Source organism: Moschus berezovskii, chromosome 17 (assembly GCF_049115385.1).
Source record: "Moschus berezovskii isolate FMDL1 chromosome 17, NW_MosBer_1.0, whole genome shotgun sequence".
NCBI lineage: Eukaryota > Metazoa > Chordata > Mammalia > Artiodactyla > Moschidae > Moschus > Moschus berezovskii.
This window is the reverse complement of record NC_142476.1, coordinates 18,089,347-18,160,937: the sequence shown is the minus strand read 5'-3', so window position 1 is coordinate 18,160,937 and position 71,591 is coordinate 18,089,347. Positions and strand designations below refer to the sequence as shown.

The 71,591-nt window shown below is 46.7% G+C and overlaps 2 long non-coding RNA genes across 4 annotated transcripts; one reads left to right on the top strand and one right to left on the bottom strand.

Moving 5' to 3' along the window:
• Positions 1-26,897: 26,897 nt before the first annotated feature.
• LOC129551232 (uncharacterized) lies at positions 26,898-31,465 on the bottom strand. Of its 3 annotated transcripts, none has more exons than XR_008685031.2 (7): positions 31,212-31,465; positions 30,894-30,960; positions 29,962-30,104; positions 28,921-28,998; positions 27,968-28,054; positions 27,450-27,556; positions 26,898-27,112 (listed from the first exon to the last, which is right to left on the bottom strand). It is a non-coding gene; the product is annotated as an uncharacterized LOC129551232 (long non-coding RNA). The 3 variants fall into 3 exon arrangements; XR_008685029.2 differs by having other exon boundaries at positions 29,962-30,077; XR_008685032.2 differs by lacking the exon at positions 30,894-30,960 and having other exon boundaries at positions 29,962-30,077.
• A 6,670-nt stretch (positions 31,466-38,135) lies between these two features.
• On the top strand, positions 38,136-40,937 carry LOC129551043 (uncharacterized). The gene is made up of 3 exons (XR_008684984.2): positions 38,136-38,396; positions 39,305-39,413; positions 40,198-40,937. It is a non-coding gene; the product is annotated as an uncharacterized LOC129551043 (long non-coding RNA).
• The last annotated feature ends 30,654 nt before the right edge of the window (positions 40,938-71,591 follow it).

Sequence of the window (71,591 nt, the reverse complement as noted above, 5' to 3'; positions counted from 1 at the left end):
CTAGATGGACCTTTGTTGGCAAAGTAATGTCTCTGCTTTTTAATATACTATCAAGGTTGGTCATAACTTTCCTTCCAAGGAGTAAGCGTCTTTTAATTTCATGGCTGCAATCAGCATCTGCAGTGATTTTGGAGCCCCAAAAAATAAAGTCTGACACTGTTTCCATTGTTTTTCCATCTATTTCCCATGAAGTGATGGGACCAGATGCCATGATCTTTGTTTTCTGAATGTTGAGCTTCAAGCCAACCTTTTCACTCTCCTCTTTCACTTTCATCAAGAGGCTTTTGAATTCCTCTTCACTTTCTGCCATAAGGGTAGTGTCATCTGCATATCTGAGGTTATTGATATTTCTCCCAGCAATCTTGATTCCAGCTTGTGCTTCTTCCAGCCCAGCGTTCCTCATGATGTACTCTGCATATAAGTTAAATAAGCAAGGTGACAATATACAGCCTTGACGTACTCCTTTTCCTATTTGCAACCAGTCTGTTGTTCCATGTCCAGTTCTGACTGTTGCTTCCTGACCTGCATACAGGTTTCTCAAGAGGCAGGTCAGGTGGTCGGGGTTCCCATCTCTTTCAGCTTAAGGTAACAGGGCAGTTAACGTCATCAGTCCTTAGGTTCCAGTAGGACTGGGTTCTACACGCTCAGGATGATCAAGGAGTTCTCTTCCATTAGGTGATAGGTTTTAGGATCTAACAAACTCAGGAAATATGCATGGGATACTATCATCCGGATACTTCAGGGAGGAGCTACAGCAGAAGACTTGGGGGAGGGGTCTGTCTGGGGAAGACCCCGAAGGGTCCTGATCAGTGACAATACAGCTCCTGGGAGCCGGAGTCAGGAATGGAACGCCGGGAAATCGATCCCACTACGACGACACGTAACGTGCTGCACCGCCGCTAGAATCGGCTGAAAACCCCAGGTCTGACTGAGGCTGTCTCCTGTTCCCCAAAGGCAAGTGTGAAGGCAGCATAGGGAAAGAACCCCAAGATTTGGAACCAAAAGATTTTGGTTTTAATGTTGGCTCCACCATCTGCTAGCTCTATTAATCAAGGAACTTTGCCTTTCTATAAAATTAGGAGAGTAATAATATGTTTCCCATTGGAGATTAAGTGAACAGTGAATATGAAAAGCTTTAAAGCTCTCTTATTATTAAGCCTGTTACTATTCAGATGATATTCTGGTTACTATGGATACATAATAAATTACCCTAAAACTTAGTAGTATAAAAGAGCCATTTGTTATGCTCCTGGACTCTATGGGTCAGGGATTTCGATGGGGGTATTTTCTGTGCTCTGCAATGTCTGGGGTCTCAGCTGGAAGACCTTAGTCTGGGAGCTGGAATCAGTGCAGCCTTGTCCCTCTTGCAGATGTAGTGGTTGACGCTGGCTGTTTGCTGAGATCTGCACCAGGGCTGCAGGCTGAAACCCACATGTGAGGCCTCTGAATGTCCCTGGCTCCCCTCGAGCTGTGGTGGCTAGATTCCATGGGTGAGGAAATAGAAAGAGGATGGTGGAGACAGAGATAAAGTTAGATACAGAGAGGGAAAGAGAGACAGAGGGAAGGGCAAACAACGACGGACCAATCTCTGCCCCTCTGGCTTTATGTCTTTCTGAAGTGACGTTATCTCTTTACACTTTCCACATTAGCTGGGGAACCAATTGCAAGGTCTCCTTGCTATGTCATTAAGCATCACAAATCAGGATGGATCCTTGTCTGCTTGCCTGAAACATCCCTCATCTTTCTGGCACATGCTGGATGAAAATTTTGTTAAAGAGCAGGTAATTGGCTGTGCAGCTTTGCCTTTGAATGGAGGAATTTATGGTGTATCGAGTAGCAACATGCCCTCCAACATCATATTATGTTAATTCTTCTCCATCATACGAAGGTGATTTGACACAGCTTAATATGATATGACTATGAAATATCAAAGAAAAAGATGGGATTGGATTTAACTGCCTAGCCTCCTGTTCCTGGAAGGGAAGACGTTCCCAAATGGATTGTCCTAAAAAACCTGAGAGCCCAGGGCATCACTACTGCTGACTAAGAGTTTTTTATGCACCGCATCTCATTTACTCCTCACACCGTAATCTTGGATAAGCTTGAGTAGCACTCACATTTTATTAATGAGCCAGTGAGGACTCAGAGAGTCCAAGTTGCTTTCCTAAAATCACTTGGCTGTTAAGATGGGGACCTGGGAGTCTGGAGAAGCAAGAGGGATGTCCATTGCATGAGCTCCGAAGCCTGGATTGCCTGATACTGAGCTAGCTGGGATCAAGTGTTTCCCCTTCCTCAGAGGGACAGGCAATGCCAAAACTTAGCTTCCCGGTGGTCCTGAGCACCACAAGCATCCCAGACAGCAGCAGCCCGCTGTGTTTCTCAGCATCCCCCGAGCCAGCACCTAAGCTTAGACTGCTAAATGTTTGAGCTCCAAATGTGCGTCTCCTCTTACGAAACTTCTCCAACCCTTACCCCACAAAACAGCCAGCAGACAGAGGTGGTGGGTGCTTCTGCTGGGGGCCAGCTGTACTCTGGCCCCTTCTCAGGCCTCAATATGTAGAGAGAAGGCCCTCCGTGAGCATCTATCGAGGTCCCACCCAAGAAGGCTTTTACCCTGATGGGGCTTGCTGGTGTTGCTGGAGCCCTCGTCTTACACAGACAATTCCAGATGGTCTATTTGTCATCCTCCGCTTCCCGTGTTGTTCAAGGCCATTGCATTTCATGTGGACCTGTTCACATTTATTCAACTTTATATTAGCTCATTACCTACATCATCTCATAGAATCCAGATGGGTCTGGGAACGTGGCATTAGATACAAGGAAATTTATTCTTTCAGATCTGCATTCTAAGGAAATGCTTGGAGATAAACAGAAATAAAATTAGCTTCTTTTTTTGATATGAAGCAGTTCTCTATTGACAATTGTTTTTCTAAATTTGGGGACAATTATTTTCATGAGATCAGGGTAGGTATTGCTTTGGATTTGAAGAATCTAGAACAGTATTTGAATAATTATCCCCAAAGTGAGCCTCTGTAGACAACCCCCAGTTGAACGTTCTCCTAAGATCAAGGCCTAATGGGGAAAAAAGGGTTCACTTAGCTACTTGGAAATGATGCCAAATGATTCGATTTGGGCAAAAGGAATCATTTTGAAATGACACAGTCTGACATGATGTAGATCCACAAGGAGAAATCAGGCGCTATGCAACTCCTTGAAAAGTGAATGGACTGACTCAAAGCAACGTAAACCCCCGTTCTCAGAGGCGTTCAGATGGGTGGCGATTTGGTGAAGCTACTTTAGAATGGCTGAAAGAATTAGACGGGGCAATAATAATAATTATAGTGATAATAATGGCGAATTTTATTTTTTGAAACTTATCTAGGCCTAGTGAAGTGAAAGTCGTTCAGTTGTGTCCGACTCTTTGTGATCTCATGGACTATACTGTTCATGGAATTCTTTAGGCCAGAATACTGGAGTGGGTAGCCTTTCTCTTCTCCAGGCTAGGAAGGAGCTAAATACTTTACACACACTCTATTACTTGATACTCATAACAACTTCCGGAAAAGGCAATGGCACCCCACTCCAGTACTCTTGCCTGGAAAATCCCATGGATGGAGGAGCCTGGAGGGCTACAGTCCATGGGGTTGCTAAGAGTCAGACACGACTGAGAGACTTCACTTTCACTTTTCACTTGCATGCATTGGAGAAGGAAATGGCAACCCACTCCAGCGTTCTTGCCTGGAGAATCCCAGGGACAGGGAAGCCTGGTGGGCTGCCATCTATGGGGTCGCATAGAATCGGACACGACTAAAGTGACTTAGCAGCAGCAGCAGCAGCATAACAACTTCATGAAGCAGGTGTTATTATTCACATTTTGAGGATAAGAACACTGAGATACAGAGGTTCCATAGCATATTAAAGCTTAGACATCACAGAAATAGGTTTGAATCCAAGTCTTTTTGATTCTAAAGGCACTCATTCTTAACAATTAGTCCTGGAAGTCAATGACATTCTTTGCAAGAATTCTCTGACCGCTGCTAAACTTTATCTTGACTTCCTGACTTAATAGGCAGGGAAGAAGTCCCTCTTCCAAGGGAAGTTCAGAGCGCTTGCACTTCATGTGGTTACACTGGAGGTTATTTTCCTACAGTGTTTTCCTCTGACTGGTCTCCACCTCTCTACCGGCAGATATAGGTGAGCAAAGCCAAGGCCTCCTCTCAGACAGTGAGCGGGGGGTACCTGCTGAGAGTAGTGGACTACTGTGAAGCCGAGGGCTGCAGGACGGGGCTACTCCAGGCCCTGAGTGCAAGGCTCTTTCGAAGTAGGGAGTGAAGCTTCTTTGGGGAAGAGTTCCCCAGTGGGTGTCCATGGCATCAATGGATCATGGGAGTTCCAAGACCCCGATTCCCCCAGTACTAGGAAGGTAGGTTTGGGGATGGCCAGAGCCTGGATCCAGAGCCCCAGATGACTTGGGCCACAAACAACCTCTCTGAGGTCCCTTGTGTTGTATAGACATCATTTTGTACCTGTGCCTTCATATGAAAAAGTGAGAAAACCCTATTTAGAGCATATCACAGGTGGTAGGTTAGTTAGGAGAAAATCACTGAATTTTTAATGGATGGGGAGACTGAGGCTCAAAAGATTTATTCTGGAGGCTGTTCATGAGTTCCCAGGTTCAGTCTGAATGACAGTAGGAAGAAGGGGAAAAAATAAAACAAAAAGAAGGGAAAAAAAAGGGAAATAGAGGATCTCTACTGTCAAAGGGGAGGGAGTGGTATAAATATCGTGGGGCCTTTAGAACTTTTCTGGTCAAACAGGACGTTAACCTGTGACTCCTTAGCAAGGGGAGATGAATTATTGAAACTCTGAAGTTTAACATGCTATTCTTACAAATAAGCACTGTTAGCTACAACCCCAAAAATGCCACTGGATGTCAAGAGAAGATTCATAATGACACTTAAGTTTGCAGAGAATCCCATTTTGAAACTGCAGCCATAACCCATTACCCATGTTGTGCTGAACTCATATTTAATTCTGACAAAGGACAAATATGAGGTGGTGAGAACTTGATGTTTTTTTCTGCTGCCGCTAGAAAAGAGAAGTGTTGGGCCATATTGTTTTTGACATGGAGCCTCAATTAGGCCTTAAAGAATAGGTAGTACATGCTTGATGAAATTGGAGACGCTACGGTGATCCAAGGAGAATTCAGCTGCTGGTTTGAGGTTTGAGTTTGATGTTGCCCCACCAGGGACCCACCAGTCACAATAATTACAGTGCTGTCTTCTCATAATATGATTTATTTAGATGTTGCTTTATGAATTAATTCCCTCTAATTGTTGCTCCTCTCACTGTAAATCAAGGTTTCTTGCTTTCCGTAGTACGACGAACATTATCCTACAGTGCGGTAATTAGTCCAATTAGGAAGCAAGGCAGATGTGGAAAACCAATTAGTTTCAGGAATACGTCTGTGCCTATGTATCCCAAGCACTGTTCAATTGAAATTTAATAGCAACTTAATAAAACATTGTTTTATTCATAAACCATCTCCTCCTTCCAAGCTCCCATTTGTTTGTTTATCTGTTCATTTCTAATGGAGCCAGTGCCAACTTGCTTCATGCTTGGCGAGTCTCTTTCCATGCAGATGAGATTATTATTTTCTTCCTGTGGTTGGAGTTTGAAAGGACCCTTGTTTGGAAAGGGAGGCAGAGCCCGGTGGTTGAGGGAGGGGTGAGATTATGGCAAACTCATCCTCTTTATCATAAATGTAGCCATCATTTGATCCAAGGAGTTAAACAAGGAGACATCAATACTCCATTCTACATACACATATATACACACACACTTACATACACAGAAATATACACATGCATACATGTACACACAGATACACACATATATAGATACACACAGACAGAGAAACATACACATGCATACATGTACACACATTCGCATATGCAGGCGTGATACACATGTACCCAGACACATGAGCACACATACATACAAAAACACACATCACATACAGAAGATACATATGTGTGTATACATTTATATGCACACATATACATACAGAGAAAATGCATGCATATATGTATAGGTACACATATCCAGACATACATGTATAGACATGCATGTGTGTACACTCATGTATGTACATACATGTGCTCCTGGCCACCGCCCCTCAAAAGGAACCTTGTTCTTAGACCCCTTTCTGAATCTAGCAATCTCACTGGGGCCTTTGTAGCCTTAGTCTGAGTGTGACTCAGGAGATATCCTACTCCCTGGAGTTAATTCCATTGGAAAATTGGAATAAAATGAGTTATTAATCTCCTGGGTCCAAAAGTTCCTCAGTTCCTCAAAGTTTCTAAGTATTAACCCTCAAATAACAGCAAAACAAAATAGTTTATCATGCAAACAATTTGTGCTATAAACGAGGACAAATTATTGTGGATGACATCATCCAGTTACACATGTAGACAAACCATCTCACCCAGTGTAAAAAGAGGGAGAGGCTTACACCATCCCTTGGTTTGGTGGAGGGTCTATAGAGTAAAGAACGCACACACAGTAAGGGAAACTCATGTTTCTGTGGTTAATGAAGGACTGGTCTGCTTTCACTAAATCTGCCGCTCTCTGGAAAGTGGGAGGCAGGAGACGCCGTATTGCATTTTGTCTGGGGAGTGTGGTACCTAGAATCTCAGTGAGAAAGGGACCCTCAGGAGGTCAAAGACCCTTCTAAAATATTTGATGGAAGAATCTGAAAGCCAGAGAAAGGATCTGGCTTCTCTCCCCAAAGTGGCAGACCTAAAATTAGCTTGAGTCTCTGGACTCATCAAGCCACCATGTTCTTTGCATAGCATTCTGCTTGCCTTCCTTAGGGAAACACATTTCCAGTTTCCAGAACATCTATGTACAAGAGTTATTAAAAAAATCTATCACAAAACAATCACAATAACTGAAAAATCCCTAGTCACTGTTCCATCTGATAGGTAAATTACCGAACTTTTGATTTATGTAACTCATTATCTCTGCACGGTGGTTGCAGTGATACGGTCCATTTGTCTCCTTGATCATTACGTGGTTGCTTCTCTCTATGTCCTGAAAGCAAGACCTTAATCATAACCAGCAAGGGTAACACAATTAGCAAGATGTGGCATTAACGTGTGCAGTTAGCTGTGTGTGGGTGTGTGTGTTGGGAAGACACAAGTGATGAGGATTTCAGGGCAAGCAGAAACTAAGCCCATCTTTTGAAACAGTGACCCCCTTCTTTCTTGACCCAGGAGAGGGATGTGGCCTGTGAAAGGTTTATATAGATGCTCAGACAGTCCAGTCGGGGGCCCTTGGCTACAAGCTGCAGTGTGAGGGGCAAGGGAAAAGGGAATGTCAGGGTGGAAAGTAGCAGAAAGAATGGTGATAAACCTGTGCTGGATCTCAGAAGACGGTTGCCCTTGTGACCTGAGAGATGAAGTTGTTCATTCCCGCTCACAGACAGTCATTATTGCTCTTCTGATTGCATCTCTGCCTTGGGGGACATTGTGGCTGTGCTCAGGTTACAAAGGCCCAGCCACTCTAGTCTGGGTGATGCATCAACTCAAGTTGATGGAGGGGTGTTAAGATCAAACCCAGAGGAGAGGATATGGCTTTCTTTGTTTTCCCAGGCTTTCACCTGTACAGGTGCTTTTGGGGGGTGGGTAGGGTAAAGGTCCATCTAGTCAAGGCTACGGTTTTTCCCGTGGTCATGTATGGATGTGAGAGTTGGACTGTGAAGAAAGCTGATTGTCGAAGAATTGATGCTTTTGAACTGTGGTGCTGGAGAAGACTCTTGAGAGTCCCTTGGACTGCAAGGAGATCCAACCAGTCCATTCTAAAGGAGATCAATCCTGGGTTTTCATTGGAAGGACTGATGCTAAAGCTGAAACTGCAATACTTTGGCCACCTCATGCGATGAGTTGATTCACTGGAAAAGAGTCTGATGCTGGGAGGGATTGGGGGTGGGAGGAGAAGGGGACGACAGAGAATGAGATGGCTGGACGGCATCACCGACTCGATGAACATGAGTTTGAGTGAACTCCGGGAGTTGGTGATGGACAGGGAGGCCTGGCGTGCTGTGATTCATGAGGTAGCAAAGAGTCGGACACGACTGAGCGACTGAACTGAACTGAGGGTAAAAAAGGCAACTGTCAATCAAACCAGTGTTTTTTAAAAGTGAGACTCCATTTCTGACAATTCAATACAATTTAATTCAACAAATGCTTGTTGAAGAATACCTGATTATCATAATTATCATTAATAACGTAAATAATCACATTATTACATTATTTACATAATGCAAATAATCACATTATTATAATAGTCCTGAATATTCTTTGGAAGGACTGATGCTGAAGCTGAAACTCCAATACTTTGGCCACCTGATTCAAAGAACTGACTCATTGGACCCTGATGCTAGGAAAGATTGAAGGCAGGAGAAGGGGATGACAGAAGATGAGACGGCTGGATGACATCACCGACACAATGGACATGAGTTTTGAACAAGCTCTGGGAGTTGGTGATGGACAGGGAAGCCTGGTGTGCTGCAGTCCGTGGGGCTGCAAAGAGTCAGACATGACTGAGCGACTGAACTGAATATAATAAGCATCTACCATACTGGAGTGTATGGATTATTTAAAAAAGAATCATATAGGATTCCTAGCCTCAGAGTTTGCCGTCTATTCAGTCATGAGCAAATGGTCCCGATGCTGCTAAGACAAAGCAAGAATGAGTGATAGAGGAGGCAGCCAAGCAGTGAGGGGTCTGAGAGAAACGGGGTAAGGGTCAGGGAAAGCTTCGTGAAGAACGTGATACGTGCCCTCTGTCTGGAGGAATGGTGGGTTTGGGGCAAGCAGAGGCGGGCATTGCCGGCAGGAGGGAACAGAGGGCAGCCACATGGTTGCAGGAGAGTTGCGGTCACCATCATGGGTAGTGGGCATCCGATTCGTCTAGAACGAGGAGGGTGGTGGACTTTAAAGGCGGGGTCTGCTCTTGAGTTTGGTTAGCACCGGGCAACAACGGAAGCCTCAGCCAGCGTGTCCATCATATTCTTGGGACTTTTTCTAACAGAAACCACGTCAGTGACCCATTCTATCTGCTCTGCTAAAGGGTTGTTTCGGAAAACGAAATTCGTGAACCCTTGCAAGCGACATTTAATCCTGTGCTCTGCTCAGCCCTCATTAGATGAGGTTTCGCGTATACACTCCTTGTGGGCTTGTTTACAGCGACAAAATTGCATTATTGGTGAGTCCAAAGATTTGTAAACTACTGCTGTAAGGTAAGTTTGTAATCACAGAGCAGCATAATTTTTCTGTGTTAATAATGTAAGTGTGCGTGTGTGGTAGGGGGGAGGTGCTGGATAATAAAAAATAGCAATTTTTAGGTTTTTCCAGGGACTTCACGGGGCCACACTTCCCCATGACTCTGTTATTTGGAGGGAGCTGGAAACCAAGACAAAGGCTCAGAGATTCTTCTCAGCCCTCCCAGGGGCCCACACCCACACCACTGTGAGAGGTTCTGCCTTCAGGGTATCTGCTTTCCCAAGCAATCGATGCAACAACACAGTGAGAAATGAGGAGCAGCACCCGCTTAGCATCCATTCTTCCTTGTAATTAACATCACGTAGCTGCGTGAACAGCCCGGAGCTGTCTGGTGGAGAAACATTCATTCAGGGAAACCAAGCAACATACAAACAAACATGAAAAGGCGTGCTGGCCCATAATTCTTGCAAAATGCAAGAAAAGGGAAAGGGCCTACTTCAAAGCTGTCTATAACTGAATTACTGCTCGGGGTTTATGTTTAGTATTTTCTTTCCTTTTTCTCTGAAAAATCAGCTCATATATTTTCTTGCAACTGCGACAGGCACTCTCTTAAGTGTTCCATTAAAAGAGGTGTTGAAATGTTACTAATTGTCAAATGCAATTAAGTGTAGCAACATGTCACAGGTAAATTAACGGGAAGCCAGGTGCTGCGCGGGGTGTGGGTGTGGGTGGGGGGAGTGAAACAACATTCATGCTGATGGGAATAATCATTATCCTTTCCTGGAGGTGACTCCTGCTTGCCCAACCACGGAACTCGATGCATCACACTGGCCTCTGATTATAGCTTTTAAGGGTTTCTGACTCATCAGTGTCCATTTAGTGGGAATAGTTTTTAGCTGTTCTGTCTCTAAAAGCTTGATCGTGATGTTATGAGCAGAGTGCTGTAACTGGAAAAAGAAAAGTCAGTGATTACCTTTGAGTCACCCAGAGAAAGGGAACGGTATTTGCAGGAGATCCCCAAGCCCACACTTGAAATTGCAGAGAGGCATCCACAGAGGGAGGTGCCTTACGCACGTGGTCCCTGAAGGTCAGGGAGTGCTGCAGGAGAGGAAGGGCAGTGCAGTAGGACGGTCACAGCCCAGGTCTCAGGTCAGTCCCCGGGGCAGGGCACCAGTTCGTGGCTTCTCACAAGGAAGAATTCAAGAACAAACCTTGGCAAAGTGAAAGAAGGTTTATTCAGGGAGATCCACACTCCAGTGGGGGCCATCTCAGAAAGTGAGAGGCTCCAGGGTACTGAGTCACCAATTTTCATTCTTGTCATCATTCATTCACTAAATTGTGGCTGCATCTTTGTGACCCCATGGACTGTAGCATGCCAGGCTCCCCTGTCCTTCACTGTCTCGCAGAGCTTGCCCAGATTCATGTCCATTGAGTCGGTGATGCTATCTAACCATCTCATCCTCTGTTGTCCTCTTCTCCTCCTCCCCTGAATCTTTTCCAGCACCAGGGTCTTTTTCAATGAGTTGGCTGTTTGCATCAGGTGGCCAGAGGACTTCAGCTTCAGCATCAGTCCTTCCAATGAATATTCAGGACTGATTTCCTTTAGGATGGACTGGTTTGATCTCCTTGCAATCCAATGGGCTCTCGAGTCTTCTCCAACACCACAGTTCAATTCTTCGGTGCTCAGCCTTCTTTATGGTCCAACTCTCACATCCATACATGACTACTGGAAAAACCACAGCTTCAGCTATGCAGATCTTTGTTGGCAAACTAGTATCTCTGCTTTTTAATATTCTATCTAGGTTTGTCATAGCTTTCCTTCCAAGGAGCAAATGCCTTTTAATTTCATAGCTCCTGTCACCATCTGCAGTAATATACAGAAAATAAGATCGGTCACTATTTCCTCTTCTATTTGCCATGAAGTGATGGAACTGGATACCATGATCTTAGCATTTTAAATGTTCGGTTTCAAGCCAGCTTTTTCACTCTCCTCTTTCACCCTCATCAAGAGGCTCTTTAGTTCTTCTTCACTTTCTGCCATAAGGGTGGTGTCATCTGCATATCTGAGGTTATTGATATTTCTCCCAGAAATCTTGATTCCAGCTTGTGCTTCATCCAGTCTGGCATATCTCATGATATACTTTGCATTGAAGTTAAATTAGCAGGATGACAATATACAGCTTTGTCATACTCCTTTCCCAATTTGGAACCAGTCAATTGTCCCATGTCCGGTTTTAACTATTGATTCTTGACCTGCATACAGGTTGCTCATGAGACAAGTAAGGTAGTCTGGTATTCCCATCTCTTTAAGAATTTTCAAGTTTTTTGAGATCCACATAGTCAAAGGCTTTAGTGTAATCAATGACGCAGAAGTGGATATTTTTCTTACATTCCCATGCTTCCTGTATGAGCCAAAAAACATTGGCAATTTGGTCTCTTATTCCTCTGCCTTTCTTAAAGCCAGCTTGTATATATTGAAGTTCTTAGTTCATGTACTGCTAAAGCCTAGCTTGAAAGAGTGAACACAACTTTGTGAAATGAGCACAATTGTACAGCAGTTTGAACATCCTTTGGCATTGCCCTTTTTTGGGATTGGAATGAAAACTGTCCTTTTCCAGTCCCATGGCCACTGTTGAGTTTTCCAAATTTGCTGGCATATTGAGTTCAGTGATTTAACAGCATCATCTTTTAGGATTTTAAATAGCTCAGCTGGAATTTCACCACCTCCACTAGCTTTGTTCGTAGTGATGCTTCCTAAGGCCCGCTTGACTTCACACTCCAGGATGTCTGGCTCTAGGTGAGTGACCACACCATCCTGATTATTCGGGTCATGAAGGCCTGTTTTGTACAGCTCTTCTGCGTATTCTCGCCACCTCGTCTTAATCTCCTCTGCCTCTGTTAGGTCCTTACTGTTTCTGTCCTTTCCTGTGCCCGTCCCCTATGATGAAATGGACATTTTGTGTCTGTATTTGTTTTAGAATGTGTTGCAGGTCTTCATAGAACCGGTCAGCTGCAGCTTCTTCTGTCATTTTTGAGATTGCTTCTAAGTACTGCTTTTCAGACTCCTTTGTTGACTATGAGGCCTCTTCCAATTTTTCTAAGGGATTCTTGACTACAGTAGTAGATATAATGGTCATCTGAATTAAAATTGCCCATTCCCATCCATTTTAGCTCACTGATTCCTAAGACATAGGTGTTTACTCTTGCCATCTCCTGCTTGTACTAAGTTGGGTCCAACTTTTTGTGACCCCCGTGAACTGTAGCCCACTAGGCTCCTCTGTCTGTGGGATTTTCCAGGCAAGAATACTGGAGTGGGTTGCCATGACCTCCTTCAGGGGATCTTCCCGACACAGGGATTGAGCCCTGTTCTCTTATATCTCCTGCATTGGCAGGTGGGTTCTTTACCACTTGCACCACCTGGGAAGCCTCCTGCTTGACAACTTCCAATGTACTTTGATTCATGAATCTAAAATGCCAGATTCCTATGCAACATTGCTTTTTTTTTTTTTTTACTGCATTGGACTCTACTTTCACTACTAGATTTTATAGAGTGGGTAATAATTTCGTAGACTAATGAGTGGGAGGATTATTCCAACTATTTTGGGGAAGGGCTGGGGATTTCCAGGAATCAGGCTGCCACCCACTTTTTGACCTTTTATGGTCAGCCTCAGAACCGTCTGGGCGCTTGTGGGGTGTCACTTGGCATGCTACGGTAGTACAATGGGCATGTGCGGAGCGTCAAGGTCTAGTGGAGTCACCTGTCTGCCGCCTCGGACCCAGCTGGTTCTGACCAGTTAATGTTGTGTCTTCAGTGGCTGTCATTCTTTTAGAGGTTGCGCCCTGCCCCCTTCGCCTCAGTAGGTTTTGCAAGCCTTCATTTGATTTCACGTTTTGTTCACTTCCCGGAGCCTTTCCCTCGTACTCTGTGCGGTGGAGCTAACAGATGGATAGCGCGGGACACCAAGACCGCTGCTTTCGTTGTCAGCTCCTTCATCAAGCTCAGCCACACACATTCTCAACTAGATTATAAGCTCTTTGATGACAGGGACCAGATCCTATTCTTTTATTGTACCTCCAACATCTAGGGCTCTGCTTCGCACATACTGAGAACTCAATATGCATTTAATGAACACACATAAAGAATTCAGCAAGTTGGGAGAGGGAATTCCTGTGGAGGAAGAGGGTGTATCTGGTTGGGAATTTGTACTCAGGGAGGAGTTTGAAGGCTGCTGCTGCTGCTAAGTCACTTCAGTCGTGTACGACTCTGTGCGACCCCACAGACGGCAGCCCACCAGGCTGCCCCATCCCTGGGATTCTCCAGGCAAGAACACTGGAGAGGGTTGCCATTTCCTTCTCCAATGTGTGAAAGTGAAGTCGCTCAGTCGTGTCTGACTTGTAGCGACCCCATGGACTGCAGCCCACCAGGATCCTCCGTTCATGGGATATTCTAGGCAAGAGTACTGGAGTGGCTTGCCATTGCCTTCTCCGGTTTGAAGGCTAGTCAGATACTTAAGAGATCCAGTTCCAGATGAGGTCAGAGCTGGAGGCAGAAAATCTAATATCACTTGTAAAGAAGGGAGAGCTGATCTGTGGGCTGAGATCTGTTCCTGACGGAAGAGTGAGAGGCCCAAGACGGCCCAGGCTGGTGGTCCTGGTGACAGTGGGAGGGGCTCTGGGGGGAGACAGACAGCACAGGCCCCTCTGTTACCATCCGTCCTGGTGCCAGGCCCTGAGGGGCCTGGGGAGGCAGCAGGAGACATTGTCTTCCCAGCTGGTAGGCCCTTTCTGGGCAGGGATACGGCCACGGGAAGACAGTATCTGCCCTGCGTGTTAGTGTAGACCCCGCCGGTCAAGGGCTCAGTCCCAAAAGACTGTCCCCGCTTCAGATGAGCCATGGATGGGGTGCCCAGGTGAGCCACATATGTGCCCAGCTGACTGCACATTAGAAGAATCCTACCGCCCCTCCCCCTTTGACACCAGCGAAGAAATAAAGAGCCTCTTGATGACAGTGAGAGAGGAAAGTGAAAAAGCTGGCTTAAAATTCAGCATTCAGAAAACGAAGATCATGGCATCTGGTCCCATCACTTCATGGCAAACAGATGGGGAAACAGTGGAAACAGTGACAGACTTTATTTGGGGCTCCAAAATCACTGCAGATGGTGACTGCAGCCACGAAATTAAAAGATGCTTACTCCTTGGAAGGAAAGTTATTACCAACCTAGACAGCATATTAGAAAGCAGAGACATTACTTTGCCAGCAAAGGTTCGTCTAGTCAAAGCTATGGTTTTTCCAGTAGTCATGCATGGATGTGAGAGTTGGACTATAAAAAAAGCTGAGTGCTGAAGAATTGATGCTTTTGAACTGTATTGTTGGAGAAGACTCTTGAGAGTCCCTTGGACTGCAAGTCAAGATCCAACCAGTCCATCCTAAAGGAAATCAGTCCTGAATCATTGGAAGGACTGCTGCTGAAACTGAAACTCCAATACTTTGGCTACCTGATGGGAGGAACTGACTCATTTGAAAAGATTGTGATGCTGGGAAAGATTGAAGGAGGGTGGAGAAGGGGACGACAGAGGATGAGATGGCTGGATGGCATCACCGACTCAACGGACATGAGTTTGGGTAAACTCTGGGAGTTGGTGATGGACAAAGAGGCCTGGCGTGGTGCCGTCCATGGGGTCGCAAAGAGTTGGACACGATTGAGCGACTGAATTAACTGACCCACCCCCTCCCTGGGGTTCATAAATTGCTAGAACAACTCACAGAACTCAGGAAAGAGCTTTGTTTATTGTCCCTAGTTGCATATAAAGGATACAGCTTCGCTGCAACAGCCAGGTGAGAGAGGCACGGGACAGGACAGGAAGGTAGGTGAAGTTGGGAAGCTTCTGTGCCCTCAGCCACTCTCCCAGCACGTGGCTGTGCTCACCCACTGGGAAGCTCCCCAAATCCACTGAGATTTCATTATGTCGGCACGACTGGTCCAACCATTGGTGATGGAGCTCAGTACCCAGCCCATCTCCCCTCCCCAGTGGGCTGAGAGCTCTAACCCTCTAACGGTTGGTTTTTTTGGTGACCAGCTCCCATCCTGAAACTATCTACTTACCTTGGTTATACTATCAGCACACAGGCCGCTGTTATCACTCAGAAGAGTCCAAGGATTTTAGGAACTCTGTGTCAGGAACAGGGATTGCTGTGCATGTGTGCTTGGTTGCTCATCATGTCTGACTCTTTACAACCCTTTGGACTATATCCTGCCAGAATTCTCTGTCCATGGAATATTTTAGACAAGAATATTGGAGTGGGTTGCCATTTCCTCCTCCAGAGAATCTTCCCAACCCCGGGACTGAACCCGAGCCTCTTGTGTCTCCTGCATTGCAAGTGGATTCTTTACCTGCTGAGCCACTGGGAAAGCCGAGGAATGGGGCTTTGGCAAAGACCAAATACTTAGTGATTTATTTACTATTATACCACAGAGCCCATTTTAAAGCTGTGCACTGAGGGGCTTCACTCCACATGGGACTGTGATGAATGGGCTGTGCTGGATATTTTCTTCCTGTCCTGGTCTTACTCTGACTCCAACTTCTCAGACTTTTTGAGGCAAGAAGTTTGCTTCTCACAAACTCCCTCCCTGCCAACCTATCAACAGCTGCCTTTTAGGACTTGGCACTCCTGCTCAGTGTTCTGTCAGTTCAGTTCAGTCGTTCAGTTGTGTCCGACTCTCCGCGACCCCATGAATCACAGCACGCCAGGCCTCCCTGTCCATCACCAACTCCCGGAGTTCACTCAAACTCATGTCCATCGAGTCGGTGATGCCATCCAGCCATCTCATTCTCTGTCGTCCCCTTCTCCTCCCACCCCCAATCCCTCCCAGCATCAGAGTCTTTTCCAGTGAGTGTTCTATAGAAACCCAGTATTGTGGAAGTTATCCTGGGGTTAGGTAAGGCGCAAAACAAATGCAGGGAGGTGATGGGGTTCCGGGCAGACCACCCCCCAGTATGCCACTTTGGCTAATTGATTATTTTGATTTGAAGTTGCTTGAGAAATGGCCAGTGGGTGAAGAATGTGAAAGAGATGGCATACGTGGGGTACTACCTGAAGGAGGTGACCTAGGCACCTTTTAGTTCAAGAATCTGAGACATTCACAACTTAGGAGTTTATCTGTCTGTCTAATTGGAGTATAGTTCATCCATGGTGGGTGTTGTATTAATTTAAGGTGACAAGCTAGGAACTTAAATGAGTACACTGTATTAGCTTACTTGGGCTCCCATAATAAGGTACTACAGGCTGAGTGGTTTTAACAACAGTAACAGAAATTTACTTATCGTAGTCCTGGAGGGTAACTGTCCAAGATTATGGTGTTGGCTGGGCTGGTTTCTCCGAGGTGTCTCTCCTTGGCATAAAGATGGCCATCTTCTTCCTGAAACTTTTTTTTAATTGAAGTAGAGTTGGTTTACAATGTTGTGTTGATTTCCACTGCACAGCAAAGTGACAGAGTTATATACATGCATGCACATATATATAAATATTCTGTTTTATATTCTTTTCCATTATGGCTTATCACGGGATATTGAAAATAGTTCCCTGTGATATATAGTAAGTCCCTGGTATTCATCCATTCTATGTTATAATAGCTTGCATCTGCTAATCCCATCACTTCATGGCAAATAGATGGGGAAACAGTGACAGACTTTACTTTTTTTGGGCTCCAAAATCACTGCAGATGGTGTCTGCAGCCATGGAATTAAAAGATGCTTACTCCTTGGAAAGAAAGTTATGACCAACATAGACAGCATATTAAAAAGCAGAGGCATTACTTTGCCAACAAAGGTCCATATAGTCAAGGCTATGGTTTTTCCCATAGTCATGTATGGATGTGAGAGTTGGACTATAAAGAAATCTGAGGGCTGAAGAATTGATGCTTTTGAACTGTGTTGTTGGAGAAGACTCTTGAGAGTTCCTTGGACCGCAAGGAGATCCAACCAGTCCATCCTGAAGGCAATAAGTCCTGAATATTCTTTGGAAGGAAGGACTGATGTTGAAGTTGAAACTCCAATAATTTGGCCACCTGATGTGAAGAGCTGACTCATTTGAAAAGAACCTGAGCAACTGAACTGAACTGAACTGAAACCCAAACTCCCAATCCATCCCTTCTCCACTTCCCTGAGTCTTCACATGACTTTCCTGCCGGACCCGTCTGTGCCCTAATCCCCTCTTTTCATAGTGATAATGGGTTAGGGCCCATCCATGTGAACTCATTTCACCTTCATTGGCTCTTTAAACTTTCTCTTTCAAAATATAGTCATATGCTGAGAAACTGAGGGTGAAGACTGCAAAATATGAATTTTGGGGAATATTATTCAGGCCATAACAGTCACCCAGCCAGACGGAAGCAGCCTAGCCCAGAGATTAAATATACATTTAAGAGTCAGGAAGATTAAGGTTGGATTTCTGACTTTACACTTAACAATCACTTGGGTATGTCGTTCAATCTCTTGGAGTCCTAGTTTCTTTCTCTATTAAGTGGAAGTAAAAATCACTATGGCACTAGCCCTATTAAATAAGATGATATATGTAACATGAAGACATATAAATACATGATAACCGCCAACAGTTGTAGCTGGTGTGGCTTCTGTGGCTGTCATTGTATTATTATTACTAGTTTCCTTTTCTAAAAATGGGGCTAATAAAATGCCCACCTACTGAGGGTTGAGGTGGTTGGATGGCATCTTCAAGACAATGGACATGAGTTTGAGCAAACTCTGGGAGTTGGTGATGGACAGAGAAGCCTAGCGTGCTGCAGTCCACGGGGTCACAAAGAGTCAGACACGACTTCGTGACTGAACATTGAGCCGCAACGACCGAGAGTTGGGAAGCTGCATGGCCATAAACTTATACCAGGCCTGCTACAGAGCAAGATCCAAAAAAAAATTCACTGTGGCCATCATCTTCATGGAACAAGAGCCCACTTTTCTAGGCACTGTGTCTTCTTTTCATCCCACTGAATATGACCTGATGCAGCAAAACTGTGTCTATATTTAATAAAATGCAACTTTTCTTGTCAGGGAAGTTTTAACCAGAAAATTCACCTGTTTTATGCAGGAGTTCATATTTTAGTTATTAAAACCTGAAATGGTATTTTAGTTATTAAAGCATAGGAGAATGCACACCTTATAGAATTGTTCAGCTAAAGTGTGGGGGGATCTGTGTTCTGAATTACATAGTAAAGAAATGTTCAGGTTCAATGTGGCTGATTAACCATTTGATACGTTGTCAGGCTTTGACAAGTTCTCCCTCTATTTTTTTTTATGCTTCTCACTATGTCTTATGTAATTAAGAAAGGCTGCTGAGTTCTTGTCATCCACCATTAAGGACTAGTCATAGATAGTTTCATAACATCTGCTTCTTGCAACCTTCTAATTATCCATAAAAATCTGGCAGAGGTACCTGACAGTTTATCCAGGACGCAGAATGTGAATACAAAGTAGGATGCTTTGCTTCTCAGTGTAGAGTGAGGGTGTAAAACAGGTCCTCTCCAACCTCTTAGTTTGCATGCAGCTATGTTCCCTGCTAAATTCAGATCTGGGTGCATGTCTTCTCAATGAAAGACTAGGTTTTGAAGGGTATCTTTGGACAAAATGAATGTGGGTCAGGAGCATGTTAATGGTGCTGTGTCAGAATCTGCTGTCAGTGGCTGCCCCAATATTCTTGCAGCCCAGCCAGATGTGGTGACTTCTGCTACTTCCCTGCCCTTCTCTGCCGGCGTGGAGCTCTCTACGCCCTCATAGAAAGCACTGAGGGGCTCCTGACTGGACCAGACACCTGCCTCCAGCAGGTCGACTCCTGCCTCCTGTGCATGCTTCTAGGGGTGAGTGTGTCTCTTTCCCACCAACTTGTCTGGCTTTCCAACTCAGCGTCTCACTTTGGCTCCTGAACCCCTCCGTTGTGTGTGCTTGGTCTGCTGAACCATGGCTTTGTTCTGATGATTGGTCCCCGTGTGTTTTCCCTCTGCTGAGATACTCCCCCACCATCCACGTGGATCCGACTTGCCCTTGGGGATCCACCCTTGCCTCTCTGCCCGTTGGGTTTCCAGCTCCTACTCTTTCTGTCTTTAATTTCCTCTGGCTACGACCTCGCTGCTTCTCCTCAGCTCTCCTGGCCCTGCTGTCTTTCACTCTCTCTGTGACTTGCAACCAGTGAGATGTTAAAAAAAAAACAAACAAACTCCTATTCTTATTTATCATTCACTGAGTTTTTTTGTACCTACAATGACCTTGCGTGATAAAGAACATGATTAACTTTGTAATTTTTTTTGTCAGTTGAAGCACAAATAGGTTTACTATTTTATTAAGGTCGCAGACGTTGGTGTGAAAGTGTTTGTTGCTCAGTCGTGTCCGACGCTTTGCAACCCCATGGACTGTAGGCCACCAGGTTCCTCTGTCCATGGGATGCTCCAGGCAAGAGTACTGGAGTGGGGTAGCCATTCCCTTCTCCCAGGGATCTTCCTGACCCAGGGATTGAACCCGGGCCTCCTGCATTGCAGGTGGATTCTTTACCATCTGAGCCACCAGAGAAGCCCAGACTTTGGATTTGAACCCGTATCTGTCCTGCTTCAGCTTGAGTTCTTTCTACCCAGTTACTGGCTTCGTGAGCCAACATAGCACCGCTCAGGATAGTCATTTATCTGCGGTATTATTATTTTCTCCAGTAAACAGTGAGAACATAGCTCAATATTATAGGCATACAGTTATAAATATATATGATATTAGATATTTCATTTTTGAATTTTATCAGCTCTATGGTCTCCATATTACAAAAAATTACTGTATTGAGACATTGAGGTACAGGGTGTTGACAAGTCTACATGGTGAGTTAGCAATGGTTCTTAACACAGCAGGAGAGTAGCTTGATGAAAGTAACACCAGTCAACAAGGCAGGACGATTAGGTCAGTCCAAGGCCTGGCCAAGACTCTTGATCCTTCGTAAGTTACCTGAATTCTCTCTTTCTCCATCTTCAAAACTGCTCAGTGTTAGCTCTGAGTTTTCTGGCAGCCAATGTATACTCATGGTTCCTAGTTCCAGGTCAGTAGTCACCGGCCAAGATCCTTGAAAATGCTTCCTTGTGGTTCCTGAGTCACAAAAATTTTATTTCTAACAATGTACCTTATGTATTAGGCATTGCATGCTAAGTCGCTCCAGTCGTGTCTGACTCTTTGCAACCCTATGGACTGTAGCCCACCAGGTTCCTCTATCCATGGGATTCTCCAGGCAACGACACTGGAGTGGGTTGCCACGCCCTCCTCCAGGGGATCTTCCTGACCCATGTCTTCCTCCATTGGCAGGCAGATTCTTTACCACTAGCGCCATCTGAGAAGCCCATATGTTAGACATTGGAGGTACTATTACTATTCTGCAGTGCTGTGAGTTCTTCAAATTGGGATCACATGGGCCATTCTTATGCCCAGAAGAGACACCAACTTCCTCATCACGTGTCAGAGTCTGGGGTGCCATGACAATCCCGAACCACCCTCTTGCCTTCTATGCCTCTCACATCTCCCCAGAGTGGCTAAGGTGCCAGTGACTTCAAAGGAAGACCAGCGGAGAAGGAGCAAACAAAAGACCCCAGGTCCGAGCCCTCTGCTGCACTGAGGGCAGGCGTGGTGTGGAGGGAACTGGCTTTGACTCTCAAGCCCTCTGGTTCTTTGCTGCTTGAAGTGTAGTCCTGGCGCTGCAGCGGCATAGCCCTGCTGCTGCTGCTGCTGCGACCCCACAGACGGCCGCCCACCAGGCTCCCCCGTCCCTGGGATTCTCCAGACAAGAACACTGCAGTGGGTGGCCATTTCCTTCTCCAACGCATGCAAATGAAAAGTGAACGTGAAGTCGCTCAGTCGTGTCCAACTCTTAGCGACCCCATGGACTGCAGCCTACCAGGCTCCTCTGTCCATGGGATTTTCCAGGCAAGCGTACTGGAGTGGGGGGCATAGCCCTGGGAGCTTGTTAAAATTGCAGACCCTCAGGCCCTACCCCGCTGAATCATCTGCTGAATCATTTTGACAAGATTCCCAGTGACTTGTGTGCACACTCAAGTTAAAGAAGATCTGCTGGTTTATTAATCCACAGAAACATTGAAAATTAACCTCCAAGACGCCCCTTTTGGAGGGGCCCAGTCCATTCTAAAGGAGATCAATCCTGGGTGTTCATTGGAAGGACTGATGCTAAAGCTGAAACTCCAATACTTTGGCCACCTCAAGTGAAGAGTTGACTCACAGGAAAAGACGCTGATGCTAGGAAAGGTCAGGGGCGGACGTTCAGGAGAAGGGGACGACAGAGAATGAGATGGCTGGATGGCATCACCGACTCTGTGGACATGAGTTTGAGTGAACTCCGGGAGTTGGTGATGGACAGGGAGGCCTGGCGTGCTGTGATTCATGGGGTCGCAAAGAGTCGGACACCACTGAGCAACTGAACTGAACTGAACTGAGGAAAGTTGCTGCCATTATTGGCATGGGCTGGACTGAAGAAGGAAGGACTGTGGACCAAACTGCAGAAGATAAACTGACTTAGCTAAAAGCCAGGTTGTCAGGAGGGCAAAGGGGAGTGCAGGAGGCTTTTGAGGTGAGGCCATTAACAGATGGATTATAACACAATGTGCCATAATGGTGTAGCAATGAAATGTAATTGATATAGGTATGTTATAAAAAGGGACATTATCTTTGTTCCAGGCTCTCTTTCATAGAAAGCAAATGATCTGGGGTAAGGTAAGGAGACAAAAGGAACTCCTTTTGTAAACATTTCCATTTCTCTGTTAGCCTGTCCTTTGTCCAGCTGCAGGTGAGAACCTTCCCAGTGCTGGCACCTACCAGGTAGGCAGTCTCCAGCCAGGACCCTCATCCTTTGAGATCAGCTGGGCCCTCTAGGGGGCTTCTCAGGTGGTTCAGTGGGTAAAGAATCTGCCGACAATGCAGGAGACCCAGGAGATGCAGTCTCTGGGTGGGGAAGATCCCCTGGAGAAGGACTTGGCAACTTAGAAGGGTGCGGTGATCTGAGAGCCAAGCGCCTGGCAGATCCGGTCTGAACGGCGTAACAGCCTCACTTCCATCTCTGAAAACCCTTAGGGAAGGAGTCCAGCTGCCTGGCGGGGGCGGGTGGGGACACGGCACGCTTTCTGTCAGAGCTGCAGTCTCTTTACTGTGATCTCCACAGCCTGGCTTCTGCTCGAAGCTACTCCTTAAGCCTCAGCCTCTGGCTTCAGGGTACTGAGTTCAGAGCCATTGCAGTCCCCTCGCTGATGATCTGTTTGCTATTTCCTGATTTCTTTCTTGATTCATCTCTTGTTCCACTTTCTTGGGAGTTAAAACCATTTTTTTCTTTATTAGCTCTCACCAGTTTCTTCTTCCCTTGTACCTTGCACTTGCCCTTGGGAAAATAGAGTGAAAATTTGAAATGGCACTTAACCTGGAAAAATGGCTACCTACTTCTGATTTATGCGACGCCTATTTTGCAGAAGAGAAAAATCCTCAAGGTCCCTACGGTATGACACGTGCACTGAATATGAAGCTTAAAAAGGAAAACTCCCCGAAAATGAAGGTGATAGTAGGAAGAGAGAAATGTTCTAGAAGCTGAGGTGGATCATAGTTGAGACTAAATTGCACAGGAAACTCAACACTGCGTTGCTGGCAGCTAAAGACGCGCTAGTCACTTATTCCTGCTGGGTGAACACTGGGTAAGCGTCTCAAAGGTACTTGTCTTGATGTTATTATTGTCTTGTTATGACAACAATATACACTGTTTTTGAGTCTTTAGGTTCTACTGGGCACTTGCTGAAGGCTTTGCATGTGTTATCCTATCTCATCCTCACTCCAGCTCCAAGATATGGGAGAGGGTGACAGAGTCCTATATGTGAACTCCAGGGCCAGGGAGCCCGGCTTGTAGCTCATCTCTGCTGCTCAACAACTGGTGGCCTTGGGCAAGTCCCTTGCCCTCTCTCTCAGTTTTATGATGATAAAAACTGAAATATCAATCATAACTTATAAGATACTTGGAAATGTTAAATGATTTAATACATGCCAAGCTTGCAGTGCCCGGCCCTTAGTGAGTGCTTGCCATTATTACTATTATTTCCACTTGACAGTTAGGGAAATTGGGTCTTAGAGAGGTTAAGTGACTGGCCCAAAGTCCCCTGGCCAGATCAAATTGGCCCTGGATCTAATCTGACCCATCTTAACTACTTCACACACCGGCAAACTGCTGCCTGCTCCCGGGCAATGCACTTGGGTGCAAACAAAAAATCATATTAGCTTGAGCAATCAATGTTCAATTATCTTTGGTGAGAGTTTCTCATCCATCGATTATCTTTTGGGAAACTTCTCCCAGCTGTTCAGCAAGATGAGGCCTCTGGGATGATATCTCCTTTAAACGTGACTTTTAAATAATGAAGTTTAAATAATGAGGGAGTTGTATTGCATATCATAGTGTATATTTGTTTATAGATTCCAGTTACTTATATTTCAGTTCAGTTCAGTCGCTCAGTCGTGTCTGACTCTTTGTGACCCCGTGAATCACAGCACGCCAGGCCTCCCTGTCCATCACCAACTCCCGGAGTTCACTCAAACTCATGTCCATCGAGTCGGTGATGCCATCCAGCCATCTCATTCTCTGCTGTCCTCTTCTCCTCCTGCCCCCAATCCCTCCCAGCATCAGAGTCTTTTCCAGTGAGTCAACTCTTCATGTGAGGTGGCCAAAGTATTGGAGTTTCAGCTTTAGCATCAGTCCTTCCAATGAACACCCAGGATTGATCTCCTTTAGAATGGACTGGTTGGATCTCCTTGTAGTCCAAGGGACTCTCAAGAGTGTTCTCCAACACCACAGTTCAAAAGCATCAATTCTTTGGCGATCAGCTTTCTTCACAGTCCAACTCTCACATCCATACATGACCATGGGAAAAACCATAGCCTTGACTAGATGGACCTCTGTTGGCAAAGTAATGTCTCTACTTTTTAATATACTATCTAGGTTGGTCATAACTTTCCTTCCAAGGAGTAAGCGTCTTTTAATTTCATGTCTGCAATCAGCATATTTATTCCTAGCCAAATTCTTCCCTGATACAGTTGAACATAGCAGAAATGTAGGTGGGTGTCTACCCAATTGCTACTATATTTAAAGTCCACTTCAGTACCACATACCCTGGGGAGCTGCTTGCCTTGTTATTTCCCATGATCTCAGAGGGTGCACAAGTCTCCCTGGACCTAGTGATGCTTGGGAGCCAGTATGGGTGTAATTCCCCTGTTCCCCACCGGGTGTCCCACCCAGCCCTGCTATCTGAAATGCATGATAGATGCATTTGCCTCCAGATGGGAAAAAGGAATTGAAGAGGGATGGAGGGCTTCCCAGGCGATGCAGTGGAGGAGGGTCCACCTTCCAGTGCAAAAGGTTCAGGAATCACGGGTTTGATCCCTGAGTCGGGAAAATCCTCTGGAGGAGGACGTGGAAGCCCGCTCTAGTATTCTCGCCTGCAAAATTCCGTGGACAGAGAGAGGAGCCTGGAGGTCTCAAGGAGTCGGACATGGCTGAAAGACTGACCACAGAGGCATTGTGGGGAGGAGGGGGAGACTGTGACAGGTCTTCTAGAAACTGCTGCTTGCCTCCAGACAAAGGGAATCTTTTGCATTGTTTTCCTTTGATGCTTAAGTGTCTCTCTCCAGAAAGCTTCGTCAGTTCCCTACAGTTGAGGCAGCTTTTATTTCCACTAATGAACTGGTGTCTGGCCAGCCCTTCTCATTTCTGAGCTTGAGTTTGATGCTGCTGGCTGCACTGTTTTCGTTTTGCCTGAAAGTCACTGACAGGCTCTCACCCGTTGTGGGCTCATTCCTTCAGGGTCTGATTTAAAAAAAGAGAGAGACAAGGGAGGTATGGACCTGATTGGCACATCTGGTCTGATCCCTCACTATTTCCTTAATCAGAGCTAGCACGGACTAGCCCTCTTGTAAACAGTAATCTAATTCATCCATGATAGTAGTATTACCTTGACAGAAAAGTTCCTCCTTACTTTCAAATAAAATTGTCATTTGCTTCTACAGGTGGTAGGAAACGGAGAGGAAGAAGGGAATTTGGATTCACTGATTTTTAAGAACTGGGGACATTTAAAATTGCAGAATAAATCTCGTGTCTTTTGCAGATGGTTGGCTCCTGGGCTGTTATCCTCCTCCCTTCCTTCTTCCTTTCTTTTGGGGGCTCACACACAGGGTCAGGGTTAGGGTCAGCCTGAGAGCTCTGAAGCCGGGTGACTTCTCCCTCTGACACTGCCGCCTGCACTGGGGTCATCTGGAGAACTCTAGCCGTTGTCGTAGGTCACCCCCACAGACCCTGGACATTTACCATAGACCCGAGGCATCCAAATGGATGCAGTTCTCTGAGTCGTCTGGCAAACAGAGGCCCAGATTGTAGCTTATTCTGAGATTGAAGCTTCACCCGGACAACTCATCTGGCCCTGGCTTTAGGATATTTCAACGTGGGGAATTTCTTCCATAAAGGACCTTGATAAAGACCAGACTACCATCCTAGGGAAGCGTGTAGCTTCCGTCTCATTATATGCATGGCTTTTACTATTTGGAGAGTCCTCTGCCAATACACATTTTCTGGTGAACTGGGAAACCGGAGCCCGGGTGCGATGTATTGTTGATAGGCTTGTAATTTGCTCCTCTCAGGCTGTAGCTACACTGTATACCATTAGCACGAAATAGGAAATTACCCGTGTTGTGTATAGTTGTCTGTCCAGGTTTGGCTCAATGATATTTGCCTTTTGCCTCAATAAAAGATCATGAATAAAGCAAGCAGGGCAATATTATTTGTTGTTGTTGTTGCAAGGGAATTTTGATTGAATCATTTTCTCTGTGCTGTACTGTGGCGAGCCATGCTTTGCCGTGAAGATACGGGACATAAAATAGTGGGGGGTGGACGAGGAAGATGGATGGGGTGGTTCTTGCCGGCTCACAGCGCACACTGGCTTCCCTGGAAGGCTGCTCCGGGCTGGCTCAGCCTCCTGAACAGGAATCTGCCATCTAGCCGGCGCTGCACGATGGGGCGGGGGGGGGGGCGGCGGGGTTGGGGGGTGCAGTTCAGACCCTGCATGGCTGCAGCAAAGATGGCGTTGGAGTGGGGCTTGGGTTGTGGGAACCCAACAGGGCATCACACAGAGCTCCAGCGCTGAGTCCCGGCTGGCGTTTGACAGTTGACCCTCTGGGCGCGCGTGCACACCCCCCCCCCCCACCTTTCTTACTTTAAAAGGCATTCCAGGTGGTACGGCTCAAACCAAGCTGCAAATGAAAATGCCCCATCACTCCAGCTTTGTGCTCTTTTTCTTTCACAGCCTTGAATGGAAGATATTTGCTGGTTCATTAGCCCTGAGTCCTCTGACCCCGTCCCCACCCCCGGTCACCGCGTAATTTTACGGTAAACATGTTTTCAAAAACTGCCTGTGGCTTGGCCTCCTGGCCCTTTTGTTGTCTGTGGACCTCGGAATGAAGGGGTGAGGGTGACAGGGAAGAGGTTTTGTATCTGTTTGAATTTGAAGCAGGAAAATGTTCTGAAGAAATGCTTATTCCCCTTGGCTCCTGTGCCCGGTCTGAGAGCTCTTTATTCCCGGGGAGGGGCGGGGTGGGTGGGGAAGAGCCCCCTCCCCTCAGAGGTCACTGACTGGGGGAGGGGGCGCGGACGCCCAGGTGACAAGCACCCATCTGCAAAGGCGGAGTCTCCTTGATCGCAGCCTCCTCAGAAAACACCACTCAGCCAGGCCGGGAGCATCTAGTGATTTTACCATCTGGAGCACGTTCTGGAGGTGAAAAATGGTTTTTCTGAAGTCTTGTCAGAACCAGGCTTTGTTCAGACTTTGCTGCTTTAGCAGATTGGCTGCCTGGAGAAGCCCCCATTTAGCTGTGTGTGTGTGCTAAGTTGCTTCGGTCGTGTCCGACTCTTTGTGACCCCATGGACTGTAGCCCGCCAGGCTCCTCTGTCCATGGGAATCTCCAGGCAAGAATACTGGAGTGGGTTACCTTTCCCTCCTCTTAGGGGATTTTCCTGACCCAGGGATCGAACCTGTGTCTCTTATGCCTCCTGCATTGGCAGGCGAGTTGTTTACCCCTACCGCCACCTGGGAAGCCCCCATTTACCTGAGGAAGCGGCAAGTCACAGCAAGCCATGGGCACCTCCTCAGTAACTGCGTGGGGCTTCCTCTGGACTAAGGGGCCCACCCTCGTCCCCACAAACCTTCACTTTCCTTAGAGGAGAGATGTGGATAGAGAAAAGAAATTTACACAGGATGGTAAAACCAATGAAATCAATGCTAAATCTATCAAAGCAAATCATAGACCCTGACAGCTGAGAAGTACTATTTGTTTTTCCTCCCTCCTAGATTTCCACCAAGCCTGGTGTTTTAATCATGTGTCTTGGGGAGAAGAGACCCATATAAAGGCAATTACAATTGGTAAATGATTAATGTTGGTCCTGACATTTTTATGTGTCAAATGTGTTTAAGTGCATTAACCTTTACAGAATTTACATCCGTACTCTATGAGATATATCTTGTATAGTGTCTCAAATATCTGCAATCTGCCTTCACTTAAATCTTATTTACATTTATTTTATTACAATATAAATGGGTTTTAAAAATCTTAAGAGTTTTTTTTACCCCGTTCTGCAGGTCTTGCTGGCACTGCGGGGAGGCTGAGGGCAGTAGGGTTCCTTCGTGACTGCAAATAGAGTTCCAGCCACCTGTCTGGAGAACCCAAGGAGGTTGGAGGGGGTAGTTGTGTTAGCTGTTCAAGCCCACAACTCTGTTTTAGCCCAAAGGGGAAGTGACTTAGATGGCCAGGGGGTCCTCATGCAATAGCATGAATCACAGGGACGGGCAATTTTTAATCTGTGTGAGTTACAGAAAACACACATGTCCGTTTTGGAACAGGCAGATCCCATCTGCGATGCTTTCCCCTGTCCACCGCTGGCCCAGTCCCCTGTGCAGATGGGCACACACACAAGGTGTCTGCATCTCTCACGCCTCTCACTGAGCCTTTCCTTTTCCAAGTCAGGCCTACTTTTGCGGGCGGCTCCGGTGTCAGTTCCACGCCTCCTGAACTTCACTCCACTGAAATCTGGTTGGGTACAAGACAGACTCCGGTGGAATGAAGGACAAGAGAAACACATGGACTATCTGAGGTCTTGATCTCAGAAGGCGGGCCACGTGGCAACCCCAGTCTCTGCACACAAGGCTGTTGCTTGGCTGGAAGCCTTCAGGATCTTTGAATCACAGACTTGGGAGGTATGGGAGACCCGAATACTCACACCCTCCCCAGGATCACCTCTTCCAGCTCACCAAGAACTGCCCCCCCGAATCCTGCGGCACCAAGGGTGCTGGGGGGTGGGGATGGTGCTGCGGGAGCTGGGGCCCTTGCTGTTGGTCCCCTCAAAGCAGCTGTTCCACCCAAGTCCCTGTGGAAACGTCCCTGCATCTACCTGGCTGGGCTGCTGGCCGGCCTCCCCCTGTTGTGTCCCCCTGCGTGTGCCATAGCCGAGCTTGGTCCTGGCTGCAGAAGGTGGGTGTTCTGAACCTGCTTCAGAAAATCCATCTACTGTGCTCTTGCTTACCCAGGCAGTGGAAGCAGGGGTGGAGGTGTTCCTCTCCAGAATGCACTGTCCAAAGAGCACGAACAGCTCATTGCAGGCCTATTTGTGGGTGTGAAACAGGGAGAAGAGCAGCCAGCTGCGGCTCGGCACACTCAGGGGGGCTGGGATGGGCACAGGAGGGCGAGTCCTTGGTCTCACTCCTATAGACTCAGCTAGGCTGGCCACTTTTGGGTGCCTCACATCCTTTCCCAAACCTGCCTGGAAATGGCACCTCTAACATCTTCTTGGGGATTGGGGTGCGGGGATGTGGGAATGAAGGCCATCACCTGCTCTCAGCGACTGAACTGAACCGAGGGGATGGCAACCCTGGGAGCTCTCCATCCTCCTGAAGAAATGCCATCCACCCGTTGCCCTGTAGTTCCTGCACCTCCCCTTTCCTCGCTGCGTCCAGACATGCCCCGGGCTCTGTGTAAGCCCGTAAAAGGCTGTTCTCAGCACCGACTTGCAGACTGGGTGAGTTAGGGCAGATCCACCCTGTTGTTTGGAATACTTTCTTCCTGGGGCTTGTTCTGACCCGAAGCAGCTTAGAATGTGGCTCCCCTCCCCCTCCATCCAAGCCTCTGGGCACCGGGCATCTCAGAGAGGCTCTTCAACCAGGGCTGGGGTTCCAGCTACTGCTGAGGCAGGGCCATGCTTTCCTTGGTCAAGGGGACCCTGGGATGGGCTGAGAGCACAGATCTGAGTACTGGGAGGAGGGAGGCTGGCCCATCCTCTCCCAGCCACCTTCTTTGTTAACACTCGGGGTTCTCAATGATGAGAGAGAAGCGTGCCCCACTTGTGAGTGATCTAGTTGATAAAGTCCCCCTGCACTGCCTTTGAACCATTTCCCAGTCAAAGGAGAAAAGGGACCGACCTGTTTGGCCCTGCTAAATGATGGCAGATGACGGGAGGAAATAGTTCTGGGATGGAAGGAGTCTTTGCTTTCTCTCTGGATTTCAGTCCAATTCAGAGAGCACAAGGATTGATTCTGCTCCCTCCAGATGCTCTTTACCCCAATCTTACCCCTCCTAACATGCACGGTCCACCAGATCTTCAAATCCTCAATCGGATGTGCAGAGAGCACCACCCTCGCACGGGCTCCTTAACCTCCACGGTGGCTACTTCATCGAAGACAGAGTCTGTGAAAGCACTTTAACTGTGAAAGGCTGTGCACATAGGAAGTGGCGCTGACACCAGAGAGCCCAGAAAAGGCAGGCCCTTCCCTTATCACCCTCTCCTTGCCCTACAGGCCTGAAGCTACAAGAAAGAGAAGGGAAAAGACAAGCTAGAACTTGTATCCAGAGCCTTGACCCGCTCTGGATCCCATCCCTCAGCCAAGATTCTTCTGCCCAGTATGGCTTCACCAACTTGATGTCCCAGTGACCTCTGCCTTGGTCACTTGCAGTGTGGGGATTGCTCAGAGAAGCAAACCGCACATGCACTTGGCTATAGAGTAAGTTCATCCACTGACTGTGCTCCTGTGCTGTCTAACTGCCTTCAGGACTGTGCCTTAAATAACTTCCTAATGAAACCAACTTGGACCCAAGAACTGAAGAATCTCCTGTTAGCGCTGTACCCTCCAGCCCAGGACTGAAAAGCCAGCTAGCCCCCTGTTCCTTTAACTGGGTAAATTTCCATGAAACCAGACAGAACTGCAATCATGGAACTTAACTGATTAGCACCCAGCTCAGCACAGCTATTCCCATTATCAGGGAGACCTACTGAGATCCCTGGAAATCAGGGATCAAGAAAACACAGACCTGACTGGGGATTTGGTAGAATCGCAGCAGGTTCAGTCCCTTTAGCCCAGGAGAAAGCTGATGATCAACTTCTAGTGACTGTGGTGTTTTTCCATAGCTCACTGTCTTCTCTTTTGCCCAATGATTCTCCTGATGGAGCCTCTTGGCTTTAGTTTTCCAAAGTTCCCCCCCCAGATGCAGAGAATTCAGACTCACCTGTCCGTCTGAGTGTCTGTACCTTCAGGTAGCAGGGCCTCCTTTTGAGCTTGATTCAAAGTAATGCCTAGATTTTTTTGGTAAGATAATTCCAAACAAAGAAATGGCTAGTGACTCCAGGATTCTTGCCTGGAGAATTCGTGGACAGAGGAGCCTGGATGGTTACAGTTTATGGGGTCGCAAAGAGTCGGACATGACTGAGCGACTAACGCAGGCCCAGAGACTCATGCGCGTGAAAGGAAGAAGAGGAACCGAGTCTTGCACGCTCTTTGACTCCTAAGATTTGAGGACAGGGAATAAGAAATGAGAAGCACTTACTGTATAAAGTGTCCCGCTGAGCAGGCCCCGTGCAGAACAGAAATGGGTCCTGAGGGCAGGTGGGGCTCAGTCCCGAGGAGTCACTCTAAGCATAGGATAGCAGAGGAAAGGGGAGATGGCATACCAGGGAGCAAAATCAACCGGAAAGAAAAATTTTGGAGTTATGGTGGGGCTCAGTTGAACTTTCAGCACAGACAATACAAAAGAGAGGAGCTGGTTTTCCTAAGGCGAGGGTGAAGGAGCAGGACTCGGCCCCTCTCACGGAGGTGGTGCTAGGCCCCCACTTTATTTATGCGCCGCTTGGCCGAGCTTCGTGTTACCTGTGGAGCCTGCCCAATGGGGAGAGGTCTGGGCTGCCGGCTCCTCCTCTCGGCACCCACACCCTCAGAGGCCTGGACTGGCACGGCCTTTCTGCACCTACCCTGGCTTTCTTATTGTCCTGTAAACACCGGAAAAGGGAGGGGAGGTCTCTGGGTTGCAGAGAATGGTGATCAGAGCGCTGTTTGTGAAGGCCCTGAGCTCCCAGAGACCTGGCAAGGAAGGAAGAAGGGGCAGCACAGATCTTATTTGGGCTAGGAGAGACGTGTGTGTGTGTGTGTGTGTGTGTGTGTGTGTGTGTGTGAAGAAGGGGCAGCACAGATCTTATTTGGGCTAGGAGAGACGTGTGTGTGTGTGTGTGTGTGTGTGTGTGTGTGTGTGTGCACGCACGCGCACTCCAGGACAAACACAGGTTGTGGGACTGCTTGGCCTCTGGAACTTTTAGAGCTTGTAGCTGTGCCCTGAGTGCTAGCTCGACTCAGGGCACTTCAGGAATCCAGCAGAGGTCTGTCCAGGGGCGTCCCACTCAGTGTGTTCTCCTGGCATTTAGTACAGAGTGAGTTTGCTCTGCTCCTTGTGAGGAGTAAGTAGCTTTATAATCCAAGAGGCTTTGCAACCTGTTTCACTTTCATTTCAGAGGGTGGGGAAGAGAGCCTGGTGTCAGGGAGGTGGGGAAGAGACAAAAAGGAACTGCAGGGAGAGCCAGCCAGCTCATCAGGAAAGTGAAGGCGGCTGGTCTGTCAGCTCCTGATTGCTGTAAGTTGCCCTCCTCCCCTCCCTGTTTCTGCTCCCCTCTCCCTGCTTCTCACCCTTGCCACACCAGGAAGGTTAGGAGAGTTGAAGTCTCCTCAGAGGTGGTGTCGGAGAAGGCAATGGCAACCCACTCCAGTGTACTTGCCTGGAGAATCCCAGGGACGGGGGAGCCTGGTGGGCTGCCCTCTATGGGGTCGCACAGAGTCGGACACGACTGAAGCGACTTAGCAGCAGCAGCAGCAGCAGAGGTGGTGTGTTTTGCGGAGCCTCCCGGCCTGACTTCCGCTTGTTCACGAGGCAGGTCTCCCGGTGTGGAGGGAAAGGAGGGGGATTAAAGAGCTCGATTGATAGGATACTGCAGGGCCGCACTGTCTCACAGCCCTTCTTAGAACCCTAACTCTCTCAGCTCAGGATCTCTTTAGACAATCAGTTCAAGCCTCTTACCAAACAGACGGGGAAACAGGCTCTGAGGGGAGAATTTCTGTCTCACGTGTAGGGTTAAGATTCAAATCTACTTGGATCCCCCAGCCTCCATTAGAGGACTCTTCAGAACAGATGCTCGTGATTGTCTTCCCCGTTTCTGGAGGCTCTTGCATTTGTCTGGAGCATTCCACACTCTTTCTGTAAGAAGAGAAGTCCCCACAGGGATGGGGGATGTAGATTTTCCAGGTGAGGGTTTTCTTAAGTCTATGGGCTCCGCCTCTTGATGATCAGGGCCCCTGAACTCCCTGCCAACTGGACGCCGTTGGCCTTATCACAGCCTCAGCTCTCCCTTTCCCAACTAGTGATGCAGAGAGAGAGCAGAGGTGACCATAGGACACCCCTGTGCCTTGTCCATGCTCCCTCCCCGTGTCTCCTTCGTTTGCTCCCTCCCTCCCTCCACGACAGCATGAGTTCTGTACCAGCGGAGTGAGGGGCTGTGCCTGCCCTTGAGGGACTCCCAACTTAGCGACACACATACATGGACAGACGGAAAAACACTATGAATACCCCCCAAAAGGAAACTGCCAACTTTCGTCTGTGAGATTCAGGGAAGGCCCCAGAGAGAAGCTGCCATCTGAGCTGACTCAGAAAAGATGAGGGGGAGATGGGATCAGATAGGACCTGGCTTGAATGAAACTGACGACGAAGGAGCCCCCGCCGCCTGGTTAAGAAGCTCGCCCTGGTTGCGGGAAGGACTAGAGGCAGGTGGCTGGCTACTGGCCCCCAAATGTGGGGTGTTGGGAAGGGAAGGATGGGTACGGAGGGCAAAAGATATGCACAAATTCTGCCAGTCAGATTCTTCCCCCCACAGTGCCATTTTTGACCTCTAAATTTGTTCAGAAAAATGGAAACATGATAATCTAGCTGACATGGCCAGAAAAGTCTCACCTGCCCTTTATTAGTGGGGCTTCACTCACACCTCAGTTGGTAAAGAATCCACCTGCAATGCAGGAGACCTGGGTTCGATTCCTGGGTCGGGAAGAGCCGCTGGAGAAGGGAAAGGCTCCCCACTCCCATATCTTGGCCTGGAGAATTCCATTGACTGTACAGCCCATGGGGTCGCAAAGAGTCAGACCCACAGTAGTAGTAGCAGTGGTATCTGCCTTCCCCTTAGCTTGATTCGTGAGGGTCTAGAGGATGCTCTGTGGACTGGCTGGACACTGGTTTGTGTGGTGGGCAAAAAGTGGGTGGGAAGCACCTCAGGGTGTCTTTGCAGGAAGCCTCCTGTCCCCCCTCCTGGGTCTGGCTCTTTCCTCCGGAGTCACCTTGAGAGGCAAAAGCCCCGGGCATCCGCTGTCCCTCACGTATCTAGTTCCGCTTCTCTAAGAGCCTTTCCCCAGACCCTTTCAAAGGCTGCGCTGCCTGCCTGACCAAGAGTCTTAGTGGGCAGATTGAGAAGGGAATGGGATGGCAGAGTTGCTGAGCTCGGAGCACGGGGCTCTCGTCTGCACTCGGGAGCTCGCTGTTCTAATGGGCTTTGCTCACTTTCTCCAGCTGAACCACACAGTTTGGTTGGACCGATCCTGACTCCATCTCCCAACCCCACACTGAGCCAAGGCTAGTCTGTTGCGGAGGACCTTGGTCCCCACATGCCTCTCTGGGTCCTGGAAACTCAGCACCTTTCCCTCTGCTCTGACCTCCAGCTCCATATCTGAGTGCCCCTTGGGCTGCCTGCGGACTGCAGCCTTCATTACCAGCTTTCCACTGGTTCTGGGTCTCTGACTCTGCTCCACATCATGAGGAACCAGGAAACCATGCTCCCTGAGAGGTTTCTCAGGGCCCAAAGTCTGGAGGAAAACATGCTAACTCCCCTGCTTCTGCCTGGTTCTATACTTGGGCCCAGAAAGGAACTGCACAAATGTAGGGTGGAGAAGATATGACTTAGCAGCAACGTAGATAGAAAACAAAACTTAGGATCTGAGTTTACGGTAAGATGGGGCTTCCCTAGTGGCTCAGACGGTAAAGAATCTGCCTGCAACACAGGAGACCAGGTTCAATCCCTGGGTCTGGAAGATCCCCTGGAGAAGGGAATGGCAACTTACTCCAGTATTCTTGCCTGAATAATTCCATGGACAGAGGAGCCTAGTGGACTGCAGTCCATGGGATTGCCAAGAGTCAGACACAACTGAACAACTAACACTTTCGCTTTGTGGGACTCAACTTTGTGATGTGGCTTCCTAAGAGCAAGCTCTATCTTTGGTTGTATTATTATAAATACGAGATGGAAAATGAGGGAGGTGATATTTCTACCCTGCTCAGGAGTGCTCACATTGTACTTGGTTTATTAGGTTTGATTATGGTTTCACATGTTAAGAGAGGTCAACACAAGTCTGAAAGTGAGAAAAAAGTGATCAGAATGGTGAGTGGACTTGAAAATAGGTCACTTCACTCTGAGCAAGGATTAAGAGACAGGGGCTATTTAGTCCGGGGAAGTGATGGCTGGGGAGTGGAGGGAGGGATATGATTGCTGTTTTCAAATACCTGAAGATAACGCCACGTAAAAGGGGTTTATGTTTGTTCTTAGCGGTCTCATGGGATAGAATGAGGGGTAGCGTTTTTTTCCTATCAGCAGTCCCTCATAGAAGTACCTTCTTAGAAACAGACCACAGAGGGCACAGGCGGGCAGGAAAGGAAACCTGATGGTTCTGGAGTCAGTGTAGCCCCCAAAAGAGGGTAAAGTCTCACCCCGAAGTGGAAGGACAAGGCATGCTTTCCGCATACACCACGAGCAGGTACAGAACACCTGTCTGAACAGGTGGAGCCAAAGGGCTAAATCCAAGTCCGTAAATCATGGCGAGGCCTCTTCTGCCATCGTGAATACCTTTCCCTCCCACTTCATTGTGTCTCCGTAGCTGACTTGCCTGGTGCCAGTGTGTTGTGTCCCCAGGAGTGTAGTTTGGGGCTGCTGTTCACTAGCCAGCCCTTTGTATGTTGGCTGTTTCCCAAGGCCACATCCCCACTCCGCACACACGAGCTCTGTAACACGCCACCTTATGGGTATTGATTTCTTGCTTTTCTCTTTCTTGAGATCATGAACCTCCTAAAAGAAAGGGAAGCCAGCGTGTAGAAGTTCCTGGCTCGTGGTAAGAGCTCAGTAAACATTTGTTGGCTGGGTGAAAGTAGGGGAGAGCCCTGAACGGGAGACTTGGGGTCTGGAGCTAACACCCCTCCCCCACCCACCTGCCCCCATTTCACTCCAGTATGGTTCAGAACCGAATTGGATTTTATTCCACTATGGCCCCAGAGTCTCAGGACCAGCTGTTTTCCTGCTCTGGGGGTTCTGACAGCTTGCCGTCTACTCTTCCCTTTCTGGGCTGGAGGGCCCTCATTCTGGAGGTGGGTGTGTTCTCCAGAGACTGGAGACAGGGTGAAGCCTGTCCTTTTGTGGGTCTGCTCTCCCAGACCCCTCCCTCCCAGGGCCTAATCTAGTCCTTCAGGTGAGAGACTCGACTTCGAGGCCTGCCTCTGTGCCCCTCCCTGATGGAAGAGGGGGCCCAGGGGACATTATAGCAGGTGAGAGCCAAGTCATTTGTCCCCCTGGTGGCTCAGATGGTAAAGAATCCGCCTGCAATGCAGGAGACCTGGGTTCGATCCCTGGGTTGGAAAGAGCCCCTGGAGGAGGGCATGGCAACCCACTCCAGTATTCTTGCCTGGAGAATCCCGTGGACAGAGGAGCCTGGTGGGCTACAGTCCACGGGGTCACAAAGAGTCGGACACGACTAAGTGACTAAGCACTGCACAGCACAGCAACCACTCTGGACATTTCCTACAGTTATCTGCTCCCCTAAACATCTCTCCAACTTGCCTGGAGGTTTTGTGTGTTGGGGGAATTCCATTTCCCTAGAGAATGCTTGTTGGAGATTTTATTTTTCTCTGTCAACATCTGAATACTACTTTAGGAAAGTGGAGGGGGGGAGCATTCTTAATAGAATAGGTTTTGATAAGCTAAAGCAGTTCATGCTGTGGGTGCGTGCTCAGTCATGTCTGACTCTGTGTGACCCCATGAACTGTAGCCCTCCAGGCTCTTCCGTCCATGGAATTCTCCAGGCAAGAGTACTGGAGTGGGTTGTCATTTCCTTCTCCAGGGGATCGTCTCTATCCAGGGATCGAACCTGAGTCTCTTGCGTCTCCTGTGTTGGCAAGTGGATTCTTTACCTCTGCACCACCTGAGAAGCCCCTTTGACTCCAAGAGGGGAATCCAAAAACACTGAGCTAGAGAGAGCTTGCATCTTCCTTTGTCCTTGACTCCTGACCCTCACCATTTGGAGAATTAGAGGGTTTGAAGACCAGAGGAGAGACAGGTGTCATTTGTTAATTGAGATCTTCACTCAACTTTTATTGTGTGCCTACTATGTGCCAGATACTCCATCAGATGCTGGAGATCGACGGATGACTAAGATTCAGCCCTGGGACACAAAGGCTTTCCAGTGCAGTGAGGGAGCCCAGCATGGTGATCTGGGCTACAGGAGGGAGGGGCCCCTGTGTTAGCCAGTAGCAGCCAGGAGAGAGGGGCCTCTGTCCCTGCCTAGCAGATCTGGAGGACATCGCACAGAGTGCCACCCTGATGAGCTCAGAAATGCAAGAGGACACGTGCCAACTGGAGAAAAGAGAGAATTTGGTGTGGGGACTCCTCGGGATGGCAGAGCTGAGCAGGCGTGGGCAGGCTGCCTTTCTCCTAAAGTAAAAGATAAAAAAGTGCAAGCTGTACCCTGGGTCCCTGCCCAGACAGCAGGTTTACTACCTGGGGGGTCTGGAGTGAAGGGTGGGAGGGGATTGAAAGAGCCCACCCTGTAGAGGAGGGGGAAAAAAATCTAAGCTAAACTTCATCAGCACCTCAGCGAGATGGATCGACGCAGGTAATCAAATTTGGCAATCTCTACTGGCTGCCTCAGTGCGTGTTTTTGTATGTTTCATGAGATGCCAGTTAGAATCTGCTAAATAAAGAGGGAAGATTGGCAGGAGAGGGGCACATTTTAATGGGGAGAAACTGACTGGTGAGCTGGTAAATGGAGACAGACAGACCCGAGGCCTCTAGAATGCTTAGCTCAGCACCGGGAAGGGTTGGTGTGTGCATAAGTGTGTGCGTGCATAAGTGTGTGCATGCACACAGGTACCTGCAGCTAGTTAATAACATCATGGCATTTTAGCTTGGTTTACGGACTGGTCACAGAAAGGCGATTAGGTGGGCAAAATGAATGAGGTAGAAAAAGAAGGGGAGGATTGGACAGTTGCAAAACTTTTCTGTGAAAGATTCCAACCCTTGCTGAGTTGTTCGAGGGCACGGTGAGCCAAGTTTGGGTCTCTCTTCTCATACCTGCAGCTCTTGGATGAAACAATTAAGAGGCCAACCCTTCAGGTTGGGGAGTCGTTTCGGGGCTCAGAGCACAGGTCTCAGCTCTCACCCGACGCTGGCAGGTGCCAGCTCATCCATCACGCCGAGTGCAGGAGAAGCCCACGCCGGTGCTGAGTTCAGCAGTTCTGAGCAATAGAGCAATAAACCAGTCCGGGAGCCCTGTCGCTGCAGCGGAGGGGGATAATCCTACAATTTAATAAGCAGGAACATGCAGCAGGACTGAAGCAAATTGTGTGGAGGTGATGAGATTGCAGTGCCTTCCCGGTGGAGAGGAGCATGTGAGCAGTTTCGCGTTTGACACTGGGTCGGGGTGGGGGGCGGGTGAGGGGGAGATGAGGAAGAAGGGGGCCCGAACTCCACCGGGAACCCTAGGATTCACTTCTCAAAGGCTAGGAGGACGGGTGGCCTAAGTCTATTCAGCCTCATTTGAAGCGCAGGATGGGGAGGAGCTGGAGAAGGACCCATTCTTACTGAAGTGGGCTGGACCAGGTCTCAGGCGGAGACTCCTCTGAGGAGGGCAGAGGGGTCAGACTCCATTCATTGCTAATTGTGCAATTTACCCAAGCCACAGGTCACTCTTGTGTCCTGACCTGTGAACAGCACCTAAGAGTGACGCCTGGATGAGGCCTGGGAATAGTTCCCTGAAACCATGAAGGGCTTCAGAATCATTAAGAGTGTTTATCACACCTGAGGTCCCCAAGCGTTAAAAGGCAGAGTGGTATGGACTCAGGAAGTTGCTAGGTGGGCCCTGTTTCTGGTTCTGTGTTAGATGCGGAGGACCCGGCGGGAACTCCCCAGTTTATAACTCAACCTAGAGATGCGCCACAGCTGTAAGAGTCAGTTGTCAGCATTTCAGGAAGTAGTTTCCCATCTGGCTGTTACGTGTGTTGGTCGCTTGAAGTCAGCCGCAGCGGGAGCTCCTCCTGGGAGCTGGTGGTCGAGCCTTTCCCAGCCCATCCCTGACCCAGCTTTCCCCCTCATTGGTTCTCTGTGCTGCTTCCCCAAGGCTGGCTTCCCTGCCCAGTTTCTCCTCAGTAACAGTCAGCACGTTGGGGCAGGGATGGGAGGGCCCTGAAGGGGGACAGTTCTGGTCCTGCGACCCAAGCTCTGGTTCCCCTGGGCTGCTTCCTGTTTCCAGGGGAGGCCGTCCATATGCCTGTTTGTTTAACTGTGCTTTTGGTCACAGGCTTCCCTCCCTGAATAACTCTGATGATAACTCTGCCAGACCTGCCTATAGTCCACACGGCACAGACATCGCGCAGATACGGAAACTGAGGTCAAGCAGGCCGCACGAGGTAACCTCACTGGGAAGTGTGAGCACTGAGGCTTGAGAAGAGGTTTTTCCTGACCTGGGGCCAGGGCTCTTGCCATTACTCTTCCCAGCGCATTTCTGTAGGGAACATTTTTGTTGTCATTTTCCTCTTCCCCACAGAACCCAGCTCGATGCCCTGTAGTGTCAGGGTTTAACGTTTGCGTGATGAATTGACTGAAACGTCCCTTCCTCTCAGTCACGTCTTTTGTGATAAAAATGAGGTGGGGATTAGGGAGGAATTACAGCATGGTATTACTTCTACAGACTCAACCTCGTCCTCAGCAAAGTCCAGCCCAGCCCCCACCCCGGGGGTACTCAGCTAGAAGTTCCCTTCAGAGTGAAGCCTAGAGTGTGTGTGAAGACTGCAGAAAGGGTTTCAGCAGAGACACACAGCGGTGGACTTGCAGCAGAAGAATATTACTAACAAAATGCGCTGTTGTTATAGGGCCCGTGTCAGACCTTCTAAGCTACAGTAAAGGTCTTCTGCCTCTTGATCATGTTATAGCCAGGACAGCAGTTTCACATTTCCCTTAAATGTGAGGACAGGGGGGTCCATGTGGGAATGAAAGTGAACAAGTAAATGGACGTTTTGCAGTGAATAAGAGGCACTTCCAGAGAGTTTCCTTGTAGATGTATTTATTTATTTATTTATCATTTATTTCTTTGTGTATTTAAGGGTCCCCTTCATCTCCACTGCAAGAAAAACACATAATGAAAGTAGGGAATGGTAATGATTTAACAATGAGATTTTTTCTATTTCTCCATAGGCTTAGTGCTTCTTTCTGTTTGGGCCTGAAGATACGTGTCTTATTCTTATATCTCAGCCAGTTTAAAAGGAAATAAGAGACACTTCCCTACCCCTGTCTTTACTGAACTGTAAGAGCCAATGCTGCACAGGGGCCAAGGGGCACCCGCTGGGTTTCCTCTGATGGAGAGTCAAGAGCTAAGTGTGTCTTCTTTCCCATGAAGGTTCTGCCAGGTCGACGGTAGGTGAAATTATAGGTTTACCTCCGGCTGGTGTTTTGAAGACCTGCGGTGTTCCTATTCTTTTCCAGCTAAGCTCTGATGTGTGCAGACTCCCTGTAATTATGGTATAATTGGATTTAACTATAGGGGTAGAACTAGTTTTCAACCAAGTCCTCCTCAAATAATTTGTTGCTTATTAGAAAAAAAGGGTACTCGTACTGGTTTTAGTGGCGTATATGGCTCCCCTCGACTCCCCAAGGGAGAAAGCAATTGCTGGTATGAGCCCAAGCAATTTAGTGGGGTTGGTTGAATCACAGCGCCCTTGTATCCTAGCTCTGAACATACCAGAAGATTCACTTTCTCTGAAAAGGAAATCAGAGATGAGGCCTTTATAAGGTCCCAAAGTGAAATGATTCTCACTCCTGTGGTGAAGAGTTTATTCTCAACGTCCAGAGTTTATAAACTGGGGTCTGTGGGTTGAACATGGGAATGGGTTAGGGCTACAGATGAAAATAAGGTGGTTTCACATAAAATTCCACATTTCAGCTTCTCCTGAAAAATAAATCTGTCAATTTTGGGCTGGAAGCCCTTGTTTGCTATACTTTGATTGAGGGCAGGAGGAGAAGGGGACGACAGAGGGTGAGATGGCTGGATGGCGTCACCGACACAATGGACATGGGTTTGGGTGAACTCCGGGACTTGGTGATGGACAGGGAGGCCTGGCGTGCTGCGGTCCATGGGGTCGCAAAGAGTCGGACACGACTGAGGGACTGAGCTGAGCTGAATCTCAGGTCCTTTCAGGAAGGAAATGAGATTACCACTCCCCCTCCAGTCTTCATCACTCGTTTAACCTTCTTGCCTGATGGCTTTTGAATGATTTGTGTCCTTGGGTCTCTGAGGTTCCTCTCTCAGTTTGCATCCACCCCACCCATCCATCTCTCAATAACGTGAAATCATCTTTTATTGAAGGCAGTGTGATGTAATGCCAAAAATAAGGTCTTTTGGGTTGGAGAAACTTATTAAAACCACACCTTCTTTGTTCGTTAACTGTGCTACTTTGTGTGAACAACTTTACATTTCTGATCACTGTTTCCACATCTGGGACTTACCTGATACTATGTCACAGGTGTGAGCACTAGCGTAATCCTTGGCACATGGTGAATGGTCAGTAAATATTAGTTTCCCATGCTCTCATTCTGCCCTAAATGGAAACAGAGAAGGATATTGCTATCAGCCGATGTCATAGCCTTCCTTACGCTGAAAGGCATCTGGGAGGTTTGTCTTGTTTACTTCTCTGCCTCTGCCTTAACTCTCCCACGCAGGTGAAAGGCAGAGAGAGGCAAACCCACTTGCTCAAGGTTACTCAGCGAATAACAAGTAAACTCAGGTGTCCTGGGCTCTTAGCCGAGGGCTCATTTCCCTGGAGACAGCCTGCCAGACCCACACAGATTCTTTCCAGCAGAACTGAGGATGGAGTGAGCGTGGGATTTCTGTTGCTTGGGGCTTGAGAAAACGGTTGCAGACAATGAGTGGTTTGAGTGTCTGACAAGAAGCATCAGGGAGTGGATCTGAATTAATCAGATGATTAAAGCTCTGCCATTTCACTCTTTAATGATGCAGGTTGCCTTACCTTCCTTTTTGAGGTGACAATGCAATACAGGTGTGTCATTGAGGTCAGCACCTTAACTCAGCATCTCTGGCTGTGTCTTAAAGTGAAGTACAAATGATATCAAATAGCTGACCCAGGGTCTTCTCCCTCCCACCACCAAGATCCCTGGGACCATGTGGCCATCAGACACGTGTCTTCATTTGCAAATGGCCCCAGAGATATGGTTTAAGTGGAGGCCAGGTAGGGTCTTGTGCAATAATGCCACCTTCTCATAAAGCGATTCAAACTCCCTGAGGTCTGGGAGTTAGAAGACCAGGATTCCAGCCCTACACTTGCTCTCAAGGATCTGTGTGAGCCTGGACAAATCACTTCACATCTGTTGATCTTGGTTTTCTCATATGTCAAGTGATGAAGGTAGAAAGACAAACTCTTCAGGTTCCCTTCAGCTGTAACAGTCTTAGACGGCTATTAATGTATAACTTAACTCCTCAAAAGGTTGAAGATAGACTTCGGAAAGAATCCAAATCAGGTTTCTGAGGGACAGGAGGAAGGTTATGACCCTAGAATGCATCAGAGAGAGACAAAGTTCAAGGGATCAGATTCCATGATTTTTTATTTACAATCCTTGGGAATCCCAATGAGCTTGAAGAATGCCAGGCTGCTGAGTTGTTTTGGTGGAACACAGTGTTGGGATCCGAAGATGGTGCCCTGGAGGTGGGCGATGAGGTGGTGAGGTAGCAAGTAGAAGGCTTTGCAATTCCACCCGTAGGTTTAGAGACAGAGCAGTGCATCTTTGGGATTCACTCAAACTTACCTACCTCAGAAATGTAGATGTGGGAAGACTGTGTGTGAGTCAGGGATGAGATTTTAACAAGACTGGCTCTTTAGTTGGGGTCAGACCAGAGACAGGAGGAAGGAGGTGATGGATTTCTCTTTCATAACTGAGTGGTTTCCAGCATACCATTTAGTCACTCTGAATCTCTGGGGTTGATGTCCTTCTTAGGGCTAATCTGATTCTGTTCCTCAAGCATATCCAAGTCTTCGAGGAGGGCGGCTTTAGCCAGAGCCAGAGATAGTGCATGGATACTGACCTTTCTTTTGACATGTGACCTTGAACTTGACTCAGGACCACTAGAACTGGAGTTCAGCGTTTCTTGCCTGATTCCTGTAGCATACAGAGCTCTTGGACTTGCCCAACAACTTGAGAAATTAGGAAAACCCTGTGGAAATGGAGAGGCAGACTCTTGATGAAAGTGAAAGAGGAGAGTGAAAAAGTTGGCTTAAAGCTCAACATTGAGAAAACTAAGATCACGGCATCTGGTCCCATCACTTCATGGAAAATAGATGGGGAAACAGTGGAAACAGTGTCAGACTTTATTTTGGGGGGCTCCAAAACCACTGCAGATGGTGATTGCAGCCATGAAATTAAAAGACGCTTACTCCTTGGAAGGAAAGTTATGACCAAACTAGACAGCATATTAAAAAGCAGAGACATTATTTTGCCAACAAAGGTCCATCTAGTCAAGGCTATGGCTTTTCCAGTGGTCATGTATGCATGTGAGAGTTAGACAGTGAAGAAAGCTGATCGCCGAAGAATTGATGCTTTTGAACTGTGGTGCTGGAGAAGACTCTTGAGAGTCTCTTGGACTGCAAGGAGATCCAACCAGTCCATTCTAAGGGAGATCAATGCTGGGTGTTCATTGGAAGGACTGATGCTAAAGCTGAAACTGCAATACTTTGGCCACCTCATGCGACGAGTTGACTCATTGGAAAAGACCCTGATGCTGGGAGGGATTGGGGGCAGGAGGAGAACAGGACGACAGAGGATGAGGTGGCTGGATGGCATCACCGACTCGATGCACATGGGTTTGGTTGAACTCCGGGTGTTGGTGTGGACAGGAAGGCCTGGTGTGCTGTGATTCTCGCAGAGTCGGACACGACTGAGCAACTGAACTGAACTGAGACTGGATCGGTCGTGGTTTTGCCGGGACTCTGATTCCAAGCCAGCTGTGCCCTTGCTTTCTTAAAGAGGTACTCGTGCTGTGGTACTATAGACACTGCGTATAGCACCCACGGTTCTTCTGACCCCATGAACCAGCATCCCTGACTTATTTCTCTCCTCCTGTCTTATTCTACCCTTCCTCTATGCTGCTGAATGACCGTCATCATGGTTTTTTTTTTTTTTATCTTCTCCAGCTGCTCCCACCCATGGTGGTCTCCTTGGCACCAACCTGCTGTGGCCGTTACATTCTGAACCCTTCTGTCTGGCTTTTAATTCCATGTTGCTTTGTATTGTTGTCCAGTTGTTTCATGTTGTTCTTTTACCTCCTCACAACCTCTCCAGATTGCAGGATTCTTGGAGCCAGGGACCATGTCTTCTTGAATCACCCCCTGACCCAAGCTTACTGGCCTCAGAGTGTCACAGGTTTTTGTAGGAGACTATCCCCCCTGCCTCCATGCACTTCCCCCAGCTCCCGCTTTACTCCTGCCCATGACAAACTTTCCTTTTCAGCTGTGGCCTGCTGCTGCCCTAGCATGCTTGCTGCAAATCAGCTTGAAGTAAGCTGTCTATAAGTGCCCTGGTGAGTCAATCGGGCCCCTCCTTGGAGACAAGGAATTCTGAGGTCTTGCAGGCACTTGCCTGCCCATCTGTGGAACGATTCCACAGCCAACCCCCATCTTGCCTCTGGGAACGCTCCTTACTTTTACCTTGCTCCAGTAAGCTGCTTCCCTCCTCCGCTGGCTGCCCTGACTTGTCAGGTATAGACGGCAGGGCAGCTCCAAAGAGCCAGCCCTTGGTGGGGAGAGATGGGACTCTTTGTTTTGAGAGCCAGAACACTGTGGGATTCTGCTGGGTTTACTTTGGTAAACCCAGGAGGAAGAGGAGAAACCACTGAGTCATGGCTTTTTTTTTAAAAAAGTCTTCCTCCAAAGACAGCCAGAGTAGGGTGGGGAGGAAGAGACCAGGGCTCCAGTTTGGCTTGGGCCAGCGATTTGCTGTGTCATCTTGTGAGTCACTTATCCTCTCTTATTCTCAAACTCCTCTTCTGTAAAGTGAGGTAGTCAGATTAAAGCAGTAGATTTTGAATTTATAAAACAAAGCATCACTTTCATCACATGAAATCTTGCGAAGAATTTCACTTTCTGTAACATAGAAGCAGAATCATTCTGATTGATCCTGGGGTGCAGAGGGGTTCTTGGTTTCCTTCTGGTCTTTCAAATCATCCCCCGAAAATACATCATCAGAACTTCCCAGGAACCCAGTTTGAAGAGCACTGAGAAGGATGCTCTCAATGGTCCGTCTAGGTCTGACCATCTTACCCCTCACAGTGTAGCTCTTGGGCTGGCAATAGCACCTGGGAGCTTGTTAGGAAGGCAGTGTTTCAGGTCTTCTTCAAGACCTACTGAATCAGAGCTCACATCCTCAGATTCTCAAGACCCCCAGATTGGAGAAGCACTGGTCTGTACACACAGCTAGGGGTCACAAGCATCAAGGGGGTATCGTATCTTCCATCATCTTATGTGAGCCTGGTCAATGCATTGAAAGTGTGGGTCCCACCTCTGTCTTGAGACTCCTATGTTCCAGTGCATTAGTGGTCCCCGGGTGGGAAACAGTGAGGCTTGTCCTTGGCTTAGCTGAGGAGGACCTAGAAGGGATACCAGTTGGTCCTGCAGGATCCATGTTAGGAAAAGCTGGCGATCCAGCAATTCAAAGAGGGATTTGTGTTTCTAGTGTGGAAGTGCTCACTGCTGATGGCTTAGGAGAATGTCTCTACTAGACCATGTGCTTTTCTTTTCATTTTGTTTCTTTTCTTGTCCCGTCACGCAGGTCTCCTGACCCCTTCAGCACCTGGGGGTATGACAGCTGGGCTTGGACCTAGAAAACCCATATTTTAGTCCTAGCTCTGGCCTTTTCTAGTGTTTCTTTAGTTTCTCAACCTTTCTGGGCCTATCTGTAACACAGCATAGTAACCCAGCAGAGTTGTGAACTGAAATTAGAGAAGTTCTTCTGGTCAATCATAAAGTGCTGAAAGCTCAGGAATATTTTTGTATCAATTCTGAGCTATAAAAACACCCAGAGTTTAGCTTCAACTGACTCAGAAGCCACAAACATCCATATGAATCTTGCAGCTGGTATCTTGTGTCAGACTAAGCTTTTCCTTGAAATCCAGGTTTCCTCATAGTTAGCCCTGTTGGTAGTTCTTAAATACCCTTCATCAGAGTTGATAAATCAATACTTGATTTTCTTTTAAATAGTAATGCTGGATATTAAAAAGAGGAAAATAAATCTGAAACTATTCTAAAATGAAAAAATATACGGTTTACTAAAAATCCACAAATAAAAGAAAAAATAAAGAGAAGAAAAGCAGGTCTTACTCTCTTAAAACCTCTTTTGTCCTTAGAAAAGGTTGGGAGCCCCTTCCTGGTGTGTTTTCTCGATTTGGTGAGAAAGTTGGGATGAGAATTGTCTTGAGTCAACCTTGAAAATGAACTTGCTATTTTTTTCTTTTATCAGTTAATGTTTTAAAGGCTACGTCTGTAAAAAAACAAAAACAAACAAACACAAACTCTTTCTGGTAATTTAAAAATGTGTTTGTGCTCTTGGGGGATATTTCACGAAATATGTGTTTCTGGTGCTTTCCATGTTGACAGAAGAATTTGAATGTCATTTAATAAGACCTTTAGGATTTTCTTCTGATTTCTCATTTCCTCACTCTTTTTTGAAAACCTAAAATCTTCCTCAGCCAAGAATAAACAGATTTTAGCCCCGAAGGGGTGGGCTTGGTTTGACATCTAAGCATCTGGAATGGAGGGAGGCTCCTAACTTGGCAGGCAGCCTGCATCCCGCCCTGGCTCCGCTTGGGCACCGAGGAACCCCACCCTCTCCCTTCTCTGTGCTCAGCTTGGCCCCTGCCACGTCATCCCACCCCACCCCACCTACTAACGGCCTTCTTTCCAAGGGCACCTACAGAGGTTCTATGCCTTTAAAATGCTCCCTTGGGGACCTTGGAGCTAGAACTGGGGAGAAACTCTGCTTATTGTGGTGCTGTCACAAGGATGGAGACAAATCCAGGACAGGTTGGGAAGATCTCAAAGCTTTCAAGATAAAACCAAATTCCCCTGAAAAATATGTTTAAAAACCATTGAATGGGTTGGTAAATTCCCACCCTGTGAATTCATTCTTGGGAAACTGGGTTTGGTGGTGCTATTCAGCTGAGCCCAGGGGACTTTGCTTGTCCAGTCTTCTTTACCAGGATCTTATGTCATTTGAAAGGTCATGCCATCATTGGCTGGGCCTGGCAGAGTGGAAAGGGAGGTTTTGTCCAGCTGTATCTGCCCAAGGATTAAGGATCAGTTTGTCTGTTACAGAAAGATACTTGAGTCTCTTGGCCAACCAAGATTGCCTTCAGTGACTTATGGGATTTTCCACTAGTTCAGCATCTTTCTTTGAAATTTAGGCTAGTGATCAATTCCCAAAGCTCCATGAGATTTCCATTTGAATCTTCTCTTTAGGGGCTGGGAAGATACACATATCTGCTCCATCCCTTCCTTTTTCCCCACTTCACAAATTGCTTTAAGGCATGCCTCCCGTATTTTGTGTCTTTAGCCCAGATCTTTGTCCTAAACATAAGACCTGTTTGCCCAACTTTCTCTTGAGCATCTGCAATTTAAAGTCAATATGTCAAAATTGAATTCATCGTATTTCCCTCCCAAACTTGTTCCCTCAAACACTCCTGTGTTCCTTTTCTCTGTAAACAGCATCACCTTTCACCCAGTTGCTCATATAAGAAATTTAGGAGTCACCCCTGATTCTTCTCTTCCTCTTACTCTTTAGGTCATCAAAAACCTGTCAATTTCATCACCTTAATAGGCCTTAAATCCAACCATCTTTGTCTATTCTCATTGTTACCACACCGGTGCAGACCACAGGTGTGAATCACTTGGATTGGAATCAAAAGAAGTTTCCCCCACCCCCTGCCCCCACCCAGTTCCAAGCACAGAGGCTGACATGATAGATGTGGAGGAAATGTTGGCTAAATCACGAATCAGAGAAAGAAAGGGAAGACATATAACTATTACCAACTACTGTCTCCTGAAAAAGCCACGCAAGACACAAGAGGGGGATGAGGGACTCTTCAAATATTAAAGACCTTGGATGAGACGTTTCATAACATCCCTCTGCTGCAAGACTCATCACCAATAACTTCATTATCTAAGCTGTATCCCAACTGCCACAGTATGAACCTGTTTTCGCTGGCTCTGTCCTTAAGGAAGAATGCTGCTAAGTCGCTTCAGTCGTGTCCGACTTTGTGCGACCCCATAGACAGCAGCCCACCAGGCTCCTCCATCCCTGGGATTCTCCAGGCAAGAACACTGGAGTGGGTTGCCATTTCCTTCTCCAATGCATGAAAGTGAAAAGTGAAAGTGAAGTCTCTCAGTTGTGTCCGACTCTTTGCGACACCATAGATTGCAGCCTACCAGGCTCTTCCGTAACTCATCCCATTTCTTCTGTATGAGGGCCAAAGCAGCTATGGGGATTATACAGCCTTTGTCCAAAGCCTGGTTCCAATCCAGGCTGGAGACCTGAATCCATTTGCTGGGAGGAGAGCTGCTCCAGGGCTGGCTTTCTATGCCAGATAATTTGCAGAAAAACAAAACTGAATTTGAGGTTTGGGCTCAACTTCCAATGTCTTTACGGTAGCTGTGTATGTCTGAGCTGTTCACACACTCTGTCCCTCCATTCTTTTCTGGGCAGGTTCCCCAATCCTTCGCAGTCTTTTCCTTTTCCCCAAATCTGGGAAGAAAGGAGATAGCAATACAGTAAGAGAAGCCGAGAGTCTCAAAGCCCCACCCTTGTGAAGTGAATACTCTTCTCTCTTTGTTTCCACACCAGAATGTGATCTAACATGTTTTGCTGATGCTAGATCCTAGAACTGTGGGGAAGGGAAAGGAAGCCTTGACAGAATGCATTGTTTGACCTTCCTGATTTTTTTACCCACTACCAAGGGAAAAAGAAAAAGAGGCGTCTTCAGTTTCATAATCATCTCTCTCTGTCTGGACTAGCTTAGAAGCCTTGGAAGGTGCCAGATATTTTTGTAGGAACGTGGCCTTCTGTTTGGAGAGGAAAACTCTGCACATGTTGGCCGCAGAGACCCCTCATTGCACTGGAGTGGTTGTGTCAGTTCTGCTGAAGGGAAGCCAGCTGGCCAAGGCTCCGGCCCCCCTTGGGTGGTGAGGGTGGCTGTGCCAGTGGTGGTGATGATGGGGCTGCAGGATGGGGCTGGTATTGGGGGTGAGGGTGGGTACAGGAAGGTGTTGTAAAGGAGAAGGATAAAAAGTAAGCCTTCTTGGAAGGCACAGTGTTGATAGGTGAAATTATGTGCTCTGAGACAAGTTCTGAGCAGGAAGGTAATTCTCCAGGATTGGGAGAAATTCTTTTGATCTGCAGGAGAATTTTCAGGTACAGTGGAGAGTAAGAAGCTGTTTAGGCTTTCACTCTCTTAAAGCAAAGGAAAATGACGTATAGATTTAGCAGCTTTCTTAGCTCTATTGTGATACTCTGGTAAGAATTTGTCATCCTTTCTGTTCATCTAGGCTGTTCCCTCAATTGACTTAAAATGATTCATTGTGTACTAGTTTTTCTGAATGTCCAGATTTGTAATTAGTTACTCCTGGTAATTAAAAAAAAATGGATAAATATTACGTGTCTGCTGAAATTGAACAGACTGTTTCTGTTTCGTCTTGAAAACAACTTCCAATGGTGAAATGTGTTATTGGCTAAAACTTAACATAAAGTTACCAATGATTTGAAACTCCAGTGTCTCTGTCTGCAAAGAATTATAGACCCAGAAATTCATAGCTGAAAGAGGCTTTAAAGATATCTTTCAGAGAGTCTCAACCAGGGCACTTGGAAATGTATTTGGTTGCTTTGGAATGTCACAGCGACAGTGACTGTGGCACAAAATGAAATTTAGTTTCTGAAATTAAGGATGCTAAGCATTCCATGCACTTGCCTGCTATACGGTGTGACATTGTTCCACAGAGTTGAGAATTTCCTTGTTCAAAATGGCAGGGATGCTTCTGCTTAAAACACTGAGTCCAGCTCATCATTTAAGTTATAAGGTTACTAAGGTCTGATATCCTCCAAGTTGATAAAATGACATGAATGGGGCTGGTTTACAGATCTAGCTGGGGTTTGATCCAGTTCCTTTTGTTCCCTTCTGCCAACTTTAACAGTAGTTGTACCACTAATGTGAAGAGATCTTCTCCATTATATAGTGAGAGAACCAATCAAAGCCTGGTATGTTTTAGTATTTGGATATCTAATTTTTCCTCTCCTATCCACTGGGGCCCACAAATCTTATTTTCCTAACCAACAAATGGGCTTAAAAGTGCAGAAACAATGAAAATTACAGTTTCCAAGAATGGATGAGCGACTGAGAAATGGATTGAGCTTGAGAAAACTGTAATGTTAGTAGATGAACGAGATGCGATGGAGGCCCAATAGGAGTTTAAGTACAGTCTTCATCAAAAGTCAAAGAAGAGATGTTAAAATATGAGTTAAGAGTGGGTGGGGAAATATTAACATGCAGTCATTTTGAGTCATATCACAGGTTCCAAGTCCAGGTGGTTTCACCCTCATGTATTAAAGACATTTGCAGATGAAATCTCAAAACTCATTTTTAGCAATCATAAAGAATGGGAGAGTTTCCAGAATACTAGAAATAGAAATACTAGAAATAGAAAAATATTCTTCTAATTTTCAAAAGGAGAGGAAAAGTAGTTTTAGAACCTAACCCCAAGGAAACTTGACATTACATCTAATAAAACTCTTCAACAGTACATTAAACTCATACTTTATGCATACTTGGAAGAAAATGAGGTGATTTCTGGCAGCCAATATTGATACTACTACCATAAAATGGGGCTTCCCTGTGGCTCAGATAGTAAAGAATCTGCCTGCAATGCGGGAGATCTGTGTTCTATTCCTGGGTTGGGAAGATCCCCTGGAGGAGGGTATGGCAACCCACTGCAGTATTTTTGCCTGGAGAAACCCCATGGACAGAGGAGCCTGTCCACACACAGCCAGACATGACTGTGCCACTAAGCATAACACCATAAACTGACCCAGTTTGGGCCAACTACTTTGACAAGCCTGTGAAGGTCCATAAACATAGGACATCTTGATTTCTACAACATTTGACATAGTCTTCCATGATATCTTGGTGGATAAGACTACTGTAGGTTTATTAAGAAGTATTGTAGTTAAGTGAATTTCTAGTTGGTTCAGTTTGTGTATTAATATTTAAAGAATGTTAACAAATAATAATATGGAAGGAAAGTCAGTGATTTACCTTTGCCTTAACCATGTCACGTTCAATACATATATCAATACTTTAAAGGAACACAGTAACGAGTATGATTTCCAATTTCTTTGTATGATATAGAGCCATATGGGATAACATTAAAGTGACCCCAGTAGCCTGGGGGTCTGAACCAAATTTGAGAAGATGAGATTTACCAAATACATATGTTGATTTGTTGTATTGAAACAAAAAATCAACTGCATAGCCACAGAATTAAGGGACTGTTTTTGTAGATTTTAACATCAAAAGGAAGAGGGCTTTCTAGGTGAAGGGCTTTTTACTGGACAAGAAACAGGAGATAAAACATCAGTGGGATGTGGTTTCCATAAAAATTATTGTTATTTGTGATGCTCTAGACAAGCACATTAATTTGATGAGAGCCTTGGAGAATGTATCTTGTGAAGGGATGATTGAAATAACAAAAGCCCTTATAATAATTGGACTTCCCTGGCGACTCAGATGGTAAAGATTCTGTCTGCAATGCAGGAGACCAGAGAGTTCAGTCCCTGTGTCAGGAAGATCCCCCTGGAGAAGTGAATGGCCACCCACTCCAGTTGTCTTGCCTAGAGAATTTCATGGACAGAGGAAACTGGAGGGCTACAGTCCGTGAGATCACAGAGTCAGACGTGACTGAATACTGACTAACACTTTTTTAAAATAATTGGGTTAAAGAAGAGGCAACCACAATGTCAAGGCTGTCTTCCAATATTTAAGGTTTCCTTGTGGGAAAAGGGGAGAGGGGTCATCTTATAAGAACTTAACTAGAATGTAAACTAATGGACAAAAGTTACAAGAAAAATGTTTAACTTGAGTATAAGGAAACCCTTACTGGTAGTTGAGAAGAAATGGGCTTCCAACCCATGTTCATAGCAGCATTATTTACAAATTCAAAGAGTGGAAGCAACTGAATTGTCCATCGATGGTTGAATAGATAAACAAGTGGAGTATATACACAGGATGAAATATTATTCAGTCTTTAAAAAGAAGGAAATCCTGATGCACACTAAAGCATGGATAAACCTTGAAGACATCATGCAAAGTGAAATAAGCCAGATACCAACAGGTAAATAGTGTATGATTTTGTTTTTATGAGGTGTGTAGAGTAGTCAACTCATAGAAACAGAAAGTAGAATGGTGGCTGCCAGGAGCTGAGAAGGGAGGATTGGGAGCTGTTTAGTGGGTATAATATTAATAGAATTTCAGTTTGGGAAGGTGAAAAACTTCTAGAGATGGGTAGTGGTGACGGTTGCAGAACAATGTGAATGTACTTAGTGCCAGAGGACTATACACTTAAAAATAATGAAGATGGTGAATTTTTATGTTTTGTATCTCTTACCATGGTTAAAAAATAAAAAGACAAATTAAGAGCTCCATTGCCTACAGAAGCAACCCTAAAAGAACAAAGAATGAAAGGGCTGCTATGAGAGGTACAGATCTTCCCATCACTCTAGGTAGCCAAGCAGGGGGATAGACAATTTCATGTTGCACGTTCTAGAGGGAATTTCATGATTCCAAGGGATCAATGCCAATGATTTCAGAACTTCTGTAACTCTCCATGACACAGATTGAGTCGTATTGCATACCTTCTTAATACTTAACACTCATGAGTATTCACATATAATATATCATACAAATATAAGACCATGTTTTATAACAAATATCTTTTTCAATATATGTTGAGTGAATATTTTAAAAATGAATTCCCCTTTAGCCCACATCCAGTTTCAACACTGGAACATTGCCAGTATCTTATGTGCCAGGTACCCTTTCCCAATCACATCCCTTCTGTCCTCCCTAAGATGACTTGTCTCCAGACTTTTGTGATGACTTATTCCTTACCTTTTTAAAAAATAGCTTTATTACCTATTGAAAAGTGAAGTGAAAGTGAAAAGTGAAAGTGTTAGCTGCTCAGTTGTGTCCAACTCTGTGACCCCATGGACTATAGCCTGCCAGGCTCCTCTGTCCGTGGGATTCTCCAGGCAACAATACTGAATGGGTTGCCATTTCCTTCTCCAGGGGATCTTCTCAACCTAGGGATTGAACCTGGGTCTCCTGCAGCTGGCCATTGCTGCTTGGTCTCTCAGCCCTGGGTTTATAGTGTCTGCTCATCCAGTACTGATGACCTTATATTCAAAACGCAGTCTTCAAAGAAAGAAATTTCAAAGCAAGACATAATTTACTAAATTGTAGCAATGTCACTGTTTGATGAGACTTACTAAATTATTTTGAAATGAACTGGCCTTGAGAAAGTATTGTGGGCTACAAAGCATTGTGTAGGCTTGGGCTCTGGTCTGAGCTTCAATTCTATCCTGCCCAGCCACTTTGCAGCTATGAAACTCCAAGCAAGTTATCTGATCTCCCTAACCTCAGTTGCCTTACCTCTACAATGGCTAGAGTAATAGGACCTCCCGCATGTGTGTATGTGGGGAGGGGGTGGAGAAGATGAGATAATTCATGTAAAAGTGCGAAGCTCAATCCCTGGCACTCAATGCTCAACAGTGTTGCACATATTAGAATCTGTATTCCTGATGAAATATTTTTATAATGGTTCCCTGGATAATTTAAACATGAATTTGCCTGGGGAGATTGGCAAGACTTAACCTCTTCAGGGTCCTTCCCTCCCAGCCTCCAACCTTGGTAATTTTCAGCAGCAAACATTTAAAATAAGCTCTGGTTTTACTCTTCATCAAACCCAAAGTGACAGCAAAAACAGACATTTCTTTCAGAAAAGAAATTAATCTCCTAAACAGGGTGATTTTCCCCCTTTTCTTTAACTACTTCTAAACTCATGAGGGAAAAGCGCAGCACACATTATCCATCAGAATGAAACATCAGCCAGCACTGCTGAGTTTCATTGACTTTAAGATTGCCCTCTGAGCTATAGGCTTTTTTTTTTTTTTCCTTTCCCAGAGCACAGTTAGCAGGGATATTTTTCTTTAAATGGCCCCATTTCATTTGCATTTTTAAGCTTTCACTGCAGAGAGTAGAAGCCTTGTAAATGGTTCCAAGAAGGCGTCTGTGATTTCACCCAACTCTGAGCTGCCTGCCTGAAGCTTCTGAAATTGAGTGTCAGTTTCCCCCAGAGTAGAAAGATATTACTTCATATTTGTGCGCACGGCTCGCCGCTCTGCTCTTGGTTTGATGGTCTCATTTAGCCCCAGGCATTCTCCAGCAATGATCCATTCTCCCCAATAAAATTAAATATCACCTTTCTCTCCCCCCCAGCCCACCCCCCTTTTTAAATAAGACATGTTCTTGTTTAGACTGAGGGAAGGCAGGGTGAGACACTGTGAGTCCTTCTCTGACCCTTCATTGTTCTTTCTGGATAAGGAGAGAGGAGCAAGAAGGCAGACATGGTGAAAACCCGCCATCGGAAACCTGAACGGAAAGCTGCACCGAGATCACAGGTCAATCTGTGCGTTTAAGCTTCTATAGCAAGGCCTGGGGAGAGGAAAGTGAGGGATAGAGAGAGTTTAAGGATGCATTTCAATGCTGTAGGGCAAGGCATTCTCCCACCCAAGTACTAGCCAGGCCTGACCCTGCATAGCTTCTGAGATCAGATGAGATGGGACGTGTTCAGGGTGGTATGGCCACTCTCTCCACACTGATTCTTGGGAAGCGAAGTGTTCATCACCCAGTTACACCCGACTCTTTGCGACCTTGTGGACTATAGCCTGCCAGGCTCCTCTGTGCATGGAATTCTCCAGGCAAGAATACCAGAGTGGGTAGCCATTCCCTTCTCCAGGGGATCTTCCCTTACCCAGGGATAGAGCTGGGGTCTCCTGCCTTGCAGACAGATTCTTTACTGTCTGAGCCACCAGGGAATACTCTAATAACCCTGAAGTTAGCGGCCAAAGTCTGCAGTGAACCTCATGGGTTGTTGTGGTCATGGGGTCCTGACATCTCCCAAGCCATTTCAGGAAGGTGCTGGGTGGAATCCAGAAAGGGATGGGCATGCAGCTTTTTGTAAGATGAGCAACCATCAGGGAAACAGGTTTTACAGCTTATAAAGGGAAGGGAGGCTTTGTGAATCCGTCTTTATTGGCAGAAGGTGTAAGCCACAGTACCTCGATTGATAGGATCCTTGAACAAAACAAATTGAAACTCATACATTTTCTCAAACCTGGTTTAATAGTCAGTCTTCATACCGATAAGCTGTGTGCCTGAAATTTACAAGTGCAAGTCTTTAGAACCCAGAACACAATCTACTTGAAAATGGTCCCTTAATCATGGAGTGGTCAAGTTTCTTCTGCTTGGCTGAAGAAATGTGTTGCTAAGAGCTTCACCTGGAAGGGGACGGGAGTCCACGTGGGGAGGGAAGAAGATGTAGAAGAGTGTTCGTTACTTTGTCCTGGTTTTTGAACCACACTCTGGAGAAATTTTGAGTTGGAGCTGGCATGTTTGGGCATCTTCCCTGTGTGTTTCTCTGTCCCCTGTTTGTCAGGGCCTTGTGCTGCCTGCATGGTAGCAATATGCAGTGTTGTCAGGGACCATATGAAGAGGATTCTTGCTTTGAATAGTGGGTGTGTAAGCCAACTGAGGCCCTGCCTACTCAGATTCTCTGATACCTGGACAAACTGGAGGAACATGGGGATTAGAAATTCGCGTGGATTCATCTCTTGGTGATTGGGTACCGGGGTTAGTCTTTACTCTTGCATGTTCCTGATCAGTCCTGGCGAGATCTCTGCCAGGGTGACTTGAGGGCCCAGGTCAGGGGCTTCACCTTGTCCACTAGGGTGGTACATCCTGCTTCCATCAAGGAGGATGCAAAAACTTCACTTTCAGAGCCCTCCGAGGCCTAGACATCTTTATATTTGTCTGGCCTTGGGAGTTGTATTCTTTGTGATAAAACTTGAATCATTAGTAAATCTCTTTCCTGGTTTCTATGGGTTATTCTGAATAATTGAACCTGAGGGAGTTATGGGAACCCTTGGCAGTAGGAACACAGTTGGTCAGAAATACAGGCAGCCTGGGGACCCCTGAACTTACGGCTGTTGTCTGAATTGAGGGCAGCCTTGTTGGAGACTGTGCCCTTAGCTCATGAAGTCTGGGCTAACTCCGGGTAGTGGGTATCAGAATTGCACCGCAATATCGCACCTCGCCGGGAGAGAGTGTGTAGACTTGCTGGGGAAGCACACTGAAACCACACACCCTGGCCAGGCACCGTAGCCACCATTTGCATGAGTTGTTTTACGACAGGAGGACCTGGTGAGGAACACGGAACTAATAAGTCACCACCCACCGGAAGAGTTCAGGAAAGGTCAAAAGGAGATACCACACGTCTGACCCCCTCCCAGAATCCTCCTCACTGGCATCCATCTTGGCTGAACAAGGTGTGTACTACCAGGAAGGACTCTGAGTCAGAGTGATTGGCTGAGACAACCCGGAAACTAATCCCATCACCATAAAACCCGAGACTGCAAGCCATGTGGCAGAGCTATTCTCCTGGGTTCCCTTACCCTCCTGCTCTCCTTCCGGGCACCCTTTCCAATAAAATCTCTTGCTTTAGCAGCACATGTGTCTCCTCAGACAATTCATTTCTGAGTGTTAGACAAAAGCCCAGTTTCAGGCTCTGAAAGAGGTCCCCTTTCCTGCAACAGACTCAGTGAGGGGCTGAGTGCCTCATGCCTAAAAGAGATGTGGTTATAGAACATAGATGCATAGAAAGGACTGTATAGTCAGAGGCAACTGGAGACAGAACTGGCTTTATTTAGAAACAGTGTCTCTAGATTTTTGGTAGGATAGCAATAAAGAGATTTTTTTTTAAAGACAGAAAGATTGTTCTCTTTAAGTCTGGTCATACTTTGCTTTAACAGCCTTTGTGCTTCTGAGTTCTTGGATCTGTCCCTCAAAAATTTGCAAATACTATATATTTCCAGGTTAAAAAATATGACTTTTTCTTTTGTCCCCTGGAAAAGGCAGAGAGCAGCCCTTGGGGATAATAATGATGCATTTATGCCGTGCTCTCTTGTAGTTAAAATTGTGTCAGCCATCTTGACCCCTGATGGGATTTATGGTGGCTCAGATCTCTGTTGGAGAAATGAGTTTTGGGCAGTAGACAGGAGGAAAACGGTCTCAGGCTTGGAGCATATTATTTTACTGAAAAAATGGGGAGGAAATTCACTTGAGTCCTTTTTCCTCTTTTTGGCTGTAAAATCTGACCGTTCATATTCTATCACCCTGTGTGCACTCTGATCTTCCGGGCTCCCTTGCCTGGGGGCTTCTATTCTTTCTTATTTTGGAATATAATTGCTTTAAAATGTTGCGTTAGTTTCTGCTATACGACAGAGTGAACCAGCTATATGTATACATACATCCCCTCCCTCTTAAATCTCCCTCCTACTTCCTCACCCCACCCCTTTAAGTCACCACAGAGCACTGAGCTAAGCTCCCTGGGCTGTATACAGCAGCTTCCCACTGGCTATCTGTTTGACATGTGGTCGTATATATGGGGGCTTCTATTCTTATAAAAATATGAGCTCCGACCCTCACTCTGTCCCTCCCTCCTACCTTTGCAAGTCACGAGTGTCTCCATTTTATAGACGAAGGAAGCACAGCTTACTGTTGAGGCTGAACCACACAGTCGGCAGCAACTCCTTGAAATGCCGCGGGGACTGGAGCCCAGGTCTGCCCAGCACCCCTGCAGAGCGACTCTGGAAGGTGGCACGCATACCGAACCCGAAGCTGGAGAGAAAGAGGGCGACTGAAACTGCTTAACGATGTCAGGAAACTGCAGTCAAGTCAGAGAGACTGTTACGTTCTGATCAAGGTGCTGATTTGGGGACAGGGTTGGTAGAATGAAGATTTTAGTTGTTAAGGCTAAAAAGATCACCATGGAGGGTCCCTAGCAGCAGCTTAATTTAGAGGAAGCTTGCCTCTCTTTTTTGAGCCTTCTAGTGATCATTGCATAAACTTGAATTTGATTTTTCTTGTCTTTCCTTTGTAACCAAGTTAAATTCCACCCAGACTACCCCATGGAGATCGAAGATGATGATGTTTTCAGAAATTCCAGATCAAGAGACAAGAAAGTAACGTTTATTGACATTTACTACACTCAGAGAACTTCATATGCTTAAAAAACATTTTAATTCTTTTGGAGATCACGATATAGAATCTCTGTGTTCAGCTTCGCTGAAGTCTTATGGCTTTTAAGAGTGGATCCATGAGTCAGCCTGACCCTAAGGAAATATCCGTCACCCGTCTCAAACTTCCCCTTTTTTACTGCCTGGATAGTGATCAGATTACGTCAGTGGCACTTTGAGCTTTTCCAAGTGTCTTCTGCCGTTCTGTTCTCAGTAATCAAAAAGTCACAGCTTCACAAGGCAGGGACCCAAGTCTGCATCTGATCGAGGAAACCTCAGTGATGTTGTGGTGTTTAGGGACTAACTGGAGGCCACGAAACTCCTGAGAGATAGGAGGACACAGGTCATTCTGTCCCAAGTACTTTAAAGTGAACCTCCTCTTTCAATTAAAGATAAAAAAAAAAAAGAATTCAAAAACTTACAGAAGCCAATCGCTAGACACTCCTTATTCACTTATTACAGCAACCGTTCAAGTCAAGCATGGTTATCCTTATTTTACAGATGAGATCTGAGGCTCGGAGAGGTTACCTAATGTTGCCAGAGTCACAAAGCAAGTGGCAAGTCTGCTCTTTTCATCCCAACACACTGTCCCACATGGCTAACATTTTCCAGGGGATCTTTCAGTTGAACATGTTAAAAAAAAAAAAAAAGTCTTCAAATCTAACTCATGTAAAGATAGAAAAACCCTAACCTTCTCTTAGCCCTGGATACCGCTCACTGTCTACCCCTTCCTGATCAAGCCTCGTCATAGATAAATCTGTTTTCCAGCCCTCCCTCCTGAGTCCCCACCGTCGTGTTTCTCCCTTAGCTCCCCTGGCTCTTGCCAGACTTCTAGGGACCACCTCATTGTTGCCCGACGGCTGGCCTTTTGTGTGTTTCCTTTGCTTCCTTCCAGCCTGTGACACCAGTCCTCTGTTTCTGGAAACCGTCCTCCCTTGGTTTCTGGACCACGCATCTTGTTTTCTCCTCTCTCTCTCTCCGACTAGTTCCTCTTTGTTGGCCTTGAGTGTCTGTTTTCTGCAGGGGCGGTTTCCTCAGCTAGCCATGCTCTCTGCATCTGTCTCTGAGTTTGCTTAGTTCTTTTGCATTTGTCAGGGTATGGTTCAGGTGTCGTTTCCTCTGAGAAGGCATCTGTAACTCACCAGAGTGGCTCAGGAGCTACCTCTGTGCTCAGGTTTATCACAGAAACCACACACAGAAGAGCTGCACCTGTCACACTCTTCTGCCCAGTCCCTGATGGTAGCAGCCAGCTCTTTGGCTCCCTCGTATCCTCAGCACCAAACACAGTCCTTAACATGTAGCTCTTTGTAGAGTGAGCGAGTCCCGCTTGCCACAATTGGTCCTTGGTCCTTTTCAGCATGGATTCCTGTCTCTCTTCTACATGCATGGTTCCTATTAGCTTCTGTTTATTCACTTTGACTGCATGTGAAATTCACTTGTGGGTAGGAAATAAAAAGGCAGTCTATTTCAATTGAATTAGATTATCTAGTGGTGAGATCCAGACATCTACATTATTTAAAAACTCCCCAGGTATTTCTGGGGCTCCCCAGGTGGCTTTAGTGGTAAAGAACCTGCCTGCCAATGCAAGAGACTTAACAGATGCAGGTTCGATCCTTGGGTTGGGAAGATGCCCTGTAGGAGGAAATGGCAACCCAGTTCAATATTCTTGCCTGGAGAATCCCATAGCCAGAGAAGCCTGGTGGACTATAGTCCATAGGGTCACAAAAAGTCAGACTCCACTGAAAGGACTTAGCACGCACACCCAGGTGTTTCTGATGAAAAGGGATAATCATGAGTCAACTGTCTTGTTCTCTGCACTGAGAACAATGCTCGCATAGTGAGCATTCAGCTTCTAGAATGGTTTCTAGATTTTTAGAATAATTGAGTAGAAGCCTGAAAGCCTGGTGTTTGCATATTCAAATTTAAGCCAACCATATGCTGTCTCCAAGCACCTTTGCACAGAAAGCCAATTCTCCCAGAAATATTGCTTCTGAAGGATTTGGTTCTCAAAAGGTATTGTTTAGTATTTAGTCCCTTTTTTAACAACAGAAATGAAGCTGTCAAAGCCTAAATCAACTGCTATTTGTGTAACTTAGTGATGCGCAGGTTTTGTTTAAATCTCCAGAAAAGCAGTAGTCAACTAAGTGAGATTTCGGTGAGAAAAGAGTAGACGGAGATTGCTGGCTTTCACTACCTGAGGATTGAGAAGGTTTGTCATGGTTTCTGGTAAATGCTGGCAAAAGTTTGTTTTGCCCTAGGCCCTGTAAAAGCACCGACCTGCTTCCTGTTTGATGTTACTGACTTTTCTTTGGCAAGGGAATAAGGCCTAGCCGAGTCTGTAGGGGCTGGAGTACGGCAAGAATAGGGTGGGTGGGGTGTGGGGGTGGGGTTGACAGCAACTAGCTCTCTTTGCTCTGTTTCCTCAGGTCTTATCTCCACCTAGAAGCTCTTTGAAAGCAATTTGAAGCCTCAGTGATTTCTCTTGTGTTCCAAGGGCAGGTAGGTGGAGGCTCTCCCCCCATTTTCCATTGTCATCCTCCCCAAGTTCGTAGCACAGATTTCTGATATCAGGGAGCTTAGGCATTGTCACTGACTGGCTGTAACAGTTCCCACAGGTACCAGACCCTCTACAGGGGAAGTTCATGACTGCAAACGTGTTGAAGGTTCACAGAAACATGATGAGAGAGGTGATATCAGCCCCATTTTATAGACAGCAACACTGAGGCTCAGAGAAGTTCAATGACAGGGATCAGCTACTGAGTGGCTTGTCTGCCTCATCATCCCAGTCTCCTGACTTCCCATCTAGTGTTCATCCCACTACCAGGAAGGTGACCTACTTCGCCTGGGGCAAGGCAGCAGGGTACAGACTGGCCAGCAGATCGTTCTTGAAATGGACCGGTGAGGTGTGATGGGGCAGCACTGGAGCTGAGACGCTGAGGGTCTGGGTGTCTCTAGACAGGCTGAAGAGGTGGAACATCTTGAAGCTGACTCTCCTGGGCAAAGAAGTGAGAGCAGGCTGCCTGGGCTTCATGGCAGCCTCCTTCCAGTCCTGGAGATTTGGCAGAGAAGTCCAAGGTTTCTTCCCTCTGTTTGGAGTTTGGGGAGACCTCGGTAAACAGCCCTACAAAACCTACCTGATCTTGTCATTATAATCCCATAAAAGGTTAAGAAACTGGTGGAGGCTGGGAAGAGAGAAATCAAGCGACTTCTTGGTGTGCCTGGCTTGTTTACCACTGGCATCTTATTTGTTGGTGCTGTGTTTTCCATTCGTCAGGCTATAACCGTAGCGGCTTTTATGAGTAAGCATTTTTTTTTAATGAACTTGTTCCAAATGTGCATTTCGTTCTTGGAACTCTCTGTGCTCTGAAGCAGCTTTATAATTATTGCCTCTGGTGGAACAGCCAGACTCGATCTGACTTTTATATAAGTAGTTTCACTTGGGCTGCCTCTTCCTCTCCTAGCGTCAAGTAAGGAAGATGAAGGGGTGGAAAATATAATAATCACAGCTTTTCTTAAAAAAAAAAGGGTGCTTATTATATGGTAGGTATTGTTCCAGATGTTATGGATTTGTTTTTTTTTTTCAATTTTATCCTAACATTACTTGGGTCTAGGGTATTTATGGCCCCCATTTTACAGATGAGGCAACTGTGGCTCAGAGACATTGAGCAAAGTGTTTAAAGTCACTCCGGTAGTAAGTAGTAGAAAAAAGGCCTGAATGCGTGTCCGTCCGACCGCACAGCCGGTGCTCTGGGCTCTGCTGCTGCGTGGGGTGGGCTGCTTACGTCAGTGCGGAGCTGCCGCAGGAGAAGGACCGCAGGACCCCCGATGCTGTGGAGTCATTAGCCATGCTGGTCCATGTAAGAGATGTTGCAATTCAGTGCCAATGACTCTGCAATTATGGATACTCTTCTGGTCTTTTGCTTTTAGAAAGGGAAATAGAATTTTGAGGGCCCCCCACACTTGTTACAGACCATAGTAATGCTACCTTCTGCTTGGCGTGTGGCTGCACCATTTACCCTCAAGCTCAAAATATGTTCATATCGTAGATTGGCCTCTATCTTGCAACATGGGCTATTAGATACCATCTTATTCAAAAGCCTGATCCTGCCCAACCAGGCTGAGGCTGTTGGGGGTCCCCTGCTTCTCCATGCTGTGTGCTGCTCCAAGGGGGCAGGGACATATTGGTCTTCATCGTCTCCATCTGCTCTTGAGTGATCTTGGCCATGTAAGACCAGCTCTGGGTTTAGCTGCGGCTCAGATTTCTGCCCCTCTTCATTCTTACTCTGGAACTTTGGATGAGTCATTTAACCTCTCTGAGCCTCCATATCCTCATCAGTAAAATGGGGATCATATTAAGAATGTCTACCTTATGGATTTGTTGTAAGGATTAAATGAAATGATGCATGTAAAATGATTGGCTCCATAAATTTGTGCACTGTTATTCTCTCAGCTCCTATCTGCATCATGCAGTTAAGGATTGGGAGCCACTAGCAAATTGCCCTTTGATATCCTGCCTTATTTCAACAAATGTGCACAGAGTACCAGAAGCAAAGCTGTCTCTAGGGCCCTGTTTCTTTTTTAACTTTTAATTTTTTATTGGAGTACAGTTGATTAACAATGTTGTGTTAATTTCAAGTGTACAACAAAGTGACTCGGCTATACATGTGCATGTATCTATTCTTTTTCAAATTCGTTTCCCAATTAGGTTGTTACAGAGTATTGAGCAGAGTTCCCTGTGCTGTACAGTAGCTCCTTGTCAGTTATCTATCTTAAATACAGCAGTGTGTACATGTCCATCTCAAACTCCCTAACTAACCCGGCTCCCCACCCTACCAGGACACTGCTTCTTATTGCAGTTTCACTTCATGGGCTGAAAATGAACAATGAGCAGAGTTTGCTTTGGGAAGAGCCCTTCCATCTCCCATTTATCATCTCTGCCCCCTTGTTGCAAAGGCTGCCTTTTTGCACACCTAGCCCCCTCTCACTGACCATGGGCTCCCCAAAGCTCCTCATGGGAACACCCAGGCTCCAGGGTCCTCTTGATTAAGACAGAATCAGATCTTTTACAGAGCAGGGGAAATTTGCTTGGTTTGACCCAGGAATGGATTTGTTTCTTTCCAATTAGTTGGAAAATCGAACTTGATCTCTGAAGAAGACAGGTTTACAACGTGAGCTGATACATGACTGCCCTTGCTTTGTTGTAATGAAAGATGGAATCGCTCCAGTGGGGGCTTGGGTGGACATCAGGCTGGGTTTCTAGTGACGGTTCCCTCTGATTTTCAGTGCCTGAGTGAAGCCGGCCGGGATGATCAAAGAGCCCTTCATAGTAGATAAAAGATCATTTGAGGAGATGGAGAGGAAGAAGGTTGGAGGGTTTCTTTTTTCCTTTGTTTTCCATTCCACCCGCTTTCAGTGGGACCTGATGCTGCTCCTCTAGGTGGGGGAAAAGATCCGCCCTGGCAAATTCTCCACAGATGTCTGCGTCGACTGTGCGCCCTCAGGACAGATGGCCGCCAGCCTGGCCTGCACCGCGTGTGAAGGCTGCTTCTCTCCACTAGGCCCCTGGACTTTGCTTTCTCTGTCTCCCTTTAGCTGTTGAGTCTCTCCGCTTCCGTCTGTCACGCTTTCCATGCTGCTCCGTCGCTGGCTGTCTCCTGCATCCATCCCTCAGGCCTCCGTCTCCCGGCCTCTCCCTTTGCCTGCCCTCCTCATGCTCTTTGCCACTCACTGCGTTCTCTGCCTTGTTTGCCTCCTTTCCTTTCATGGTCTTATTTTTGATGCTCCTCTTTACCTCTCTCCCCCCCTCTCTGATTCTGATTCATAACATCTTGAAAGAGCGTTTGATAACGCTTGCCTGACCCTGCCTGACATCGGGTGAGTGATTCTCCTCAGGCAGCTTTTGATGTGGTCTGTGTGAGATTGATGAAAGCTGCTCAATTTGCTCTTCAAAGCTCTGTTTATGGAAAGCCCGGATGCACCTCCTCGGGATGTCACTCTTTTGCTTTCCAGAAACAAGGCCGAAGGATTGAGGAACCCATGCTACTTCCCATGTGATCATCATCCTCACAGAAGCCTTAATGCTCACAAGAGATGGAACACATGGCATAATCCACCTTTTTATTTTTTCTTTAACTGTTATTCCCAGAGTCCTCATATCTGAGATTTTACCCACAAAGGAGATTCCTTGGGCAAACTTTAATTTGAATAGGACTCTCAGCCCAGAAAATAACTTAGGTTTGGACACTGAGTACTAAAATAGAAGAAAAATGTCATCTGTTACTCCAGAGTCTAAGGACATTAGGTATTCTGGCTATTTAGGATACAGTCAGCCTAAAATGAGAGAAGGCATAATCAAAAGAATTGTCTGCAGCTTCTGGTTCTAGAAAGAACAGTGGGTCAAGTTCTTTCTAGCACTAATCACACTGGATCCCAAAAGCATATGAGAAGATGAGGTTATTTTTCATCTGGTTCAGGTTTTCTGAAGCACTGTTTTTGTTTTTCATCCTAAGAAGAGGATTCTTGCACCTGCACCAGAAGGCTGACATGTTCAGCTGATTGAAGAAAAAGGGATGGGCAAATAATCAGGAGGAGATCTTTCTAGCTCTTAGATGCTCCAATTCTGAGAATCTAATACTTTAGATATGATAAATATAGTGTATTGAAAAGATTACTGAGTTTTGTTGGATAATACTTGAGTTTAGATGCAGATTTGGACAATTATTTATTGATGAATGATCATCAATAAATTTTTAATTTTTTTCAGTTTTTTAAAACAGTTTTACTGAGGAATAATTTACATACCATTGAAGTCAGCCATTGTAAGTGTACGACGGTTCAGTGAGTTTTAGTAAATGCATAGACTTGTGCAACCACTGCCACAATGCAGCTTAATAACATGTTTTATAAATCTTTTAACCTCTCTCCATTTCCCCCTTCATCTTATTAATAAGCTTGAACTCATGTGGTGGATTGATTACAAAAATGACCACAATCCTAATCCTTCCATGCATTGCAACATGACTTTGTTGCTCCTTCCATTGAGAGGTGGGATTGATTTCCCCAGCCCTTGAATCTGAGGCTGGTCTTGTGACTTACTTTGACCAATAAAGTGTGGTCACCGTGAAGGTGAAATTGTTCTAAGCTGAAACCTCAAAGGACCTTGCATGCTTCTGCCTGCTCTTCTGGAACTCTGCTGTCTCCACTCTGAGGATAAGATGGGCTGGCTTGCTGGAAAATGAACAGTCATGTGGGGAGAGGTCCCAATCATCCTTGCCACCCCAACTGAAACTGTCTTAGATCAGCTTCCCCAGCTGCCCTTCAGCTGACCACAGGTCCATCAACATGCTTCACCAAGACTGACCCAATACAGCCTGGATTAGCAAAACTGGTGAGCCACCCTGGAGACTGACAAGATACAGCAGAAGGGGACTATGTGAAGCTACTAAGTTTTAGGGTGTATGATGGGCATGTGGGCTAAGTTGCTTCAGTCTGTCTCTTTGCGACCATGTGGACTGTAGCCCACCAGGATCCTCTGTCCATGGGATTGTAGCCCACCAGGCTCCTCTGTCTATAGGATTGTAGCCCACCGGGTTTCTCTGTCCATAGGATTGTAGCCCACCAGAGTCCTCTGTCCATAGGATTCTCCAGGCAAGAATACTGGGGTGGGTTGCCATGCCTTTAACCAGGGAATCTTCCTGACCCAGGGATTGAACCTAAGTATTCTGCCTGGGAGGTAGATTCTTTAACCACCAGTGACAGAGCTCCTGAAACCCTTGAAATTTCTTAAGTGTGGACAGCTCCAAGGGAGTCTTTTGTTATGTTAATGAAGTGACCTTTGGGAAACACCTAAGGATGGGAGCTGGCTGACAGTAAAACCAGGCATGTGATTAGAGGGTTGGAACTTTCAGTCCCACCCCCCTGACCTCTGGGGGGGAATGAAGGGCTGGAGGTTGAATCAGTCATGACCAATGGCCAATTGTTTAATCAATCATGCCTATGTAATGAAGCCTCCATAAAAACCCAAAAGGACAGGGTTCAGCAAACTTCCAGCTGGTGAACACTTAGATATGTGGGGAGAGTGGCATGCCTAGAGAGGGCACACCTTGCCCTTGGCATCTCTTCCATCTGACTGTGCTTGAGTTATATCCTTTTATAATAAACTGGTGATCTAGTCGGTAAAATGTGTCTCTGAGTTCTTTGAGCAGCTCTAGCAAATTCATTGAACCCAAGTAGGGGATTGTGGGAACCTCGGATTTATAGCCAGGCAGTCAGAAGCCCAGGTAACAACCTGGGCTTGTGATTGATGTCTGATGTGGGGACAGTCTGGTGGGACTGAGCCCTCAATCTGTGGATCTGATGCTGTCTCCAGGTAGAGAATGACAGGAGTGAGCTGAATTGTAGGACCTCCAGCTGGTGTTGCAGAATTGCTTGGTTGGTTTGGGAAATCCCTCTGCACACTGAAACAGGAGTCAGAATTGTTAGATTGGTTTGTAAAACACCATGTCTGGGGCAAGAAATCACTGATGGGTGGTCACGAAAATCAATTTTTCAAAAGCTGTGAGAACATCTAGCCCTCTGCCTATTACATAGTAAGTTATCACTAAATTAAAAAACAAATTCAGTTTAACAAACATTTATAGAGGCCCTTGTATGTGAAAAGCAGTTTGAGGTTATGAGAGATGTAGAATTGAAAAGAGACAATGATATAACCTCTTCAGGAGTCAGTTCCAGTGGGGAAAACAGATGCTTACCCAAACAGTTATAGTATAGGACAGCCTGTCCTGTTATTATAACATTCATGTCTAAGTGGTTCCTCCATTGTCTGCGAATAACCATGTTGTTCTTTTCTTGGTATTTCACTTTGTTCAAAAATGTGTTCAAGGGATATATGATGTGTTGAAAAATCTGCAATCAGCGCATTGATCAAAATTAAGTTTTATTGGTATGTCCAGGACAGTGTCTGCATTTACAGGAAATGGCCCATATGGAAGCTTGGCTGTGTGAAATGCTTCATGTAGCTAAGGAAACAGAAGAGCAGACAACAAATCAGAAGGAATGGTGGGAGGAGAATGGAAAGGGAGAGAGAGGTGGGTAGGAAAGTCTTAATTTTGAAAGTAACCAGGTGCTTTCATTCTAAGGATGCCTAAAGAGTAGGACTCTGCCTAGGCTGATTGCTTTTGCTTGCCTCCAAAATATTCTAAAAGTTTGGGAGATTGGGATTGGGGCAGGGAGGAGAGGGGGGAGGACTGGTTCTTGCAGACAGCCTCTTTGGAATCCAGGATTCTTGTGGTTGGTGGGGCTCAAGCAGATTCTCTCATCCATGCTCTCCAGGGAGCAGGCCATCTGGCTAGTCTGACCGCAAGAACACTGTACAGAGAGCCCTGGCTTGGGAACCAGGGTCCCTGGTTCTGGTTCTAACTCTGACACTGAAGAACCCTTGCTGTGCGATCCTAGAAAGTTCCTTTCCCTTCCTGGGGGTTTACCTAAGTGGTTTCTAAGGTCCCTTCTAGTTCAAAGAGTCTATGACTTGAGGTCTAATTGAGTCACAAAGTTGAAGGAGGAGATGAAATCAGAGCAAACCAAGACAGATGGAAAGGCCTTCTGACAGCATGCGTGGACCTCTGGAAAGTGGAGCTGTTCAGAAAACCAAAGCAGAGGTGAGTCCTTCAGATCTGGGAACTCTCATCTGCATTGACTCTGGCGAGTTCTGACCAGCCTGTCCTCAAGGGCTCCAGAGGTCCGGGGTGCTCCCCAACCTGGGGCCTGACCACTGGGTGCTCCCCAGTCTGAGGTCTGACTGCTGGGTGAGCTCCCAGACTCTGGCTTGGGTCCATTCAGTGGCTGCCTCTCTTTCCTCCTAGAGCATGGGTGTCACAGGGGTTTCTTAAAATGCACACAAGCTCTACTAAGGGGCTGTTTAAACTGGGATAAATATTCCTAGCAGTCTGGTGGGAGGGGTAGCGGTGAGGTGTTCCTTTGTCCAAGTAGTGGAACTAGAGGAAACTCAAAGTATGAAGAGCTCTTTGCCACAGGTAACTCCCAGAAGCTGGGATGAAATGGACAGTGCTGGTTAGGGTCTCTTTTAGGATGATGAATATCAACCGTCTCAGATAACTGGGCAACTTCTGGGATGCCTTTGGGCAGAGCCAGTCCTTGTTCAGTTCAGTTCAGTTCAGTTCAGTCGCTCAGTCGTGTCCGACTCTCTGCGACCCCATGAATCACAGCACGCCAGGCCCCCCTGTCCATCACCAACTCCCAGAGTTCACTCAAACCCATGTCCACAGAGTCGGTGATGCCATCCAGCCATCTCATTCTCTGTCGTCCCCTTCTCCTCCCGCCCCCAACCTTTCCTAGCATCAGAGTCTTTTCCAGTGAGTCAACTTGTCGCATGAGGTGGCCAAAGTATTGCAGTTTCAGCTTTAGCATCAGTCCTTCCAATGAACACCCAGGATTGATCTCCTTTAGAATGGACTGGTTGGATCTCCTTGCAGTCCAAGGGACTCTCAAGAGTCTTCTCCAACACCACAGTTCAAAAGCATCGATTCTTCAGCAATCAGCTTTCTTCACAGTCCAACTCTCACATCCATACATGACCACGGGAAAAACCATTGCCTTGACTAGATGGACCTTGGTTGGCAAAGTAATGTCTCTGCTTTTTAATATACTATCAAGGTTGGTCATAACTTTCCTTCCAAGGAATAAGCGTCTTTTAATTTCATGGCTGCAATCACCATCTGCATTGATTTACCTCCTCCTGCTCCTTGGAAGGAAAGTTATGACCAACCTTGATAGTATATTAAAAAGCAGAGACATTACTTTGCCAACCAAGGTCCGTCTAGTCAAGGCAATGGTTTTTCCCGTGGTCATGTATGGATGTGAGAGTTGGACTGTGAAGAAAGCTGATCGCCGAAGAATCGATGCTTTTGAACTGTGGTGTTGGAGAAGACTGTTGAGAGTCCCTTATACTGCAAGGAGATCCAACCAGTCCATTCTAAAGGAGATCAATCCTGGATGTTCATTGGAGGGACTGATGCTAAAGCTGAAACTGCAATACTTTGGCCACCTCATGCGACGAGTTGACTCACTGGAAAAGACTCTGATGCTGGGAAAGGTTGGGGGCGGGAGGAGAAGGGGACGACGGAGAATGAGATGGCTGGATGGCATCACTGACTCTGTGGACATGAGTTTGAGTGTACTCCGGGAGTTGGTGATGGACAGGGAGGCCTGGCGTGCTGTAATTCATGGGGTCGCGGAGAGTCGGACACGACTGAGCGACTGAACTGAACTGAACTGAACTGAAAGCACCTCTGGGAGGTGGGAAGGGAAAGAAGCTGCAGAAGCCCCCGCCCAGACTGTCAGCACCAGGAAGTGAAGTCTCTCTCTTACTGTGAAGAACTGATTCTGACTTGAAGCTTCCGCATTGGGTTCGCTGCAGCACTGATGTCCTACTGTGAAGTCATTTGTCTTCCCACCGTGGGCGGCCTCTCAAATGCTGGAAGCTCCACTCTTCCTGAGAGGCTATAAGAGAGGGGCAGTGTGATGGGAGGCTGGGGACCACCAGGTGTGGGGGCCCCAGGGCCAATGCAAGGCTGGAGCACACAAAGCTAAGCCCAGGGATCACTTGTGAAGTGTGATTACGTTCACTTCCTTTTACCTTAAAAAATAAAACAATGCAAACAGCATCATTTATGTCACTGTCCTTTTTGCAGAGTGTCATTTTTGTGTTTGCTCCCTCCTCTGTCTTTTTTTCTAATAATCTTCATTCTCACCTCTAGGATCGCTGGGTCACTGAAGCCCTGCTATTCACTACACATCGCCCAGACTTACTGGCATAAAAACACCATTTCATTCTGCTCATGGATTCTGTGGGCCAGGGGTTCACACAGGGCAGGGCAGGGATGACTTATCTCTGCTCCAGAATGTCTGGAGCCTCAGCAGGGAAGACTTAAAGGCTGGGGGTGATTCAAGGGCTTTGGGTTGTGATTGTTAGAAGGTTCATCCATTCACAAGGTTGGCATGGGGTACTGGTGGTGGGCTGGGACCTCAGAGTGGCTGTCAGACTGGACACACACACACACACACGGCTGCTCCACATTCTTGAGCTTCCTCACAACGTGGCAGCCCCAGGCCAGCCTTACAGAGAGGCTCAGGGTTCAGAGCTCAGAGTGCAAGTATTCCAGTAAACAAGTGGGAAGCTATAAGGCCTTTTCCACCTCACTGTGGAAGTCCCGGGGCATCATTTCTGCCACATTTAACTGACTTCCAACAAGTCAGAAGCTGACCCAGATTCAGGTGAAGAGGCTATCAACATATTTCTCCCAGGGAAGACTGTACTTTCAGACTGGTTTTAAAACCTCCACAGTAGCCTATGTTGCAAAATTCAATAGACCCTGCCACCCCTCTGTCATTTTCCCTAGAAGACGCTCCCTCTTCTTCACTTCTGGGATCCTAGGACACTTTGGAGGTTACCATAGGGAAGTGCTTCTTGGTTCTCTGAACATGGCTGAATTTCAAAATGGCAGCAATTCTGTGGGAAACCCTTCTTCCTTTGCTTTCCCCAGTCTTGACCCTCCTCTGCTAGCTTGCCATAGCCCTCAGGTTCAGCTTGGGTGTCCACTTTGTGGGTCCCTGGAAGTGGTTTGGCATCCTCTTGTGTGTCCATGCAGGATGAGTTGGGTGAAATGATTCACGTCCAGGTCAGTTCAGGTCTCTTCATTGGCAATATCTCCATACTAAGTCCTTGCCTCATCAACTTTCTGACTGAAGTGGTTTCTCCCCTGTGGGTGGTTTTGGGGAAAAGGCCGTCAAGAATGTTCTAGAAGGCATTGGTCTCCAGTGCCTAGCATGGAGCCTGGCACTGGCACTTGCTCAATAAATGACTATTGAACAGATTAACTCTGGCTTGCATGGGCTCTAGATGACTCACAGGGTCTGATTCAGCCTGATTCACCAGAGGATTTGGGGGGATTTGACTAGTGGAGGGGGCTTCAAGTTCCGAAACATAGGTTGTGTGTGTGTGTGTGCGCACTCATGTCTGTGTGCACTTTGGGGGATGGTTCTTATTGCATAGTATTGTGGGCCAGGCCAACAGCACTTGCTGCCATGGTGATCACCGGGCTTCCACTAAACTGTCCCTA